General features: G+C 35.0%; 2 protein-coding genes and 1 long non-coding RNA gene across 3 annotated transcripts in view; all 3 read right to left on the reverse strand.

Moving 5' to 3' along the window:
• Window positions 1–11,647: 11,647 nt before the first annotated feature.
• LOC127868822 (uncharacterized) lies at window positions 11,648–14,114 on the reverse strand. The gene is made up of 3 exons (XR_008044261.1): window positions 14,014–14,114; window positions 13,717–13,851; window positions 11,648–12,081 (listed from the first exon to the last, which is right to left on the reverse strand). It is a non-coding gene; the product is annotated as an uncharacterized LOC127868822 (long non-coding RNA).
• A 384-nt stretch (window positions 14,115–14,498) lies between these two features.
• Window positions 14,499–46,236, reverse strand: LOC127864897 (uncharacterized). The gene is made up of 6 exons (XM_052404788.1): window positions 46,146–46,236; window positions 45,004–45,188; window positions 42,714–42,828; window positions 42,340–42,384; window positions 21,662–21,755; window positions 14,499–14,653 (listed from the first exon to the last, which is right to left on the reverse strand). Exons 1-6 carry the CDS (start codon window positions 46,233–46,235, stop codon window positions 14,499–14,501), a joined length of 684 nt encoding a protein of 227 aa, XP_052260748.1. The 5' UTR covers window position 46,236.
• Window positions 46,237–59,628: 13,392 nt separating this feature from the next.
• LOC127864898 (centrosomal protein of 83 kDa-like) overlaps window positions 59,629–72,089 on the reverse strand; it is a 17,204-nt gene continuing 4,743 nt past the window's right edge. Inside the window, exons 5-9 of the mRNA XM_052404789.1 lie at window positions 64,278–64,405; window positions 63,882–64,006; window positions 61,217–61,338; window positions 60,860–60,983; window positions 59,629–59,642 (exon numbers count right to left, since the gene is read on the reverse strand). Coding sequence (XP_052260749.1) covers window positions 59,629–59,642; window positions 60,860–60,983; window positions 61,217–61,338; window positions 63,882–64,006; window positions 64,278–64,405 — 513 coding nt within the window. The remainder of the gene's footprint in view (window positions 59,643–60,859; window positions 60,984–61,216; window positions 61,339–63,881; window positions 64,007–64,277; window positions 64,406–72,089) is intronic.

A 72,089-nucleotide genomic window follows, 5' to 3' on the forward strand; every position in this document is an offset into this window, starting at 1 on the left:
TTTTTAATTTCACTTTTTTTTTTAAATACCAAATTAATTATTAGTCATTGATGGAGATCTAAACAACCCTCAGTTTGGATCGAACCCGTGACTAACTGTATCCGATAATTAAAACCAAAATCTTTGTCCGCGAAACTAAATGACTGAGTGAGTGAGTTTGTGATTGAGTGACTGACTGAGTGAAGGAGTGAGTGAGTGAGTGACTGACTTAATGAGTGATTGATATGCATCTATTTAAAATGTATTCTTCACCATTAAGGCATAATAATGAACGTATTAAAACTTCTGGAAATGCGTCCCTGGGTTATCCCTGTGCTTTGTATTGGAAGCTTAAAGTGATATTATGGGCATCTAATAGTATGAAGGCGTCTATCGCAACCGTTGTGTTTATTTCTGGTGTTTTCACTTCATATACACTTATATTTGTTAATGCAGCATCAACATACTAAAACAATATGCTGGAAAGAGCAAAATAATCCATTTGAATGTCAACCGTACTTTCGTTTTGACAACTGACGACAGAAATGATTCGATTATTGTAAACCAGACAATAGATAATTAGCTGTACTTACGCTCTGTCGCTGGCTTGGATCACTTGAACTGAGGATCACCCAGGACATCTTGGATTTCCAAGGAGAACGTAAATACAACAGAATCGTCTAGGAATAGCAGAACCGGAACTGAAGACTATTTCCCAGAAGTCACCGCATTTGGGGTCCGGACGGTCGAGTCAAACCGGTCTCCACCACACTCCTCCCCGTTCTAACAAGCCCCCCTCCCTAGCCCAATTTAGCTTTCCAATCCCCGTCTAAGGTTTAACCCTATAATTTTTTAATACGTAACCAAATCTAAGGCGTTTAAGTCATCAGGAGAATATTAAAATTATTTCTTTCCACCCACTGAGCTGCCCGTCCCCAGGTTACACCATATATTACACCACACAGCTCATAGCCTTTCCCCCATATGACCCACCAGAAATCTGGTCAAAACCACACCAATCCATTCACCACTTTAGTTCCCCCCTTGCCGGTGTACGAGCCCACTGGGTCCGCATGACCGAATACTTAATGTGTGGCTCCAGTGAAAGTGACAACCCAATGCGGACAGCGCCGCATTCCTAGGCCACTCCCACTCTCAGACCACACCATCTTCCCACCACCTCCATATCCCCCTCAAACTGGACCCTCCCAGATTCTGGGACTACGGCTATCTCTCTCACCTCCGACTCATCCACCAACCTGACCCTTCCAGACTCTGGGACTACGGCCATCTCTCTCAACTCCACCTAATCCTCCAACCTGACCCTCCCAGATTCTGGGACTACGGCCATCTATCTCACCTCCACCTCATCCTCAAACGTGACCCTTCCAGACTCTGGGACTACGGCCATCTTTCTCACCTCCACATAATCCTCCAACCTGACCCTCCCAGACTCTGGGACTACAGCCATCTCTCTCACCTTCACCTCATTCTCAAACTGGACCCTCCCAGACTCTGGGACTACAGCCATCTCTCTCACCTCCACCTCATCTTCCAACCGGAATATCCACCTCCATCTCTGAGAGACTGAGTCTTGTGTCCTCTCCGGTTGGAGCCAACTCCCATGTCACCCTCACCTCATTGCCATCCACACTGCCCAACATTCAACCGGAGTCCTCAACCTCAGAGGAGAGCAGAACCATCAGCATCGTCCACCTGCCGAGACTCCGGTATTACCTCGACTGGAGCTTCCGCCTCCACCTCTGAACCAGAGATGACGATGGCCTCTCCAGCAAGGTTATGTTCGACCTTGCAATGTACTCCTAACATAACTCACAACCCTTATCCAATCTTATGTTTTCTTTGGGATAGCATCAATAACAAAACAGTCACTAAGATAACCACATTTATACCCATCAAGCATTCGCACACACTTATCAATTTAACATCTGAATCCCGGTTCATATCATTATTTTATCCCATATCAACGTTTAGTGCCGACAATTAGGTCAATCCACATTCCACACATTTACAAACCACAACTTTATACAAGTATAGGAGTTAATACTTTTTTAGGTATGGTTCACAGTTGCTCTGAAAGCTAAATGTGTAATCACGCCTTCACCAATTACCACTCAGCAATCATGGTCGACCATTAAGGACATCATAACATTTGACAGTATATCTAAAACCATACTTTGCCTTTCAATTTGTGAGTACCTTACGTCAATAATTTTTAAGGGATGGTTCACAGTTGTTCTGAAAGCTAAATGTATAATCACGTCTTCACCAATTACCACTCAGCAATCATGGTCGACTATTAAGGACATCATAATAATAGACAGTTTTTCTAAAACCATACTTTGCCTTTTCAACTTGTGAGTACTTTTTGAAAAGGAAAGGTTGCATAGGATACTTACTCTTGTATGTAATATTGTATTATCCGACACGCAATATACTGCAAAGTAACTGAAAGATTATTGTAATTCAAGACAGATTCTTTTGTTTCAAAAAGTCGTTGCCAATCCATCAACATACAATCTCTTCATACTCACTGCAAACTCTCAACAATATAGGAACCATTCAATCGAACATGCAAATAATTCTGCCCTGTCATTACAATAATTTCTACTACTCCCAAACCGGAAACTATCTTGCTCCCTTAAGCTTTACTAGGTTAGAGTGAACCATCAAACTGAGCTCTGCCTTCACCTGTTAATCAGATGAAAATGGCATTCTCCACACAATCACCTCCGCCTTGCCTTTTCCTTTAGGCATAGACGAGAACTCCTCCACGCCTGGTTTTCGGAACTTAACCCGATACAGACACTAACACCTTCCCTACGAACAACCAGAATTGGCCCCAAATTGAGACTTCTGATTCTACCTACACAGCCTACCACATTTACATTACTCGACGAACTCATTGCATCTCACGGCTGAACCACCATTGGGTGTGTTATTCAACCGGTCACTGCAATCGACCGCTCTTCACACCGTCGCTACCATCTCATTAAGTGCATGCGCACTAAACCACCAAGACAAGCTTACATCAGGTGGCTCAGTTCCATGCATAAGCCACTTCTGTGTAAAACAGAAATCATAATCATAGGCCAGTTGCTCCAATAATCTGAAGCCACCTATGATGGCCCTCTCACTCGCCTTACCAGCCCTGTCAACAGGTCCCTTAACCTTTGACTGCACCGCCAGGCGCTCTTCTTTTCCCACTAACAACTTTTGGCCCTCCATTATAGGGGTCAGTTCAGGGCCGCCAATACTGACCCCTAATCGTTTTAATCAACTAATGTCGCCTGCATAACCAATCCTGTGTCCTCGACACCAAGATATATGGCAGCAGTTAGACATCTCCCTCCGCCAGGCATAATCTTCTCACTTTGTGCCAGTCTCATTTGCAGTTGGTTAACTTCTCGTTCCATATTCTGGAAGTCATTGCCCTGCTTCTGCAGGTTCTCCTCCACTTTCATTTTGTTCCCATACTCCTTCAGTCTCGACTCCCCCTTAGCAATCGCCTCCGACTTCTCTGCTTTCAAACGCTTGAAGATTGCACGAGCTTTCGCCAACTGAAGGTTCTCCTTCTCCACTTTCATTTTGTTCCCATACTCTTTCAGTCTCGACTCCCCCTTAGCAATCGCCTCCGACTTCTCTGCTTTCAAACGCTTGAAGATTGCACGAGCTTTCGCCAACTGATTTGCACGGGCTTTCTCCAACTGATCGGTTGAAGCTATCTCCAACTGTTCAATGCGTTCCTTCAGTTGAAAGTTCTCCTGGCCGAGTGAATGTGCCTGTGACCTTAATCTTAAGATTTCTCCATCTTTTCTCTCATTCTCTTCATGAACTTGCTGCTTCATCTCTGCAATGGCTATCTGTCTGTCTGTCTCTAACTGTTCTATCATCTCCCGTGCCTGGTGTATCTGCTGCTGTAACTTACTCTCGAGGGAACTCTGCATTTTGTGAAACTGGGCTTGCAGCTCCCTCAATTCTTGGTCAACGCGTGCTTTATCTGTGAGCATAGCTGCCAGCTGTTCTTTGCTCTCTTTCAGGAGTTCTATAATCTCTACTTTGTCCTCTTCCGTCCATTCAAAAATATTGCCACCCATTGCCAGAGATATATTTCTTCTAGCGCCCTGTGCCCCTTCTATTGCCTCAGGCCTCAAAGGCGTTTCATTAGTTGTAGCCCATTCTGGCACCACCTGTGGCGTAGCCCCATATCCCTGCGGCATTGGAGGTATGGGTGAGTGCATATAATTCCCTGGCCCCCCCCCCATCCAAGCATCAGGGTAATAATGACCTGGCTGCCAACTACCAGGATACATTCCCGGATACATAGGCATGGGGTACCCCGGGTACAACTGCCACCCACTTCGCACCTCACTCCCCCTAACCGGGTCTATATCGACCGTAGGACTATAGGTATCCATTGTGAGTATTAAAGACACACTCAAAATATGTTCTTTGTTAATCTATTTTAATACGTCACTTGGGAAATGCTGTAATTGCAGTTGGAAATAAACAAAAACAAAATTGAAATGGATCCTTTATTCTTTATGTATTCTTTGAAAATGCTGAAGTAGCAATGCTGTGTAATCATAAAAGATATACTGCAGTTACGAGGAAATTCTCAAGAAAAATAATCAAAATGCCATTTAGTAAATTTAATCACTAAATAAACCAATAAATAAAAACTCAATAGTTCAAAATACCGCGCAGTGATGTCAATATCACCGGTGAAACAAAATAAATTAAAATGCCATTTAGTGAAACGAATCACTAAATGAGAAAGATATCATGGCGTGGAGATATCACCGAGTGAAGATAAGAACTGTCACCATGTGAAAATATTACACAGTGAAAATATCACATAGTGAAAATATCACCGAGTAAAATAAAGATCACTCAGTGAAACAAAATTCACCGCATGAGATTGATCACGCAGTGAAACAAAATATTAGGTGAAAAGAATTGTCACCATGTGAAAATATCACACAGTGAAAATATCACATAGTGAAAATATCACCGAGCAAAATAAAGACCACTCAGTGAAACAAAATTCACCGCATGAGATTGATCACGCAGTGAAACAAAATATTATTAGGTGAAAAGAATTGTCACCATGTGAAAATATCACACAGTGAAAATATCACACAGTGAAAATATCACCGAGCAAAACAAAGTTCACTCAGTGAAATAAAATTCACCGCATGAGATTAATCACGCAGTGAAACAAAACATTACTAGGTTATAATATAACCGAGTGATTACAATATCACCAAGTGATGTTACTGTCACTGAACAGATAAGAGTTCAGTAAGTGAAACAAAATTCACCACATGAAATAAATCACGTAGTGAAACAAAATCACCAAGTGAACAACATTCACCGAGTGAATAAATACACCAAGTGACCAGCCGACAAAGCACAGCAGTTTATACAGCAGTTGTGTTAAAATTAACTAAGAAGAAAAAATATATTTCTAATAAGTGTTTACTGTAATGTAACCTCCAGTATTTACGATTAAGAAAACGAAAGTAAAAAATTCCCAAATTTGAATATAATACAGTTGATAATGACTTGCCTTTGCCTGAAATACGATAACGTTAGTTGAAAACCAAATATGAAATACAATTGAACAACAGGGAGATAACTATTTACAGAGAGACTAAATTTAGCATGCAATTACACGGTTCGATAGTACGCTGTTCGACGATATCTGAAAGTTTCAAACACACTTAAAAATATAGTAATTAGCCTGAGTTCCAGAAAAAGGCGTAATACTATTTTAATATTAGGGTAAATAGGGACTATATGACCTAAAGTTACTTCACAAATGTTTAAAATAACAGACAAACAGGAATGTTGTTAACTAAAATTCAAGATGGCTGACAATTTACTTTGTTAATAATGGCCAATTAGAAATTTAAAATACGTATAGATTTTTTTCTTGCAGCGCCATTTATTGTAAACCAGACAATAGATAATTAGCTGTACTTACGCTCTGTCGCTGGCTTGGATCACTTGAACTGAGGATCACCCAGGACATCTTGGATTTCCAAGGAGAACGTAAATACAACAGAATCGTCTAAGAATAGCAGAACCGGAACTGAAGACTATTTCCCAGAAGTCACCGCATTTGGGGTCCGGACGGTCGAGTCAAACCGGTCTCCACCACACGATGAACGATGTGAGTCTAAATGTAGTTTTCATGCAGATTCGTTTATACGACACAAAGACACAATTTTGTTTTACGGATCGTTTCGGCTTAGAGGACTGGGTGAGTCATGTAAAATATAGAAAATAATACATATTTTTATAAACAACTGGTAGCAAGATGAGTTGTAGATAATGGGTCAGTTACCACATTTTAACTAATTCTTTTGACCTGTTAATTCTTTTCAGCTCAATTCAACAGTGAAAAAATGCCCATACTATCACTTTAACAATTGTTTATATTCACATTGTCTTGTTTATCTATTCATCCATTCATTTATTAACATGATCGTCCGTGTTAGTGAGATAAATAACTCTCAAATCTTGAATGCAGCGATTAGATGTAATGAAATGTATTATTTTCCGGAGTTCAAAATACAACAAATGCTTAAATATAATGGTTAGACTTAACCACCAATCAGTCAAACATCAATAATTCTTTAAGGGGTCCAGATATCGGAAAAGTAGCACCGGAATCGGATTCAGGAAGACAAAATCACATAGATTGGACCATCTTATTGTTTTATTTCCCTGGAATGTAAGGTGTACTGGGTTTTGCGCTTCTATTAAAAGGGTGCTGCATTCTTATCGAAATGCACAATTTAAACTCAATAATTCTTTAACGAGTCAGGATATCAAAAAATTAACACCGGATTCTGATTCAGCGACAAAAATTCATAGAGATTTCACTATCATATTGTTTGATTTCGATGGAGCGAACGAGCTAGCGAGCGAGCGTATTTCATTTGTGCAGGTAAATAGGACTGCGTGAGAAAAGGGTGCTTAATGCAAAACATTTTTTGATTATAACTTTTTTATTTTAATTTTTTTTTCAATTTCTTTTTCAAACTTTTAAACAACACTATAAACTGTTTATGTTTTATTGAAAACAATTTTTTTTAATTTTTTTTCATTATATGATACATATGTATTTTTTTATTTATTTTTTAAAAATTGATAACTTTTGAACGGCTGTAGATATCTTAAAAATTCCAACGAATTCGTGATCAGCGTGGTCATAGGCTATTAAACATTTGTTTATTTTATTTCAACGTTATTTTTTTTTTTAATAAATAAATAATTTATTTATGTTTTAAATGTTACGGACATAACATTCCGCATCTATCGCTTCAATATCATGTTCTTAATTCTATCGTACAGTTCTGCATTATAAAACAAACGTTTACAATATAGTTAAGAAACTAAATCACTCAACCAACTGAGTCTGGGATTGAAGCCGGATCGCCTTGGTGAGAAGCGTGTATACCAACCACTGCGCTGAAAGGACATGCACATGTGTTTTCCCAGAGCGAGGCTCATTTTGTCTTTCAAATGAATTGTGCTGATGCAGTACTTACTGATAAGGATTTCTTGACAGCTGATATATAGGGTCGCATGATAGGAAACATGGCTTAATGCACACGCTTATCTGGGACGACGCTTTACGCACATTTTGCGACTCATATCTAATGCAGGTGTTTCGAGTTTTAACTCGAAAAGCAAAATAGGTTTGCCGAATGGTTTCCATGGGTGAGTCTTGGCCCGATGTTCTACAACGCGGTCGTTAGTTTCGCATCTCTGACGACGACATTATCAGTGTGTTCTTTAAAGTGATATTATGGGCATTTTTCACTGATGAATTGAGCTGAAAAGAATTAACTGGTCAAAAGAGTCCAAGTATCTGCAACTCATCTTGCTACCAGTTGTTTATAAAAAAAATATAAATTCGGCGCCAGCCCGATGAGCGGAAAAAAACGTCGGCCGCTGATCGGACGGTGATCGGTGTCTATTTGTGACTGAGGTTTTAAACTTTGTCACTCATCGGACGGCGGACGGCTCCGACGTGTCCAGTCTTCCCGATGCATGGAGATCGGACACATCGGCCGGCGACCGGATTATTTGTGACTGAGGCGTAAAGGAGGTGGATTATGAATTCCAATATGTCAACAGTTGTGAGCGAACCTGAATATTTCTAACGACCTATAAAAGTGTGTTTTGAATATCTATTTAGGGTACACACCACTTCTGCTCATTATTGTCTTAGAACTATGACATGCAGATTTACGCATGTATTGACACACTATTACTGATATTGGGATTCGCTTACAGCAACAATTTTGATTTCTTTCGGGATAAGAATGGTTGAACCCATGGAAACCTGGAGGTAAAAGACTGATTTTAGCAATATTATTTTAAAGCTCGATTATGAGCTGATGTCAAGCATCAATGGCGATGTAACAAATGAAGCACACTGTTAAATAATATCGATTAATTAATTGGAGACTTTAATCCAGGTGTCTGAAAAAAAAAATATATATAATTTTATAGGAAATTGTGTATTCTTGAATCCGAAAGTTAAGCTTAATTTAATTAACGTTCATTTTATTGAAGTACATTTTCCCGCATTTTAATGTACGTTAAGTCAATGACGTAACATCCGCTTTCTGTTATTATTTGTATTATCCTGATGAAGGCGTAAGCCGAACCGTTGATAAAAAAGGAAAGAAAAATATGTGTTTTTGTTGGATTTATCATACTATATCCAGGTGTCTGCGAATATATGTATGTGTTGTCCTTTAAAATCTGAACATTGTATATATGAAGGTCCTCGCGTTGGAAGTCCTTAAATTGTCCGAACTTTTCCAGTGTGTGATATATGCAAATGAAGGTCCTCATGTTGCATGTAGTTGTCCAGTGTGTGATATATGCAAATAAGGGTCCTCGTGTTGTATGTAGTTGTCCAGTGTGTGATATATGCAAATGAAGGATGTCCTCGCTTTGATGTCTCATAAATATAGCTAAGTGAGAGAGGACCTCGAAGTGTTTTCTGTGGTTACTACTGCGTGTATCATATTTTTGAATAGAAATTTTTCTTTCTTATCTATATCTGCGTATTTATAGATTTTGTAGTAGAGAAAGGACAACGTTATAATGATGTCCTCAAAAACCACGTTAAAGTCATGGTCCCCGGAATGGTACCTATACAAACAAGGGTGTGTGTGTGTGTGTGTGTGTGTGTGTGTGTGTGTGTGTGTGTGTGTGTGTGTGTGTGTGTGTGTGTGTGTGTGTGTGTGTGTGTGTGTGTGTGTGTGTGTGTGTGTGTGTGTGTGTGTGTGTGTGTGTGTGTGTGTGTGTGTGTGTGTGTGTGTGTGTGTGTGTGTGTGTGTGTGTGTGTATGTGTGTGTGTGTTTGTGTTTGTGTGTGTGTGTGTGTGTGTGTGTGTGTGTTGTGTGTGTGTGTGTGTGTGTGTGTGTGTGTTTGTGTGTGTGTGTGTGTGTGTGTGTGTGTGTGTGTGTGTGTGTGTGTGTGTGTGTGTGTGTGTGTGTGTGTGTGTGTGTGTGTGTGTGTGTGTGTGTGTGTGTGTGTGTGTGTGTGTGTGTGTGTGTGTGTGTGTGTGTGTGTGTGTGTGTGTGTGCGTGTGCGTGCGTGTGTGTGTATGCGCGTGCGCGTGTGTGTGCGGATGCGTTCGCGTGTGCGTGTGTGTATGTGTGTGTGTTTGTGAAGTATCGTTATGTTTGCATTAGCATGCTTTAAAATGGTCAGTGCTCACTTGCCTTAAAACAAAATAAAGCGAGCTATGCTTTGTTTATAGACAAATTGAGCTGTTGCGGGAAAATATTCACCTAAATTGTCCGTGCAATAAACATGTCATGACATTCTGCTAAGCTGCATTTCAGAAAAGATCTTGGTATGTATTATTGCATGCCGTTTCTGCAGAAATATGTTTTATTTTACTGAACATACGTGGCATTGACAGAGACATGTATTTCGGACACGAAGAATTAAATTATGCAAAGATAATGCCATTGTGGGTGATTACACAAGATGTAATTTTACAATTATTTTCTTAACCATAATTTTCAAGAATAGACACAATGCGTAATTCTAAGTCGCAAACTATTTTAGTGTTACCATAACGCTATTGACTTGACTGGTTTTGTCCTCTCTCAACATGGGTATATACATGTTTAAATGTGTATCAATCAGGAACGGTGTGTACTATCTAAATTTACATTTGTTCTCGGATAGTAACGGAACATTCACGAGGGCAAACTGAAACCCATATTTTTTTAGAAACCTTGAATCAAAAGTTGTATTAACCGGTTATAAATATTCAATAAATGCTTGGCTGTACAGATCATAATTGTACGTGTAGCGGTCAACCAAAACAAATTACCGCATAACCAAATCGATTGGATATAACCCCTTGTACAACAACCAAAATAATTACTATGTTTTGCTGTATGCAAACAAACAAAATATTTGACAATTGTTACTCAGTTCAACAAATTTTTCCTGATGATGTAAATACATGTGTTACAAAAAGTAAAGCCCAAGTTTTCGGTGTTGTGTATTGCTATTTGATTTGAGATGATCTCAACAATTTTATCAATATGTAAATAGTCGAGTAACATTTTGCTAACATTTTTTGGTGATAAAAGGCAATGTCTCCCGCCACTGCAATGTCATCCGGGTTGAAGTTACAATGATCCGCATATTAAATGTGTTAAAGCGCTTACTTAACTTTTACATACAAATGTCTGAAGAGTGGCAATATACAATATACATTTCTTTATATGGGTTTCCTACAGAAAATTTGATACGAGTAAAGTTTCGCTTATTAAACCGTATCTAAATAATGCCAATGCCGTTTACAATTTAATGTTAATGTTTTTGTTCGGTATTATTAAGTACTATTGCATTATATGAGGGCAATACTGCAAGCATACTTTCTGTCTTGAAACAATGCATTTTCATCCTCCAACCATTTCAATTGTTTCTTGTCTTATCTGTTAAAACTTCTATATAACACACATGTAAGCACACTTTTCATCGTACATCTGCAAAGACCGGTGGAAAACATAGTCTCCAGTTATTGTATCATATATATACACACATATATATATATATAATTTAATTTAATTTATATATATATATAAATTAATTCCTTGAAATGAATATCCAACAAATGTGCCCTATATAACTTCCATTTAAAACATCTCGCGCAGCATTCATCACATGCAGATTCTGATACCCAAGCTTTACACATAACTTAATGTATACTTTAAATAAAAACCAGCCTTTATGACAGATTGATGGTATTGTTTAAAATAATTTCTGAGGTATCTTTCGCCTGAGTCAAAGTTTTAAATGTTTAAACTTACTTTGAATTTCTTAAAACAATACGACTGTCTGATATAATTGTCTAGATCTACGCAATCAATCCGCAAGAATAAAATTAATTATCTTATTAACACATTTGTTTCTTTAACAAACACAACGCTTTATATACCACATCGATCACATAACAGCGTCGTAGGCGACGTTGTGAAACGTGTTCGCGCGTGTCATTATGAAAAAGCAAGCATGATTATTTTATTATTGCATTCTTTCAAATGGAAAAAAAATCACCTTTAAACATGTAATATTGTTACCTCTCGATCATTCTTTGATCGTTAAACCTGTTTTTCTCCGTTTTCAAAGGTGCCAACTTTTGCCAACTATATATTCCATAACGATAACTGTATATCATGCTTTGTTTACAGATAGTATGTACAACTACAAGTATAACACAAAAAATGCGTCCTTAATTAGATGTGTTCAATCCAAATGTCCACTTTGCTAGACCTTTTTCGTACGGTTGGAAAGTATTAGTGACGTGTGTGACAAAGCTTAAGTTTAGCCGTTTAATAATACAAATTTAGTTTTGTCTTCGACGTCAACAAGATTTTAAAACGAAGAATCAGCGTTCTAACTTACTGCAACACAAATATTTAAACTTTTCTGTCCACTTTATATTATTAATCCTCATTGTTTTCAATCTCGCTTGGACCTTGACCTAATTCCAAATCCCTCAGTAGTATGTTTGCATTTTCCCTGAAAAAAAAAACACAACTACCAATAATCAATAATAGTGTTATGTGGACGGCAAATATATATATTTTTTTTTTAAATCTTGCCAGATAAACATATATAGTAAGTTATATTATGTGCACATATACGTTTAATTATTAACTGATCATTTAATATTTTATGAGAATCTAGTAAATTTGCTAGATAAATACAGCCTGAACTTCGCCAAAAAGTGATAAAAACTCGGCCAATACGAGAAAACAACACTTCCAGAACGACAAAGCAACGGCTTGGACAAGATTTGATACATTGTTATTATTAACTCTGCATTTGTGAAACAATTTGTATCGCCATTTTATCAAAGCTCTATGGCTTTAGAACGCGTAGTTTTGTTAAAACATTTCAGGTTTTACACTATACAAAATTAAGTTGTAATGTGTTGGCAAAGACTACAAAGAATTTATCGAGAGACAACTATCCTGACATAATCATGAGTACAAATACCCCGAAAACACGGAATGGAATGTAAAAAAATATTTTGCGTCTGTTTATCCATGTTGCTGGGCCGAAAGAGATGAAGCAATTCTTAAGCAATTTCATTAAATAATTTATTTTATGCAAACTAGTAAGAACATGTTGTTTTCGAGTAAGTGAGGATTTGCGTTCTGAGACCAACTTAACATTTACAAGAAAAGATTCAGCTTAAATTGAATGTTTGATGAGTAACGAAGGAGGATAAACGTTTCTTTATTTGGGTTTTCATTTCATAAATGACGTTGTATTTTCCTTTAAAAATATGTTTTGAACATATCGATACGTCTTCATGAAATTGTTTAAGCTACTACCTGAAACAAAATATTTTCATCTATTTAATATGTAATATAACTTATTGTTTGATATTATGTTCACTGAAAGATGAAGTTATTATTATTAAGTCAATAAATAGCATTCTTAATTGTAAATTGCCTATTTGTGTTTGTTTCAGACCGTTGAATTCGCTTTCCCTTTGCGGCTTCATACTTACTACATTCCGCCCAATACATGCACTAATATGAAAACAACTTATTTAAAATATTATATTATTTTCCATTTGAAAAATACATGTAATTTACTTAATATTTTTATCATATGATAAGCATTCTATATTCAGTCTTTACAATGGAATATATCACACTTGTTTAAAAAAAACATCACGAACATAACACATTTCAAATCAGGATTTCTACATACAATCACAACCTTAACAACATTCAACCAGAACGTTTATATAATAGCAAATGATGAATTCTTACAAAGAGTGAAAGTGATAAATATAAACTTAATATCGGTATATCGGAAACAGTGTTTGATAACTTCCACTTGCATATTATTATTAAAATAAATTGACCAAATGGCCTATACACATCAGAACAAAATATAAATCGCAATATTAACGTTTAATACTTAAACTTGAGTAAGCGCTTTAGAAGGCAAAAGCCATTTTTTGTACCATTTTTAACCATACCAACATTACAATTCACCATAGATTTCAGAGACCTTATCAATTCAAAACACTATATACTTAAGATACCTTATATACAGTTCTCATAACTTTTTATTAACATGAACGTCAAGTGTACGCAGTGACAGAGTTTTTAATACATACATTAAAATTCTAACCTCATATTTGGTAGTCGTTTGATGTGTCCCTCCAACTGATAAATTTGTGAATCAGCTTCTTTAAAAGTACCATTCAATGATGTACGTTGATCCTGTATCTGAAGTAATATGGCCTCCATTTTGGTCTGTAAATGTCTACAAAGCCAATATATAATCTGGGTAGATTAACTATTGAAATTACAGGTATATTTACTCTGAAACGTAATGTATTCATGATCTTATTTAATTAATTCAATTTGTTTAAATGACATAAATTTAGATAAAAATGCTCTTAAAGGGTGATTACAATCATCATACTTTACACATTTTTCGCTTAAATACTTGGCTAAGTATTGTCTGCCTCTCGTAAATCTGAATCCCCAAACCGGGTAAAGCCACCGATAGAATCTAAATGGAAACTGTAAAAACAATTGTTAAATATCTTTTTTTTTTAATTAACTGAATCTATGCATTACTTCACGTTTGGCAATTAACAAGAATACATCGTCTAAATGCACAGATAAACTGTGTTAACTTTCAGGTATTTATACCATTTAACGGCAACGAAATCGTTATGCAATTCTTTTGTATATACGTAGTATTATAAACATAGTTCTGACATTGATGGATAGATCACACGGTAATGATTTATGGAAATCCTCAGCAAAGGACATTGAAAACGTTGAAATATGTATTACGTATTTTTTACAATATCTTCAATGATAGACATTCAATATTGTACTCAAGTAGCAATCAAACCAAACAGCTAAACCCCATGCTTAACAATGAATTATCTGTATTTCTTATGAGAAACCCGCATTACATACGCTGGTATCTTCGGGAATATTGAAGTGCGCCCTATCACAATACACATCGTCCACCAGAGAGTCGTCCAGTACGGTATCAAAACGTAAGGGCACTTTTGCTGACGATATTGCCCAGATTTTGTCAACGCATTCTGTATATAAAACATACATTCATTAAATTTTAAAACACCATTCCATCCGCTGCATGCGTCATACATTATATTAACACATATACGAATATCTTAACACATTGTTAACATTCGCTTCCCTAATATTTAAGGCAAGAGGCGACATGACAAGATGATATATAAAACTTTAAACTTATGTGCAAAATTTAATTAAGCGTTTCGCACTGAAAATTTTAATGAAAAACAATTAGGTAGTCAACCGTTGATGGATACCTTACATAGCACGTGTTCCAATATTAATACATGATGGCGCTAATCTGAGTTCAAGGTACACCAATAGTTCGAGACCCAACATAATCAAGACTCAAGCGAGAACTTAATACTCTCATAATAAACATTATGGCCAACTTTGATAACGATTGAGTCCTAAAAGCGAGTTATATAGAGAGAACAAGGTTTTTCGAAGATTTTACCCAGTGACTTAGATTTAAGAGCCACGTAACATAGATTCAAACTGGACATGTATATTTTCGGGGTAAACATTCCGTTTTAGTTTAAGCAATTTAGGTGAACAATGATGCCTTAAGAATGATACAGATGTAACATTTGACAAGGCATTACACACTTTGACGGTCGCGATTTTAGACTGACCACAATAGCTAACCTTGAGTAGTAAGCGGTGGAGCTAAAAAACATAAAATGGTTTATGCATAATATCTTCACGGCAATGTTATTTAAATCAAAGATCATTACAGGCGAATATATTTGTTTTGTGTAAATGACTTCTTAAGTATGGCGCTGTTATATTTTCTTTTTCAATTTTCAAATATGACTCTCAATACACTATATTAAACAAATCACGTGTTCATTTATATTTTAATAAGCAATACTATATGTGTAATGTGATTATATATATCACCCAGTTGTCTGTGAGATATTTGGAGATTTGTTTGGAAGAAATGAAAATCGTTTTCGCAATCTATGGCAGGTTATATTTAGTATATCGGAGTAGGAGATTTCGTACAGGAAGGGTTTTAAAAGATATAAATACCTGTATGACAGCTAACATTGATTGACTTCACTGCTTTTCGTTTTGATAAGAAATGTATCTTACTTTCATTAGAGATTTATTGCCGTTTGGGATAGTAATTTTTTAACATAATACATAAATCACAATATGGATATGTTATTAGGTGCACTTCCAACACTAAGAAATACTTTCTGGGAAAATAATCGGAATGTATATTAGTTTTGCTATTTTTTAAGAACACGTGTTATTACGGAATCCGGATAGGGCCAAGTCTGCGTGTCGACCTTCGAGGTCGACACACGACATTCAAGCGACATTCTCTCGACGCTCAATACCACGCGCGACAATCATGCGACAATCAATATTTGAGTGTCGCATATCGCGCTGGGTTTTAGAAAAAAATCGCAGAAAATCTTAACTGTCGACTGATTTATTAGTAGTTGTTGTAGTAGTAGCAGTAGCAGCAGTAGAAGCAGTAGAAGCAGCATCTGTAGCAGCAGCAGCAGTAGCAGCAGCAGTAGTAGCAGCAACAGCAGTAGCAGCAACAGCAGTAGCAGCAGTAGCAACAGTAGTAGCAGTAGCAGCAGTAGCAGGAGTAACAGCAGTAGCAGCAGTAGAAGGAGTAGCAGCAGTAGCAGTAGTAGAAGACGTAGCTGCAGTAGTAGTAGTAGAAGTAGCAGTAGTAGAAGTAGTTGCAGTAGTAGAAGTAGTAGTAGTAGTAGAAGTTGTAGCAGTAGTAGTAGAAGAAGAAGTAGTAGTAGTAGAAGTAGTAGTAGTAGTAGTAGTAGTAGTAGTAGTAGTAGTAGTAGTAGTAGTAGTAGTAGTAGTAGTAGTAGTAGTAGTAGTAGTAGTAGTAGTAGTAGTAGTAGTAGAAGTAGTAGTAGTAGTAGTAGTAGAAGTAGTAGACGTAGTAGTAGTAGAAGCGGTAGTGGTTGTGAGTCTGGTAGTAGTGGTAGTGGTAGTGGGACTGGTGGTAGTGGTAGTAGTAGTTGTAGTAGTAGCAGGATCAGGAGTAGTAATAGAAGCTGTAGCAGTGTAGTAGCAGTTGCAGCACCACCAACAGTAGCAGTAGTTGTAGTTGTTGTAATAGTAACAGTAGCTGCAGTAGAAGCAGTAGCAGCAGCAGCAGTAGCAGAAGCAGCAGAAAAGGCAGCAGGAATAGCAGCAGCAGCAGTAGCAGCAGCAGCAGAAGCAGCAGCAGTAGCAGCAGTAGTAGCTTTAGTAGTAGTAGTGGTAGTAGTAGTAGTAGTAGTAGTAGTAGTAGTGGTAGTAGTAGTAGTAGTAGCAGCAGCAGCAGCAGCAGTAGTAGCAGTAGTAGCAGTAGTAGTAGTAGTAGTAGTAGTAGTATTAGTAGTAGCGGTAGTGGTAGTGAGACTGGTAGTAGTGGTTGTGGTAGTGGGACTAGTGGTAGTTGTAGTTGTAGTAGTAGCAGAATCAGGAGTAGTAAAAGTAGCAGTAGCAGTGTAGAAGCAGTACCAGCACCACCAGTAGTAGCGGTAATAGTAGTTGTTGTAGTAGTAGTAGTAGCTGCAGTAGAAGCAGTAGCAGCAGCAGCAGTAGCAGAAGCAGCAGTAGCAGAAGTAGCGGCAGCAGGAGTAGCAGCAGCAGTAGCAGCAGTAGCAGCAGCAGCAGTAGCAGCAGCAGCAGTAGAAGCAGCAGCAGTAGCAGCAGCAGCAGTAGCAGCTGTTGCAGCAGTAGCAGCACCAGCAGAAGCAGCAGCAGTAGCAGCAGTAGCAGCAGTAGTAGCAGTAGTAGTAGTAGTAGTAGTAGCAGCAGCAGCAGCAGTAGCAGCAGTAGTAGCAGTAGTAGCAGAAGTAGTAGTAGATGTAGAAGTAGTAGTACTTGTAGTGGTAGTGAGACTGGTAGTAGTGGTTGTGGTAGTGGGACTGGTGGTTGTGGTAGTAGTAGTTGTAGTAGAATCAAGAGTAGTAATAGTAGCAGTAGCAGTGTAGTAGCAGTACCAGCACCACCAGCAGTAGCGGTAGTAGTAGTTGTAGTAGAAAAAGTAGTAGCTGCAGTAGAAGCAGTAGCAGCAGCAGCAGTAGCAGTAGCAGCAGTAGCGGCAGCAGGAGCAGCAGCAGAAGTAGCAGCAGTAGCAGCAGCAGCAGTAGCAGCAGAAGCAGATGTTGCAGCAGTAGCAGCAGCAGCAGCAGCAGAAGCAGCAGCAGTAGCAGCAGTAGAAGCAGTAGTAGTAGTAGTAGTAGTAGCGGCAGAAGCAGCAGCAGTAGCAGCAGTAGTAGCTGTAGTAGTAGTAGTAGTAGTAGTAGTAGTAGAGGTAGTGGTAGTGAGACTGGTAGTTGTGGTTGTGGTAGTGGGACTGGTGGTAGTGGTAGAAGTAGCTGTAGTAGTAGCAGAATCAGGAGTAGTAATAGTAGCAGTAGCAGTGTTGTATCAGTACCAGCACCACCAGCAGTAGCGGTAGTAGTAGTTGCTGTAGTAGTAGTAGAAGTAGCTGCAGAAGAAGGAGTAGCAGCAGCAGCAGTAGCAGTATCAGCAGTAGCGGCAGTAGCAGCAGCAGTAGCAGTATTAGTAGTTGTAGTAGTAGTAGTAGTAGCTGCAGTAAAAGCAGAAGCAGCAGTAGCTGCAGCATAAGTAGCAGCAGCATCAGTAGCTGTAGTAGCGGCAGAAGCAGTAGCAGTAGTAGTAGTTGTAGTAAAAGTAGTAGTAGCTGCAGTACAGGCAGTAGCAGTAGCAGCAGTAGCGACAGTAGCAGCAGCAGTATTAGTAGTTGTAGTAATAGTAATAGCAGCAGCAGCAGCAGCAGCAGTAGCAGCAGCAGCATCAGTATACGTAGAAGTAGTAGCAGGAGCAGCAGTAGCAGGAGTAACAGCAGTAGCAGCAGGAGCAGGAGTAGCAGTAGTACCAGTAGTAGCAGAAGTAGCAGCAGTAGTAGTAGTAGTAGTAGTAGCAGCAGTAGTAGAAGTAGCAGTAGTAGTAGTAGGAGTAGTTGTAGTAGTATTAGTAATAGTAGTAGTAGTAGTAGTAGTAGTAGTAGTAGTAGTAGTAGTAGCAGTAGTAGCAGAAGTAGTAGTAGTAGTAGTTGTTGTTGTTGTAGTAATAGTAGTAGCTGCAGTAGAAGCAGAAGCAGCAGCATCAGCAGCAGCAGCAGCAGTAGCAGTAGTAGTAGTTGTTGAAGTAGTAGTAGTAACTGCAGTAGAAGCAGTAGCAGCATTAGCAGCAGCATCAGTATGAGCAGCAGGAGTAGCAGCAGCAGCAGTGGCAGCAGGAGCAGCAGCAGTAGCAGCAGTAGCAGCAGTAGCAGGGGTAGCAGATGTAACAGTATTAGAAGTTGTTGTAGAAGTAGTAGTAGTAGTAGCTGCAGTAGAAGCAGTAACAGAAGCATCAGTAGCAACAGTAGCAGCAGTAGCAGTAGTAGTTTTTATTCCATGAACAATGAAATCAAAGCACAATGCTCTATAGTCTGTAGATTATGTAACTTTTTCAATTGTTTATCAGTCTATTAACAAGCATTTATTGTAATAGCCTTACATATAGATGATGCAAGTGTTGTTTATTCATAGATAAATAATTGATGGAACTTGGAAATAATTTGATCTGGAAAATTTTTAAAAATTGGGAACCTTGATTCTGAATTTTGTCAAACAAAGTTTTGTTCCGTGAATATAGGGTATCATGTTTTGCGTTCATTATGTTATGGATTTTGTTGTTCTTCTGGTTTAAAATATATAAATAAATTACATGAAGAAAAGAGAAACTAGTTGTTAAAATTTTATTTATTATTATATAATTATGTAACACAGCAAAACATAACTGCAAGAATGTTGAGTGGACACATTATTAAAATAAAAGTATCGTTCAACCCAGTACAATAAAATATGCATCATTTAAAATGGACAAATCATAAATTATTACATGTAACTGTGTCATGAAACAAAAGTAAAGAGCATTTAGACGGCTATAATCGAATTAATGCATGCGACTAAATTGTTTTACCAGATTGCATGTTCAGTCCACACTAATCAGGTAGACACTTTCCGCTTTTGTCGTTTTTTTCTATGAGCGAAAATCCAGTTATGGCAGAAAGTATCGCACCTGATAAGCCGGTGCGGACTACACAGCCTAATCTGGGACAACACTATGTACATGCATTAAAATCTCATTTTACAGAGCGAGCCTTAAGTATTTATTAAATGATTAATTAAGTTTTCTTGCATGATTTTTTTTAAAGAAACGCTCATAAATCTCTCAGTAAAACATGATTTATTTGATAGCAGGCGCAGGAAAATTAATTGAACTTGAAGTAAAATTATTCAGGAAATGTACATGAAGTTCCAAGTTTAACTAAACAGCACTGTCATTTCAAGCAATATATCGAATAAATGTCTTGTAAATCGATAGTTAGCACGAAAATTGTCGATATTTTCTGGTATTCCCATGTTATTTGGTACTGTATGATGTTCTGGTTTTGAGAGAGTATACTCAACATAGTTAGTATACTGTATTCTAAAATAACCCATCCAAACTAATGCGCATTCCATCACTTACCCTACCAAACATACGTATTACATCTTCCGTTTCCAGACTAAAGTGAGCGATCGAAGTCGACCCTTGTTTACAGTAAAGATGGTATAGTTTTACGGCAAACGAAGTTAAACTCCTTGTCTCTATTATAGATAATAGCATATAAAAAATAAAAAATAACAAAAATATGGGCTTTCATCGTGAGCTTAGAACCTGAAGAAAACATGTGTTTATTGCATGTAATTTCAGCCGAATAAACAGCTTAATGTGACTTAAACACTAACACGTGGGTGTAAAATAGCGTGAACCCAAACGACCATACTCGCAAAAATCACGCACCAATGACTGAATTTTGAATACTACTCTAGTAGTGCTATTATTACTGCTGCAGCTACTACTACTACAGCAACTACTTCTACTGTCAATGCTGGCGGTGCTGGTGCTGCTACTGCTACTATTTCTTCAACTACTTCTACTACTACAAATGCGTCGAGAGAATGTCGCGCGAATGTCGAGCGCCGCGCTCGAAGGTCGACAGACGACATTCTCGCGACATTCTCTCGACGCTCAATACGACGCGTGACAAATCAGTCGACAGTCAAGATTTTCTGCGATTTTTTTTCTTAAACCCAGCGCGATATGCGACACTCCAATATTGATTGTCGCATGATTGTCGCGCGTCGTATTGAGCGTCGAGAGAATATCGACACGCGACACTCAACTTTGCACTATCCGTATTCCGTATGCTATTCATTGAACGCATATAAAAACGTGACAAAACATAATGCTTGTAGTAAAAGACAACTATGTATTTTTCATGACATGCAAGAGCGCAGTAAAAGCAAAGGCCGTATGCTGTATACATCAACTGAGCTCTTAAAACATAACATAATCATCTGGTGTTAATTATTGTTTCTAGTTTCATAGAGGACGTTGCTCTTAAGTAAGACCAAATCAAAGTTGGTTACTTTACTACTCGAAACATCAAGTGCATATACTTCAGATACATTACACAACAAAATGTAAAAACATATTACACATTAAAATCAAGGATAATAATGAAACAAAGTGTCATTTTAATAAATGTTGTTGTTTTTTTTAACTTTTTTATATCGTGTGTTTTTCAAATATAGATGAATATGTTATGTACATATAGTATTATTCATTATTGAACTTAATAATTTGTTGATTATTCTATCTGCTAGTATAATTCATATTGGCTGACAGTATATAACAATGCTTTACAATGCTTTTAACTTAATAAAATCACAATGCAGTAGTGCATATTACTTCTTTCAGAAATCATAGTATGGAGTATAGTAAATAATTATGAAAATAGTAAATCAATATAAGCATGCGATCCAAGCAATTGTATACACGGCAAATGAAACTAAGCATGTTTTGTTTAAAATCAATACACTAAATAATCACGTCCAGATTTTTTTTAAGAAAAATTATCAAAATGATCAACTATTATAGTTGGCATATTTAAATAATGTTCATTATAAATAGATACTTACTATTCAACTTGGTAACTATTAACTCGAAATGTATCATCGAACCATCTTCCAATTTTTGTTTCACTAATGTAAATTGCCAAAAGCGGCCTAAGATCTACAAAAAACAGATAATGAGAAACTATAGAACTAAAGTGGTCAATCTATTCAAATATGCGGCAGATATAATTGTCTTCTATTCACTTTTTATATTATCTTATTAAATACAGTTAACACATAAATTGAATATAAGCATGAATAAAATATCGAATTGGAACTGACAAACCCAATGGCTTTGATGCAATTGCAGGGAATGCAAAATTGCATATTTAGCACGGGAAAGGCTTAATACAATTTAAATGCTTCCTCAAAATATATAAGAACCCACGCACAATGTAGAACATTTAACAGACGTATTGCACGTCAGGTAAAAGATGTTATGCAAAAGATAATTTAAAGAATTTGAGTACATAACCATTATGTAGATTGACACAATTAACATTGCATATAGTCAACATCAGTATTATATTGCAGTCATATGCAAGCTGAACACGAACGCAATGTTAAATTCGACTACAGGGTTTGGTGCATTATTTTTTTTAAGTCTGACCATGAATAATGTCATTAACGTCTTCGAAAATACCTTATATGTCTCAGACCGTTGATGGTAATGAAACGAACAGAACAGAACAAAACTTTTATTTGTACCCAACTATATAACATATACAATAAGGGCAATATAACAAAGTGAAATATTAAGTACAATATTGAGGGTAATGTAACGAGTTATCAAACCGTAACGTAACACATATGTTTGGGGCATAATTGTATAAATAAAATAATTGAAATATATAAAATTATTAAAAAGGTTTTAATCATAACAGATACAATTATAGAAATAGATTACTCGGCGTTTAGACATTATTAATATATGTTTAATTAAGAAGAATACAATACATTACATAAAATAAATCAAATACTTTTTATTAAATATTTCGCAAAATATTTGGAAAAAACACGCACATATGCATACCTTAACGCGTGTTTAAGACAAAAAGTTTTGCTTGTAGGTCAACCAAACATCCTCCTTAAGGTTGTTATACATAATAGATATTAAGAAGATAAGATACGTAAAAGATGGCAAAAAGATAACTTATCAAAGTTCAAAACTTCATACATTTACTCTTTTATAAAATATTTCGGCCAAAGGCCTTCTTCGGTAAACGATTATTAAGACAATTTTACATCTTTTCTTCTGTCGATCATAACGGAAGTAAATACAATAATATAACTAAATGACGTAACGTTACCCGACGTGAACGTGACGTTACGCGCCAATACTCGGTAGTCGCTGCATATTATGAATTATACGCTGGGTATATATTAGTATATAGATATTATACTCATATACCCACATATACGCATACGCAAACACACATACATATATATACATATATACACATACATATATACACATACACAGACATATATATATATATATATATATGGAACACACTGTCTTTTACATTACATCCAAACGGTTTCATAGTTTTTAGTCTGTTTATCCACAACGCTTCTCTAATTACACGCTCTTGTCGTCCAGCGATATTTAGCGTCTCCAGGACCGAGAAGTACATATTGTATTTATTTATATTATTGTATTTACTTCCGTTATGATCGACAGAAGAAAAGATGTAAAGTTGTCTTAATAATCGTTTACTGAAGAAGGCCTTTGGCCGAAATATTTAATAAAAGAGTAAATGTATGAAGTTTTAATAATTTCCTCCCTCTGGAGATCCAATACATAGAGTATTTATTACAACACTCCTACGATAAATGGATTATACAGACGTCGATACGTTTTCTCTGAAGAGATTGATGGACAAACAAGCTCGTTACAGAAGTCATCTTGAATTCCTGGACACGTGCACACATATGAACATTATCCCGAAAGGTTTTCAGTTAAAGTGGGAGTTACAGTTGGAAGCTGGAGATGAAGATTTCGAGAAATGCCGCAAAATAAAGATTGATGCCGCGAATCAGCTGATGGGAGTCACAAGAGACGTGTGCTTGAAAAAGTTAAGGGTGAGATCAATCATTTTTATTCTATGCTAGAAAGTATTGAAAAGAAGTCAATTGACATATAATATGTTGAACGAACATTTGAGAACAAACTGCGTAAATTAAAAAAAATACAACAGCTAAAATCACAGATCAATACAAACGAGGATGTCCAAACCTACAAGATAATTAGCATTGCAAAAGACGGTAATTGTTTTTACAGATGTTTAAGCTATTTCCTGTATGGATCTCAAATGTATCACGAATCATTGAGAGAAGACCTTACTCAATATATGTATAAGAACTCCCATAAGTACAACCATCTGGTAGACGGTGATATACACGTACACCTAAGCGCACAGAGATATACAAATGGAAGGTTATCGTCATGGGCAACGGAGGCCGAGCTAAAAGCCGCATCTGATCACCACCAAATTAGCATCCATGTTTCAACAGACCGTAAATTCACAGAGTGGTTGAAAGTTGAAGATCAAATTGAGCCCTCAATTAATGTAAACCGCCCACTGAGGTTACTTTTAGAAAACAGCCATTTCAGTGTACTAGAAGCTAGCGTCGACGGTAGACAGCATACAACCCATGATACTGATACTCACGTGTATGATTGGTTTGAAGGAAAGCCTACCGAACCTGTAATTTACTTGAAAAAACAGAACACTGCCAATGCAAATACGAATGTGAAACGACCCAGTAACACAAAATCGTTCAAAGCAAAACAGGTTAAGGAGAATAAACCCCAAATATCACCACAAGAATCGTTACGAAAAAAATCCGATGAGACAAAATCTTCAGTGACTATCCTATCAAAACACGTACTCACCGACGCTGAACAAAATCTCATTGAAAAGGGCCTTAAATTCATCCCAAGTCGTAAGAATATTGATAAGGTGAAATTGCTAGCTGACCTTGGGGAGTGGGAACGCAGAATGCGATTATGGGAATACTTTGCGGACACTGAAAGCAACCAAAATATGAAACAGGGAATAATCGATAAGTTCCGAGTAAAACCAAAAAGCACATTTACTCCAAACGCGGGGAGGGACCCAAGCCTCGTCCTTTATGTTGAACTGGTAAAGAATGATATCATCTCAAATTTGAGGAAGACTGGCAAATTAAATCTAGACAAGAATGAAAACAAAGCATTTCATGAACTGTTACATAATGATTCAATTATCATCAGACCGGCAGACAAGGGATCTGGCATAGTAATACTAGATAAACAAGTTTACATAGAGTCATTGAAACACGAAATTAGTGACGACGAGGCATACAGATCCACTGAAGACGATGCAAGTAAACAAAGTATGAAGAATGTGAAGTCGCTCGTTAATAGACTTCACCGACAAGGCAGTATCTCTGGTGATATGAAACAGTATTTAATACCAAGGTACCCACAAGCGGGTAAACTCAAAGGAAATCCGAAGATACCTAAATCAGACGCACCTTTACGCACAATAGTGAGCGGGATAAATACAGCTACAGAGAAATTAGCCGAATTAGCCGAGCATGAATTAAATGAATATGTGGAGTCATCGCCGAGTTACATTAGAGACACTACGGACTTTATTCAGAAACTAAAAGAAGTCAAAGAACCACTGCCGGAAGACAATTGTCTACTATTTTGTTTTGACGTCAGGAAGCTGTATCCATCCATACCCAAAAAAGAAGGGTTAGAAGCCTGCAGGGAAGCATTGAACGCGCGCTCCAACCCACTAGTCACTTCAACTGATGATATGATTGACGTAATCACGACAGTTTTGGAAAACAACAATTTCAGTCTAAATGAAAACAACTACGTACAGACAGATGGAGTGGCGATCGGCTCAAAACTAGGAAAATTTTTTGCGTGTAGCTATATGCGGAAGTGGGACGAAAAGCTCATGACAGCGTGTAAAGTACCGGCATTTTATAAGAGGTTTATAGATGATGGCTTTGGAATATATATAGGTACCGCGCCTGAACTTGAGGCTTTTACCATACATGCCAATTCAATACACAAAAATATTCAAGTAGACCTTCGGTATAGTCCGCGTAGTATAGTTTTTCTAGATACAACCGTACGGATGCGAAACGGTCATATCTACACAGATCTATATGTAAAGCCCACGGACAAACAGCTCTACATACGTAAAGACTCATGCCACCCCCCAAGCAATAAAAGATCTTTAGCGTATGGACTTGGATTGCGGATACGAAGAATATGTGAGCAGGAAGGTGATTACAACAAACATAGAAATGACCTAAAACTACAATTAAGAAGACGCGGGTACAGCGGGAAATTCGTAGAAGGCCAGTTACAGAAGGTAGATGCGCTGTTGCGCACAGATTTACTGGAAAAATCAAAAAAACAAACGCAAAACGACAGAGTTCCTCTTGTAGTCACGTTTTCTAGTCTTCTTCCCAACGTACACAGCTTTGTACACAAACATTTAAACGTGCTATATAGATCAGACAGGATGCGCGAAGTTTTCAGTAAACCGCCTTTAGTAGCATACCGTAGGGACAGAAACCTCTGTGATACCCTGGTACACAAGAAGACAAGCAATGCTACCTTCATCACACACATATGTGAGACAAACTGCACATGCTGTAACAAACTGACGACAAGTGACATTCAAGACACAGACGGCAAAATTACTGACAGCACGTGCAAAAATGTTACTTGTCGCATGAGAAACGTGATATACGGTATAGGATGCAACAAGTGCGAGTGTGTTTTTTATGTTGGGGAGACGGAAAGGCAAATCCGAGAGCGCACGAGTGAACACTTGCGAGACGTTCGCCTGCATAAAGAAAAGCCCATCACTACCCACTTCGATTCGAGCCACTGCGATGACAATATGTACTTCTCGGTCCTGGAGACGCTAAATATCGCTGGACGACAAGAGCGTGTAATTAGAGAAGCGTTGTGGATAAACAGACTAAAAACTATGAAACCGTTCGGATGTAATGTAAATGACAGTGTGTTCCAGTCGGCAACATTAATAGACAGCACATAATGCTTATAATAAATAATAATATTTATGTTTATTTTATAAACATTATATATATTATGTTTATGTATATTGTGAACATGTATATGTGGTATATATATATATATATATATAATATATATATATATATATATATATATATATCTATATATATATATATATATCTTATTTCTTTCTTTATTTCTATCTCTCTATCTATCTGTATCTCTATCTGTCTCTCTCTGTCTCTCTCTCTCTCTCTCTCTCTCTCTCTCTCTCTCTCTCTCTCTCTCTCTCTCTGTGTGTCTCTCTCTGTTTCTCTCTCTGTCTCTCTCTCTCTTTCTCTCTCTCTCTGTGTCTCTCTCTCTCTCTCTCTCTCTCTCTCTCTCTCTCTCTCTCTCTCTCTCTCTCTCTTTCTTTCTTTCTCTCTCTTTCTCTCTCTCTCTCTGTCTGTGTCTGTGTCTCTCTGTATGTGTCTATATGTATATATATGTATGTGTGTTTGCGTATGCGTATATGTGGGTATATGAGTATAATATCTATATACTAATATATACACAGCGTATAATTCATAATATGCAGCGACTTCCGAGTATTGGCGCGTAACGTCACGTTCACGTCGGGTAACGTTACGTCATTTATTTATATTATTGTATTTACTTCCGTTATGATCGACAGAAGAAAAGATGTAAAGTTGTCTTAATAATCGTTTACTGAAGAAGGCCTTTGGCCGAAATATTTAATAAAAGAGTAAATGTATGAAGTTTTAATAATTTCCTCCCTCTGGAGATCCAATACATAGAGTATCAAAGTTCAGTTTCCGTGCCCCGAGAATTATAGTCTTATCGACCATCAAAAACCCTCGTCAAACAGGTCAGACATGATAATATAGTCTACGGTGTTTCCTACCACATGATTTAATCGGCAAATTAGCGAATCAGCCAATTAACAATGAGTACGTGACCGACAGCAATATAACGAGGTGTCATATTGTAATAACAACATCGCGTGTAGATCAACACAGAACGGCGGAGATAAAAATATAAATTACTGCACCTGTCTTTGGAATACCATGTCCGAAATGAAGTTAACTTTTTATTTATGTTTGCGTTAGAGTAAAGATTTGGATAACATCTCTTTTCCAGTTTTTGTGACAAGGGACTTTAGAAGACATGTATTGTCAACCATATCTGTATAAATAGAAGTATTGTTTTAATTGCAATGAAATAACTATTGATTGTAAAATGTATAAAATGAGTATGCATAATGTTGCTTGTAAATTATGTACGTTGTGGAGTAGGATGCACTCGATACATAAACACATTTTGACGTGGCAAATTAAGTATATTGAACGGAATAAATAAACAATATAAACGACTATGAAATGTGAATGTACCTTAAGCGTTTGCTAAATATAATGTGCATTATACAAATAATATCCGACCACGAACGTTTACAATGTCTAAACGTTTTCATTTCATTTCACCACTAAACTTGTTTGAGATATATGTTCCATTATTTCGGCTAATTTTCTTTTAACTGAAACTTATGTCTATTTTTTTCTACCGGGTGTTGGTTTATGTGTAATATGGTCCTGTCTTCACTTATGTGTCTCATTTGTTCAAACTAAATGCGAATAATTTAAATACAGATTACTTTGCATGACAAGTTGCAAAACAGTTATATGTTAATTTGTAAAGGCCAAGTAAAATCTAACAAAAGAATCGGCAAGTAATGACTCTTGAGCGATGTCGCACGAAGAAAAAAGTCGAAACTTAATACTTTTATGTAATATATTAACGACATATAGGAGGTCTGAGGAGCTACAATGTAGACATTTGCAACAGCTCTGAAAGAAACAAATACCTGAAATACATTTCAGTCTCTAAGACGCTCTGCAACTGGCAGGAGTGAAACACCTAGGCAGGCATAAAAACAGCAATACAGGTAAAGCATGTTCGCAGCTATGCTGGTGATTACTGCCTTTTCTTTGTTGGTAAAGATGAAATAGAAAATTCTATAACATGTTTTTCTTGACAATAATTTTATGTCTAAACGTCATGCTAGTAATAACCCTTAGTAAGAATCGGTGCTGGTAAAATTATTTGGAAAAATAAAATCATTGAAACGTGTTGGGGATTAATTAAAGGACAAGCCATAAACAGCTTACAACCTTTCAAGAATCATCTAATGGATGATTTATTAATGCAGTTTCCTTGATTGACATATTGTTAGCATGGTCACAAATAAAAGCTTTTTCTAAGACTGATGCGCAATAAGTTAGTTTACTATACAATAGCATCGATCGCTAAAGATATTCTGGTTAAAGTGCTGGATTTACTCACATCAAGGAGTAATATAGTAATTATTAAACGTAGTAGAGCTATGTAGACTGTTCAAGACATCTCTCTTCTCTCACTAAGGTCACTGAAAAAAATGGCTTAAATTGATGGATAATTTAATCATTTAGTTCGCCATTACACAGCCATTGTTGACACATGTATTATAGATGATAAATACTATTCTAAAATAAAAGTATCTCTTTACGCTATCATGGTTTTGGGCAACTAATTTAATCAATCGCCATCGACAATGCCCACATTTAAGTTAAATATAGTGGAAAATACATGTTTTGTTTAGACAGAAGAACACGAACTGAACACAGATCATCAAGTGCAGTCAAAATGTCAAGGAAGTATTTCAGGTTAGAGATCAGCTAAAAAAGAAAAGAAAAACAGGTGGTACATACAGTAGAGGCATGGCTGGCAAAACTTATGTGGGAATATTATAAGGAGGTTCCTAGATCATCAAAGCTACACACTGAAGTTTAATACAAAGTATACATTGCCAAGTTGTAAAAGGAACACATAATTCTCACAAAAACATATCCAGGTATTACAATAAAATAGATTCTCTGTTTAAAAAGACGTTATTATGGCTGTAACGGTCATTTAGATATTCAGAACAGAGGCATGGTGACGACCGTAGTTCTTTCCTACACCTACGGCTAACTTATTCTGATGAAACTGTTAGTTTTCATGATTAAACGTATTTGATGAAGCTCACATGTGCTCAACTTGCACATGGTGAGAATTGGGGCACCTTTTTCCGACGTTCCTAGTTTTTCGTTTTGTATTTAAACGCCAACACCTTATGCAGGTGTGTAACACACTATAAGGTTCCGCTTATAAGATTTTTCGAACCATACTCTTTTGGTCGAAACGTGCCATGCCTTTAAGATTAAATGATTAAGATAGAAAATATTGAAACATCTTTAATCACAGGCTAATATAAATCTTGAATTAACATGTATAATCTATGACGCTAGTTTACTCTGGTGCACTGTTCTTACTATACCTTTAAAACATAGATTTCTGAGTCAAGTTAATTTTCACCTATTTACTGATTGTTCGAACTGTTAACTCGAGAGCACGAGTATTGAAAATTAGTTCATACTTGATTTTGTAAGCGTTGAACACGCAGCGTTAAAACATTTGAATCAAGTGCTGAACATTTTGATGATAAAGTAGAGGAACATTTTGCGACAGGAATATTTTGTCAAGTAGAGATTTTTTAAATCCTCATTTACCTAATTGTACAGTATAACATGGCCATACAAATCGTTAAAATCATGTAACTATCAAATAGATTCATGAAGCACGCACTGTGACTTTATTAATTGTGAAAATAGTCAATTATGTTTTATAAGTCGCGAACATTTCATGGTGTGGATACGACGTCCGGTTAATACCTTTTGTGGTGTGATATGAAAATAAACCAAAAATCAAAGACTTTAAAAAGTTCGTTTTTAGGATTACGATGAGTAATCGTTCAAAGAGAGACAAAAAAATAATCAACTATAAGAAATTGAACACTTCAGGGATGGCGGACGTGGGCGAACCTAGTTAAAAAAATCGAAAAGTCGACCGAAGTAACCCATCTAGAGGCTACATGAGAGGTTAACAACAAAATCGTCATCCAGTTGCTTGATAAAGAAATAGATAAAGATGAGCTTCTTTCTTGAAGGAATAAATCTAAAACCTGAAGAAAAAAGAAGAATAACTTTGTAAAAACAAGAATTCCACAAAACAAAAAAAACAGCTGGAAACACAGAACGCGAAGATAGAATCCCTGAAGGGTAAGGTAGAAGTACTTAATAACAGTAACACTTACAATAACACTAAAGGTAAAAGTAGTAAAAAGAGTGATCTTGAACATATGCTTATAATTGATGACTTGAGAAAAGATAAATTACTTTAAAGTAAATCTAGTAAAAAAAAACAAATATCAACGCTGGGTTTCATAGATGAATCTGAATCGTATGTTGAAACCATTAATAACTATTCCGAAAAAGTGTCTGTGTATTCTGATGACGATTCTAGCTCTAATTTAGAAACCTCTCAAATTAGTTCAAAACGGTCAGTCAAGGCAGTTAAAAGTAAAAAGTCAGGCATTGCAATTGCATCTAATGATAAAGATAAACATTTTCAAAGATACCCACACACATATCTAAGATATGAATTTGCAGTCAAAAACATGATATTTGAAAGTTTGGATTTAAATTTATGTATAGCATGAGAATTAGAAATGATAACTTACCCTAGAACCAAATCACAGAATGAAATGATAGATAGGAATTGCTCACACACATAATGCTTCTGAGTATGTCATATGAATTTGAAGGGCTGAAAAGTTATTATAATGTACCTAGAGAAATTGAACTCGGGAAGAAAAAATGGAATGATGAATTTCAATTTTAGAAATTGCTATTTTGAACGAAATACAAATGAAACATTCGAGCAACATCAAACCATCGATTTCTTCAACATTCAAAAGAAAGAAATAAGATTTTCTGAGTAAAGAAGAGTCAAATTGGTTGTGTGGGCTCTTTCAGAGAAACAAATGTCAACATAAAATACCACACATGTAAATAGGAAATGGTTCGCACTTCACTTTTGTGCTACATATTGATAAATGGATGATACCAAGCTACAACATCAAGAATGCTCCCAATAATGTCCCAATCGACTGATGTGACTCAACACTATTGATAATCGGTACATTGTTACCAATATACTGTTTTATATCAGAATCAGATTATTTACACTCTAATTTAAGTTAACACATGTGTTCATATTCAAAATCACGAAAAATGTGTTCATTTACACATAATTCAAATAATGATATACACAAGAAGGTAAGCAATTCATGAAAAAGTTAGAGCTTTGGCAAAATATAATTTTATTGTTGGTAAAATCGCAGTTTTCTTTTTGGTGCAGTAGACTATAATGATACATAAGAAACCATGCTTTCAGTTAAGGGGTATTATACTCATAGAGGAGCTAATGAATTTCCAGAAGCAATTTTAAATAATTTTTGAAATAAAACAGTAATTATGCTGTGTAAGGTCCTTTTAAATCTAATCCTTTTACTAGTTAAAAATCTACCCGTTAAACTATGTGCCAACAAAAGGATGACACAGATAGGAAAATTATTTTTGACCTGAGCTTTCCAAATGGTTCTGCCTTAAATGACTTTATTAACACGTCAGAGAATCTATAAACTTAGTGTTTCCACAAAAAGAAGACATGTGTGAATTGATAAACGAAAAGGGGAATGATTGTTTGTTGTTTAAAAGGATCTTAAAGGGTCTTTTAGACCGATACAAATTGTCCCGGAAATTATAATTAAGTGTCATTCATATACATAAAAGTTATTATTGTGTGATACTGTTTTATCCATGGGACCTAGGTCAGCAGCAAACATTTGCCCAAGAGTAACAAATGCTGCGGCATATATATTACTTAAACTTGTTGCAATTGTTCCAAATTATTTAGATGACATTGCTGGTGCTGAACAAGTACAATATGCTGCGTTTGCTGATTTATTTTTAGAAAATATTTTACAAAAATGTTGTTTGGAAGAACCTACAGATAAATCTGTAAACCCAACTTCACGAATGATTTGCTTAGGTGTTATGTACGATACTATTAAAATGACTATGGAAATATCACCAGATAGGTTGCTTGAAATAATGTTAGTGGAGAATTGGTTAAGAACGGAAGTTGCTTCTTTGAAAGAGATTCGTCAATTACTGGGCAAGCTGAACTTAGTTGGAGCGTGTGTTAAAGCGAGCCGAATATTTATAAACATACTATTGAACTGGCTTAGGGAGGTATATGCATTGAACTGTGAACAGATGGTTATGCAATACCATATGAAGTGAAGTTGATTTAAAATGGTGGAAAACATTTTTACCATTATACAATTTCGGTAGAAGGATGGTCTTCTCCAGATGAACCAATCTCGTGTGATTCTTGTTTAAGTGTTTGTGGGGATTCTTACAGTGACATTGCTTTCACGCATTTTCCCCACATTCATACACTAATAAGAATTACATATAAGTGCATTATAAATGAAGGCCATTGTTGTGTGTGTACATCTATGCCATATGACAATCAAAAGTAAAAGGAATTGTAGTACAATGTGATAACAAGGCTGTGTGAATGGCTTTAATTCAGGAAAAGCAACGTGTAAATGTATGCAAAAATGAGAGAAATTATATTTTTGCAGCTTTAAATAAATTTGAAATTAAGGCGGTACACATATCTGGTGTTAATAACAGGATAGCAGATCATGTGTCTAGGTCTCATTGAAATGAGTCATATAAAGACATTTGAAGATTTTACAAAAGACGTTGCTTTGTATAATTGTTTCGTACAAGAACAAGATTTTACACTTATAAATCCTTGGTAGTGTATCATGTTGTTTCAGACAGACAGATGTCTCAACTTTGTGAGGACTTGAGAGCATCGACAAGACGAGCATATTCTGTGGGATTCAGGAAAAAATTGAAGATCCAGTGGGAATCATTTCTTAGGTATTGCTGTGATTTTAGGATAGTTTTTCTTCCTGCATCAACCCCCTTTGAATCAGTTGATTCAATTTGTAATTATGTAAGTGGAGTTCGTACCATGCACCAAATCCTTGTTTTTTTTATATAAAGTAAACCATTTCATACTGAATCTAACCTTTAAAGGAGTTTCTAAGAATGCTATGTCATCAAGTTAAACTAGCTTTACCCATATCTACATAATGTTTGCTAAAATGTATGCGGTGTTAGATAATTCTGACATAAAGTCATCTTTTTTCTGGTGTTTATTTGTTTTCGCATTGTTTCTATACGCTACAGAATCTAATTAAGTTCCAACAATGTTACAAGACCTAACGATCCTAAATTCTTAATTAGGGACGATGTTTCTATTGAACAGCATAAGTAATCGGTTAAAATAAAATGGCTATACAATACGGACAACGTGTATTAAGCAGCCCATTAGTAGTTGTAAACAATTCACCGTTGTGTCCCGTGACAGTCTTTAAGGATTTGATAAGTAAATTCCTCCTGGACCTGGATCTCCTCTATTTGTATTGAAGTCAGGAAAACCAGTCACATATAACATTTACTTAAAAAAGCTGCGTAAAATTTTATCGAATGCTTATTACACTCACTCTTTTAGAAGTGGCTGTGCTTCTTTTGTATTCAGATTAAATGTATCTGCTGAAAAAATTCATCTTTAAGGTGAATGGTCTTTAGAAGACAAAGTGGAGATTGCTAATTTCATATCGGAACATAAAAATAACATGTTGAATACACTTGGAGACTTTTCTAACGCATCACTTAATCATATCAATATAGCTCACTTATTTTTTAACGGATTGTGTTACCATGAATAATTCAACGCATATCTGATAATTCCTGAAAATTTAAATGAAATTGAAAAACAGCAACATAAACAACTTAAGAAATTAAAAACGTCACTTCAAAAGTTAAATTCGCAAACTCGTACAACGTTAAATAACAACAATGTGAAAAGCAAAACGCATAAAATTACACGTCTTAATGACTGACCAGCCTGCAACATACCGATTGAGTCCTTGCGCTCCTGAATATTAATACGCGCCATATTGTTTTTCTTTAATTAATGTTATGTTTTTCTTGTGTAAACATTCACCTAGAATGATGAAATTGAAATTAAATTGGAATAACATGTACATTTTTATATCGCGTTTTAATTTACTTGGTGACATTTCTAACGAAAAACTTACATATCTCAGTAATGAGTGAATATTTTAGTATAAAATTGCACATGCAATAATTCGACTACATTATGTACAAGCTTACGATAAAATCATTTATCAGTGACGATCTGACGCTTTAGCAAGTGGGATAGGAAGCTTGCAAAATGCAAAGTGTGCGATTGCGCTCCTGAATATTCATATGAGCTATATTGTTTTGTAAATTAATTTAATTTTTTTTTTGTGTGTAAGAACCCACCTTAAACAATTAAATGGAAATACAACTAGAATTATATCGCGTTTCACAATTTCCACGTGCAAAAATATGGAACCACACCTACACCACGTGCTAAAGCGTCCATTCGTCACGGATGAATGATTTTATCGTGAGCTTGCACACGCCGGGTATGCGGATACTTTGATGACAGATGGCACTTCGATACCAGAATACAAAAGCCACGCGCGAGAGTTGAGTTCTTCAGCTTTTTTGCATTTATGTTCTGTTCATTTGGTTTTCAGACACGTGACATGGTTTGGTCGATTAATTGTATAGTACTTCGTATTGCAGAGCAAGAAAGTCGTGTAAAAAAACAGTGGATTATAAAAAAGAGATAAAATTTCATCGATAATCGTCATGAATTCGATGATCATTACGTATTTCAACAAAATAAAAATACTTGGAAATCAATCAAAAACGTGTCAACTAATCGAAATAAAAGATCAATATGTCCATTAATGTCACCACATGTTAAATGTTAGTTGAATAAGGTATTATAGGAAATTCAAATGTTTTAAGAGTCGGATGCCAAATGTTCATGGACACTTCTTTTACCGATCATCTCAAAGACGATGGCACTTTGATTCCAGATAACTCGACACTTTTTACCAGATATAGCACACTCTATTTAGTGAATCAGAATTCGCTGTGGAATACTGCTATAGTAAGAAGGCAATAAATAAAAATGTATGTACTGACGTAAATTAATCAAAGCGCTGAACGGACTGAATTTGATCGCTATTGCATAATCTTAGAAGCAACTCAGTTTTCAAAGTAATGTTATAGCTTTTTATATCGCAAGTTTGAAAGGAACACAACCCATTCAAATTTTAAAGAGTGTGTCTTAAAGGGATCTTTTCACGTTTTGGTAAATTGACAAAATTGAAAAAAGTTGTTTCAGATTCGCAAATTTTCGTTTTAGTTATGATATTTGTGAGGAAACAGTAATACTAAACATTTACCATTGTCTAATATAGCCATTATATGCATCATTTGACGATTTAAAAAACTGAAAATTATAAAGCGTTGCAACGCGAAACGATTGAATAATTTGGAGAGTTCTGTTGTTGTCGTTTAATTTTGTGAAACTACGAAGATTGCTTATATAAGGTATATGTCACTTGTACATGATTGGCATGATGGCCGAGCGGTCTAATTGGTTTTTACTCCAGGACATTGGGGGTCACTGGTTCGAGCCCTGCTGCCGGCTTCTTTTTTTTTTCTTTTTTTAAATTATATTTTCGATTTCTACTAGAGCTTTGTAGATCCAATGTTTACATTTATCAATATAAAGCATTTAATGACAAACTTCAAAACATGCCAAAATCTGTGAAAAGGCGCCTTTAAAGCACATGTCTAGATATGTGTGACTGTTTATCATCATATTTATGTTATAGAGATAACTTATACAAAATAACAACAATATGTCTTTTTTCACAAATTGTCGCTGCACTGTCAACCATCTTCAGAATTGTGGTTGCCTTGCTAAAGAATAACAAGCCTATAATCATGTACATGTTGTGATATATGTTTCTAATACTTTATATATTTTTTTTTACATTATTGAGAAACAATTTTGCCCACATGATAGACTTTTAATGCAGCATTAAGCCCCGTTTTCCCTGAAAGCAGCCAATATGTACAGATTTCAATGATAAACTTACCAATGTCATCGCACAAGCTGTTTTAAACACTAGACTGGCCAATACGTCCTACAAGCTCTTAAACCTATTGTTTACATAATTACTAATTACAGGCTGTCGTCTGCTGCAGTGTACCGGTTAAGTATAAACAGAAACGCTTTAAGCATTAATTTTGTCGTCTGCTTAATTTGACTGGAGTTATCCACACAGGCAGTCATAGGTTACGGGCCCTTCCGTAGCTAAGGCATACTGATTTGCAAAATTGCGTCTGCATTATTTGTGAGCTTTGCTCACAAATAAAAATGTTTTTGGTATTAAACAGTATTGTATTAAATTCTCAAGCAAAACACATTAAAACTTGAGCTACGCTGGTCGAAAGACCATTAGACTCATTTTCGCATGACGCGGCTATGAAAGTGTGATTCAAATGTTTGGAAAGAAAATTGCATGTTAATCAACTATTAACATACGCTATATTGCGATGATGGAGGACATAGCATAATTTGTATCTACTTATAATAATGTAGATCTATGGTTTGCCTATTATAACACACATTTCATGCGATAAATATGCGACTAACAAGTAAAAAAAACACAACACAATAGTTAAAAGTGATATTATGGGTATCTAGCAGTTTATAGTTGTCTATCGCAACCGTTGTTTATTTTTGGTGTTTTCACTTCATATACACTTATATTTGTTAATGCAGCATCAACATACTAAAACAATATCCCGGAAAGAGAAATATAATGCATTTCAATATCAACTGTACTTTCGTTTGACAACTGATCATGCATGTGAACCTAAATTGAGTTTTAGTGCAGATTCGTTCATACGACACAGAGACACACTTTTGTTTTTCGGATCATTTCGGCTTAGAGGACTGGGTGAGTCACGTAAGAATATCAAATATAAAATATATTTTTATAAACAACTGGTAGCATGATGAGTTGCAGATAATTGGTCAGTAATCATATTTAAACTAACTCTTTTGACCCGTTAATTCTTTTAAGCTTAATTCAACAGTGACAAATGCCCATAATATCACTTTAACTTTTGTTTTCAATTAAATTATTTAGAAACAACATTTCAAATTTATTTTAAACAACAGCAAGACTACCTTTTTAAAAGATAATGCTTGTTATATGTAATTGTTTTTTATAATCGGTTTTAGCGATAATGAAGCATTTTTGATGTCGTCTATCGTGTCCCTGTAGTAATTGTTGAACTCATATTCAACGTTTTATAAACTGAGAACTGTGAATACAAACAAGCGTAACCTATTGCGTTGTTATCACCCGTGCAATTGGACTCTCATTAGTTTATCGACAGGTGCATCTATTAATAGCCTAAAATTATGAATGAACTGAGCAAATATACTACGTCATGAAGACGTAGCAGAAAGTGGACTAATTTATTCATTCATAAACAATCTCTTCCGCGACAGGTGTAATAAAATCATTGTTTATTGATTCGTTTATATATAAGCTCCGTTCGAAACTATTACATTTAACACGATATTCGTATAATGTTTCCATTTGTAAATGAATATGGTTGGAGAACTCAAACCTCTTTCATAAATTAAACAACTCTTTCTCGCGCGGATACGGCATGTGTAAAGCGTATTTAGGCTCCCCGTAGATAAGCCGAAGTGATTTGAAATGTTGCGTCTGCATTATTTGTGAGCATGCTCACAAATAAAAACGAATTACCGAAATATGTTCTGATCCCTTTGGAATATGATCATAAAAGGGAAAGCGAAGTGTAAAGCTCAATATAAAGGGGGTTTTCCAATCTCTTTTAAATTGTGTGGCCTAGCATACGTATCGTCTTCATGATTCGATTCTAATGAGCACTATCGACAAAGCATTTTATGAGGTGTATTTGCCGCTTTAAGACCCATTGCTCCCCTTATCTAGAGTCCTGCTATAAGTTCAATTGAACACAGTCGTGTTGATCCACATGATCCGTTGTATTTACAATTCTCTGAATCTCATTAAACCACTCAAAAACAAGTTTATTTATTATTTATTGCTTATTATTTTGCTTTGTGTCCTTGTTCGTATAGTGCTTTGCATTTATAAAAATGTCTGTTTATATACATATTTTATATTTGTTTTCAGTTTGAATTGTTATCAACATATTTTATAATACGCTGATTGCATGGAACGCTTGTATTATGCTTTGAATGCTTTTGCATGAATATTCTGCGAATTATTACATGTGACTAATAATGTCATAAATGAAATTGTTTGTATGATCAAATTATCTATAACATTTAAATTAAATCTTGTTCGAATCGGAAATTCAATATTATTTGAATTAATTTCGCTGTGTTAAAATGACAATTGAGTTTGTTATTTATTGTGCTTATTACTTAATATAATTTCTCTCTTAAGGCAACTCATGGACCAGAAGTTTAATATTGTGTGCGTAATTGTGTCTTGTTCATGCATAGTTTTTTCAAATAATACCCGTGGGTTAAAAATTGACCAGACCTCTATATCCATATGTTTTATATTATAGACATATACAGAAATTATGTAAGCAAAATATGCGCAGAAAACGCACGGGTCAGGAGAGTTCAGTATTTGGTGAGTCATTATATAATGATCATCGACATAGTTTGTTCGAGCTTGCCTTTAGGTGAAACATGTCCACGCCCAATGTTGTAAATACAAAATAAAAAAATAATATTCTGCTTAAAACAGCATTGGTTAAGCGCAAACTGTTTTTATTTTCGTCAAGTAGTAATAGTTTGGTATGCTATTATATTCATCCATTATCCTATTAGCCTATCACTTAATATGATGGATGAGAGATAGTGTGAAAGTGGTATGTGTGAGTGAATCAGTCGTGAGATGTTTTAACTAATAGCATGAAATAATTTCCAATTCACTATCAGTGTTACTTCACTATAAATGTGGCCAAGAACAAATACACAGCTATGACTACAAGTTGTAGATATAGTATTATAATTTAGTGAAGGTATTATAGGTACTTGTTGATTTTATTATTTTAATTGTATTTACGTGTATAACTGGTATAATTGTAATAATACGAGCATATAAAGTATAGGGTATTGTTTCAATTATCTGACTTATAATTTATCATAATTATTAAACTACTTTATGTAATCATATTAAAACTATCATCATTCTAATAAAAAATAAACCGACGAAAATCATATTGATGCGTTTATGGTTATGCATATTATCAGAAACCAGATACATAAAATACCATAGGCCAAAACTTGAAATGCTTCAGCGTTAACATAACCTGTATTTAATTGTATAGTGAATAACTTTAAAACTATGTAAATATGTCCCCGTTTTTGTTTTTCCAAATCATGACCCTGATGTAAATACTGATCACACCCAATGGGTAATATGATTTATATAGACTTGTTACTTATACAGTCATTACCATTAATTTCAAAAATTAATCAGCTATGAAAATACTTGCGTTGCAATTTTAATGTGTTACATAGAGCTTCGATATTTCTTACTTTACATCAAATAGTGGTCCGCTTAACTTTATTGCGAATCATGCTACTCGGGTAAAAACTTCCACGACCAAAGAGTCAAATGATGTGTATACATAAATACTTGCTTGCTATAAGCATTTCTCGTACCAGAAGGCCACGAAGTGTAATATTTTGTATCTAACATCGGAAAGTGTTCCTAAACTAATATTGTTTAAATCACGCCACGTGAAATGATGTATATCAAATTGTTATAGAGCAATGTTAAAATTAAATGACATCAGATTCTGATTATTGACAGTGTCCAAATCACGCCCGGCTGCAAACGTGGGCGATATTCGGCTATCTTTATCATAGTAGTTCATTCTAATTGTGGATACTGCAATGAGTTTGAGTCTTTTTCAGTACAACGGGATAATTCCCCCAGCCTTCAATCTAAAATTGTTAAGCTTGAAACTCCGACCGATTCACTTCAGATTTGACACAATTACAACACAAATAAATCTTGTACAAAAGTAGGATACCGAACATCGATATATATGAAAGATACAAAATACAAATACAAATACATCCTAAAAACCAACGTTTCTGAGAGTCGTTGTTACACATTGTGCAAAATCACAGACTGGAGTGCATAGCGTAACTATTCCATACTTGTATATAGTTGGTTCCATATGCATGACTTTGTACGTGATAAATTCGCAAGAACAATATGACAATTTCAACAAACGATTCTCAAATTTGGTCATGTCACATGAGCTGGTGGTTATTGGCAGCCAACAATTTGGCGGTCAACTAACTTTCATTAGAACATTTACATGGCACGAGTGTTCAAGAACCAATAATGGGTTAAGGAGGTCCTGTAAACACGGAGATTATATAGGGACATAAGGGCTAACCACAAGACAGCATGGTTCGTGGTACACCGACCTGAATTACAGTCGGTACTTTCGTATTACATGTTCTGCCTTTGGTGTAACATAAGTTCTGTTATTCTGATCACAAAATCAATTGTAGCTCAAGACACAAATTGCGAAGGTTTAAAATGTGTCATATGTCCCAGAAATATAGTCAAGGGTGCAGTTAATAAATGACTGAATAAAACTGTACCAATCTTCATCATGAGTTTTTCAAAACAAAGTTTTATCTTGTACCTTTACCATGAATTATAATCGGAAATTATGTGTTAAAATCAATCCTTATGATACGAGCGAACGAAGAAGAAACGAAAAAAAAAGAGATTTAAACTTTAATTATAACCTTTACTTTCTACCAAGGACCACGATACATGAATATCAAAATCTGCCAGACATGGCAAATGAACGAAGCGATAGCAAAAATGAATGACATTTATACCTTGAATGGTGATCGTGATATTGCACACCGGAGCATGGGCTGTGTATTGACACATTCCATGGCATTCGGAATTATACTATGCACGTATATGAAAATCCTCTCAGACATGTACAAACAGCAGAAAAGAAATGTTAAGACCTTTGAACTTAGAATTGGTGTACAAATCGGTGTTATGTCATCATGCATAATAAACCAAAGTTTTATTTTAAAACTATGTGTCATTTACAAGTACGAAACTGTAACGAACGATTCAAATTGCCTTTGCCTTGATATGAATATTCACCGAGGAGCATGGTAGTTTCACACGAAACATCGCATTGAATCACGAATTATAATAGTTAAACTTTTCCTGAATTGAGGGCAGACAGCACTTTGCTCTATTAAATATTAAGCGATTGCAAATATTTAATTTCTAGAAGTGTATACTAATTAAACAATACGGAAAATACGGAATCATATACTGTTAATTTTAATATACATGCATATTCTATACGTTTCTAATCATCGAGTTAAACATCAAAGAAATATTTTAGTTCACAACAAAATGAGTTTACGTGTTATATTTGATAGCTTGGTTTCTCGAAATAATGTCGGAAATTTACGACATATAAAAAACAACAACTGAATTTCCTTAGAATTATGCTATCCACTAATTCTACATATGATCGTATATTATCCGCAAGTAAAAATCAGGCTTGAAATGAGTAATCATGTAGCTTACGGTGTGAGGATAGGAATGTAGCCGGTGTATAAGATACAGACTACATTTCTGCACCGTGGATCATAACCTTTGAACCTGCCTAATGGTACTCACATGTCTCTCAATGTTCTCGTAATTTTCGGCCACATATCTCTTTATCTGTAATCATTAAGAGTTTTAATTTGTTACAAAATCACAATTTAGTTATACATCTAAAATAGCTGTTGGTGTTATTTCGGCCGTGTAAGTTAATCTTACGTACCACATACAGTCACAAATGGGATAATTTTAAGCATTTCCTTATGAGACCAGTTTACGACCAATAAGCAGCCCATGTGAATTGTTTATGCTCCCTAATCGCCAAAATAATTTGAGATTCCACATTGGCACCGTGTGAGGTGTACATATATCGACCTTGCTGAGACATTTAATGTACATCATAACTAAACACAAATATCTATGCATTAAAATCATGTTGGGTTCTTTACCAATATTGGAAAACATTGTTCACTGTCCTTGAATATTTCATCCAATTCCTCTGTAGCTTCTTTAAACTTGTCCAAGACGTGACGCATCTTCGCTCGTTTTTGTTTATAAAGCTCCCTGTTAAAATGTTCAAAATATTCTTACGGTCTTTGCGTTTCCCTTAAGCGAGTTTATACAATTTTAATGTTAACATTTAATTGTATCAATCATAAACCACTGGATTGCTATGAACAAGAAATTAAAAATAATATATATTTACCATATTAAAATGGTTCCATTAAACAAATATAGCTTACAAAAATGAAATTCAAAACGACCAAGTATACGCCGATACCGATACCTGTACTCGTATTTGTTGCCGAACCAAAATGTGTGAATGTGTGTCGTATTGACAGATATACACACAGAAGTGGGAAGTTCATGCTATTTAATTTGATTTTAGCTCATTTAAAATGTATGTTTCATTAAAAAAGGGATTTTTTTTGCTACTCTTCTTATGTTTTAATTACCTAAAACAACTTCTTTTTAACCTGCTACGCAGAATAAGTAGTATCAGTGGTCGTCAACGCAGTAGTAGTTGTAGTAGTAGTAGTAGTAGTAGTAGTAGTAGTAGTAGTAGTAGTAGTAGTAGTAGTAGTAGTAGTAGTAGTAGTAGTAGTAGTAGTAGTAGTAGTAGTAAGGGTAGTAATAGTAGCAATAGGGGTAGGAGTAGAAGCGGTAGTAGTAGAAGTAGTATTAGTAGTAGTAGTAGTAGGAGTAATAGTAGTAGTAGTAATAGTAGTAGTAGTTGTAGTAGTAGTTGTTGTTGTTGTTGTTTTTGTAGTAGTCGTAGTTGTAGTAGTAGGAGTAGTAGGAGTAATGGTAGTAGTAGGAGTAATAATAGTAGAAGTAATAGTAGTAGTAGTAGTAGGAGTTGTTGTTGTTGTTTTGTAGTAGTAGTAGTAGTAGTAGTAGTATGAGTAGTAGGAGTTATGGTAGTAGTAGGAGTAGTAGTAGTAGTAGTAGTAGTAGTAGCAGTAGTAGTAGTAACAGTAGTAGTTGTAGTAGTAGTAGTAGAGTAGTAGTAGCAATAGTAGTAGTAGTAGTAGTAGTAGTTGTAGTAGTAGTAGTAGTAGTAGTAGTAGTAGCAGTAGTTGTAGTAGTAGTAGTCGTCGTAGTAGTAGTAGTAGTAAGTAGTAGAAGTAGTAGGTAGTTAGTAGTAGTAGTAGTAGTAGAGTAGTAGTAGTAGTAGTAGTAGTAGTAGTAGTAGTAGTAGTAGAAGTAGTAGTAGAAGTAGTAGTAGTAGTAATAGTAGTAGTAGTTGTAGTAGAAGTTGTTGTTGTTGTTGTTTTTGTAGTAGTAGTGGTTGTAGTAGTAGGCGTAGTAGGAGTAATGGTAGTAGTAGGAGTAATAATAGTAGAAGTAATAGTAGTAGTAGTAGTAGGAGTTGTTGTTGTTGTTTTGTAGTAGTAGTAGTAGTAGTAGTAGTATGAGTAGTAGGAGTTATGGTAGTAGTAGGAGTAGTAGTAGTAGTAGTAGTAGTAGTAGTAGTAGTAGTAGTAGTAGCAGTAGCAGTAGAAGTAGTAGTAGTAGTAGTAGTAGTAGCAGTAGTAGTAGTTGTAGTAGTAGTAGTAGTAGTAGTAGTAGTAGTAGTAGTAGTAGTAGTAGTAGTAGTAGTAGTAGTAGTAGTAGTAGAAGTAGTAATAATGAGTAGGGTTAGTATTAAGAGAAAAGTTACAGTATTATGTCAAAGTAATTTCCTTCAGCATTGAGGACGATATTGAAAACCTTATCCATCGTTTCCTCAGGAAATCAAATTTGAATATAACCAAAATCAATTAAATACCTGTAGAATATTGGCCGTGCGCACACATTTGACATAATGACTTAACATACAGCTGAGTCGCATGATGCAGAGCATATTACTGTACACGAGAGACATATTTAATTTTTAAATGTTATTGTATACGTTAGAAAGTTTAACATTTAAGTAAATGAGCAGTATCTTAAATAAACAAAACATTATTTTCATAAAGTTATTTAAAAGATTGATAAGTGTATGGATATGAAATCATTATTTTAATCATTAAGCTTTTGAATGAAGTTAAGGGCTTCACAGATCGTTGATCGTGCATTGTAACGAAATTAAATTGAGTAGTATAATATATTAAGCAGCATAACCAATATAAACACAAAGGATATCTATACTTAATGCCCAATAACATTATATTGCTTGGACTGAGGTCAATATACTCTGTTTGACTGCTTGGCTAGTCGCTGTAATCGCAAATTGCTTTTTAGAATTAAACCAACCTTTCACTATTCAAATGAACAATTCTTTGATCGATTGCCATAACCATGTCCTCGCAAATGTCTTTTACACTATGCTTTCGATCCTGTAGAATAGGCGCACGATCCTCGAGAATTAAGCTCTCAGCCGTTATCTTGTCAATGATTTTTCGAAACTCCGGCTCAGTCTCTTGGTGGTCACCAATTACCTGTGCAATGATAAAGACGAACATTATTTTACATCTTGGCAAAACAAAATATTACTCAGAAGTATGAACATCGTTTGTTCCTTTAAGTTTAATGAAATCTTAATTTGAAAAGTGATAGCAGTCGTTTTTGCTCACCAGAATTCTCTTCTTAATGACACTCATTTAATGTGGACTTTTGATATCGGGTATCAGTTATTTTCAAATTTAATGTTTCTGTAATAATGCTCTGTTGCTTCACAGCTAACTGGTTTACCCAAAAGTGAAAGTGACATACTTTTTTATTGTATTAAGAAAAAATAGGTTAGCGATTTAGATAATCACAGAACGAAGTAGTCTTTAAATATCCTGCGAAAACAAATTAGTAAAAACATCTGATTTCATGTAACCATACCTTCATTCCTTTATAATTGACATATTGCCCTCAAAGTTGAAAGGCGTCATGCTTGCTTTTTGGTATTGTCCGCTTTTTATTGTGCAGAAACGAATTTCATATGTGAATAAACTGCGTCATTGAACACTGTCAGCACAATATATATATATCTGCTTTCTTCCCCGAGTATCCAACACGCTTTTGGATGTTACCAGTTCAAAACATTTTTAGATAGCGTTTGAAACAATGCTATGTTTAAATTAAACCCCCTATGTCACTGGTATTAAACTTCAATTATCTTTTTCAAAGGCTTCTATGACATTATATCAAACGAAAACTAATATCATGTTTGAAACCCATCCGAACTTTATAGTTGACCTGCTAATCTTAGAATATATCGCCAAATCGTTCTTGATATAATGTGGAAATTAAATTATCACCAACCAAACGCCTGACCGACCGACGTATTGACTGACTAGTAAGTTAAGAAATATACACCACGACTTCGAGTGTACATTGACTGCTTTTGACTATTATTCATGACATTTAGAAATAAACTGGTTGAAGTATACAATTTAGGTGATTACCGTTTGCTTGATCTGCAGCTGGCTGTTCAGTTCAGCTACCTGACCACGCAGCATTGCATTTTCATTCCACATCGTCATCGCCTCCAACATTAATGTTCTGATCAACAATAAATAGGCATCGTAAAAATAAGGAAATGGTTAACAACAATGACAAACAACAAAACAAATACATAGTGATAGATTCTGTATTGCATCAGATAATTACTACAACAAGATCGATACAGTCAAGATGAACATTGTCACAAATGTAACTAGGACAGTCCCTTAAGAAACAATAGCACAGTCGTTAGAACTGAAACATCTGTCACCATAATATCATAGTACACACATTGAATAATCCCAACAATTACAGTTTAAAAGTGTTTTATAAAAAAAAATTCTTCATTTGTTACGAAACGAGGTAAATTTAATTGTTTTAAGTAAATCATTTACAACTGAGCTCCATTGCTTGTGAATAAACTCGATTTTTGTTGGGTGATACGCTCTTCTTGTTCCGTTAATTTGCTTTTAAGTTCTTCCATTGTCTTGGTCAGTGAGAAGTTTTGACCCTGCATCGCCTGAAAACATCAGAAGTTCCAATGTATCGTGCTTTTATTTGTTGCTTTAAACAAAATCATTTTCAACATGTGTTAAATAATCTTTAGTCATATAGGCTTGCAGCACAAAGCTGTAAACGAGATAAATGTTACCCCGAGGGATCAATTGATTTTGAGATGTTGAAATGTTAATCTTGAAATTGTGTGAGTGCGATTAACTCATTACTTTTTAAAGTCCTCACATGGGCCAGGGAGATATATGAAGTATGCTTAAATAAGCTGCGTCCTTAAACATTGACAGTAACATGTACAATTATCTGCCTTCTCCCCCAAGTATCCAACATGCGTTTGAATGATATAAGGTCAATAGCGTTTGAACTAATGTTATGTTTTAATTTAACCTCCTTTGTCACCAGTATACCAATTCAATTATGTTTTTTGAAACACCTCTTTGACATTATATCGAGCGAAAACTGATTTCATGTTCGAGGCCTTTATATTTGAAATGTAGATTGATATAGCATGGAAACTTTACGATCCCCACCAAAAGGACCGACCGGTCGACGTATTGAATGACTACTAAGTTAAATATACACCACAATGTCGAATGAACATACACTGCCTTGGAATAGTATACACGAAATTGAGGAATAAACTGGTTGAAACGTACACTTTAGTAGATTACCGTTTGCTTGATCTGCGGCTGGCTGTTCAGTTCAGCTACCTGACCACGCAGCATTGCATTTTCATTCCTCATCGCCATCGCCTCTTCCATAAATTTTCTGTTCACCAAAACATTAAAGGCATCGTTATAATAAGGAAATGGTTAACAACAATGACAAACAACAACACAAATACATAGTGATAGATTCTCTATTGCAAAAGATAATTACTACAACAAGATTGATACAGTCAAGATGAAAATTGTCACAAATGTAACAAGGACAGTTTCTTAAGAAACAATAGCACAGCCGTAAGAACTTAAACATATGTCACCATAATATCATAGTCCACACATTGAATAATCCCAACAATTACAGTTTAAAAGTGTTTTATTAAAAAAAATCTTTATTTGTTACGAAAGGAGGTAAATTCGATTTTTTTTTAAGTAAATCATTTACAACTGATCTCTATTGCGTGTGGAAAGACTCGATTCTTGTTGGGTGATACGCTCTTCTTTTTCTGTTAATTTGCTTTTAAGTTCCTCAATAGTCTTGGTCAGTGAGAAGTTTTGGCCCTGAAAACATTAAACAGAATTTCAGATGTAGTGTGATTTTTTGTTGCTTTAAACAAAATCCTTTTTAACATGTATTAAGTAATCTTAAGTTACATAGGCTTGCAGCACAAAGCTGTCAACGAGATAAATATTACCCCGAGGGATCAATTGATTTTGAGATGTTGAAATGTTAATCTTGAAATTGTGTGAGTGCGATGAACTCATCACTTTTTGAAATCCATCCTCAAATGGGCCAGGGAGATATATGAAGTATTTCCTAAATAGGTTGCGTCCTTAAACATTGACAGTAACATACACAATTATCTGCCTTCTCCCCCGAGTATTCAACACGCGTTTGAATGATATAAGTGCAAAACATTTTCGATAGCGTTTGAAATAATGTTATGTTTCAATTTAACCTCCTATCTCACCAGTATACCAATTCAATTTTTTTAAATGCTTCTGTGACATTATATCAAACGAATACTGCTTTGATGTTTGTAGCCCGAGTTACCTTTATATTTGAACTGTATATCTTTATATACATCGACACAGTGTTATTGATATAGCATGGACACTTAATGATCCCCACCTAAAGGACCGACCGGTCGACGTATTGAATGACTACTAAGTTAAATATACACCACAATTTCGAATGGACATACACTTCCTTGGAATAGAATATACGAAATTGAGGAATAAACTGGTTGAAACATACAATTTAGTAGATTACCGTTTGCTTGATCTGCAGCTGGCTGTTCAGTTCAGATAGCTGGTCCCGCAGCATATCATTTTCATTCATCATCGCCTTTGCATCTTCTATCAATGTTCTGTTCACCAAAACATAATAGGCATCGTTATAATAAGCAAATGGGTAACAACAATGACAAACAACAAAACAAATACATAGTGATAGATCCCATATTGCATCAGATAATTACTACAACAAGATTGATACAGTCAAGATGAACATTGTCACAAATGTAACAAGGGCAGTCCCTTAAGAAACACTAGCACAGCCGTAAGATCTTAAACATCTGTCACCATAATATTACAGTAAACACATTGAATGATCCCCATAATTATATTTGTAATGTTGATGTTAAAAAGCTATTTATTCAATTGTTAACGAAACGAGATTTTTGCGATTTTTTTTTCAAGTAAATTATTTACAAATTATATCCATTAATTGTGTATAGACTCGATTCTTGTTGGGTGATACGTTGTTCTCGTTCTGATAATTTTTCCAGAAGTTCCCCAATCTGATTGCGCTGCATCGCCTAAAAACATCAGAAGTTCCAATGTAATGTGTGTGTGAAAATTAGGCTAGTAGTATGTAAATATGTTGTTTTTTTTGTGTATACCAGTGACAAGAGAATTAAAATCATTACATGAACACAGCAACTGAAAACATAAACAGTCTATTATACAGACAAAGTATATATATAGCAGTATACTCTAACTTCCTTCACTTTTGCTTTACAAAAATAATATCAAACTTTAGTTAAGAAATCTAAAGATGCATAGCCTGGCAAATGTCAACGAGATATGTGTTAACCCTACGGATCCTTTGATTTTTAGATGTCGAAATGTTAATCTTGACTTCGTATGAGTGTGATTAATATATCTTTTTAAAACCCTCCAATTGGTAAGGAAGATATGAAGCATATTCGAAAACAGTTAAGACTCAACTCATTGCATTCAATGTTATCTTGGCCTTGAGCTGGCGTGACTGAAGCATACCTTAAGTACATCGTCTCTTTGACTTTAATAGCCAAGTTTCATTATAACCCATAACATTTAATAATATATATTAGGGGACAAGATTAAGAGGATCAAACTTTTGACCTTAAAGAATGGAATTGGCCTTAAGTCTGCACGACTGAGGTATACCTTCTGCACACTATCTTACTGACTCTTAAGCAAAGTTTCAGGACAATCCTTCAAATTGTAAAAGCGATATGGAGGCTTACAATTTGTGTTTCCATCTGACATTTGTTAATGTTGTTGACAAATCGAGCTTCACAATCATGAGGTAGTTCTATTAACTTACGATAGTCTTATATTGTGCCAAACAAAATAGTTTTTTTCAACTAATTTATTCCAAATGTTATCTTCACTATGAATGTATTTTAATTCTCTGAAAGTTTGACTATAATCAATCGCTAACATTATGACAGCAATCATTGGTTTTCCAAACTGTTTGATATAGTTGAAAGTAAGTAACTATTGTTTATTTATCTACGTGTGTCTGAATCGTAAAATAAATGCTGAATGAAACATTTTTATTGATACATCAATCCACTTATACATTTTCTCTGCATAAACATTACTGGACATAAGTTGTAACTGGGCAATGATTATCGAATTTTTACGATTTATACACTTTGTAAACCCGTCAAATTTTGTAGAACAATTTACGAACTTTAAACCATAGCACATCTGAAATGTCTTTGGTAATTTATAGGGAGACATATCCCTAATTTCACCTAAGGTTTACACATGTCCGCATTCAACTCATTTCTTAAATGGTAGACTTCCATTCAAGGCCAGTATTCCGCTCTGAACTTACAATAAAAGCGTATTGCTCATCACACCAAGTTGATTGATGCCTCTCGTTACTCAAGAGCTACTCCCTATACTCACCTGAACTCCTTCTGTGAGCTCTAGTTGTTTGCAACGGTTTTGGGCGTTCTCCAGAGCGTTATTGAGTTTCTTCTTTTCCTCCGTGTAACGTGTTTCGTCTTGACGCATTGTGTTGATAAGTTCCTGACAATGAACAGAAACGTTGAATTCAATTTTTTGCAATACATTTGTAAAGTTGGTGATCAATTAATGTCTACATTTTAAAGTATACCAATACGCCAACTCGATACGCCAGAACGCACGGATACGACAAGTTAATGTTCTTGTTCATTTGGCGTGTCGGAGTATGTCAACGCAATTGGATGACAAAGTGAGAGCGCCTATACGACCAGTTTGTATTAATCAGAAAGACAATACTTATTAATATCTCGTTCTCGCGGCGCCGTTTTAGTCTCGGAACACTTTCGTGTACCTTTATTAATGTCATTAGCACCACTAAAGGAGCTGCTTGTTTTTTAAAGTCATTGTTATGTTTATAAATCAAAACTGATAATAGTTATTATATATTTGCAAACTCAGCAAAGGATTTTTTCGTTAACAGAAGCTTGATACAAAAAAAAATACCATTACAAAAAATGTTTTGAATACTAGTAAAAAGAATTGTTCCATAATCGTTTTAAATTTTTCATAATTTTTAACAATGAAGGTAGTTTAAGAATTCGATTCTGTAATGTTTGATATCAAATATTTTAGAACTGGTAAGTTTTTTTTGGAGCAGAGGTCGTTGAAATTTGAACAATATACATAAACTTACGACCCGCTTTTAGAGACTTATTTTGATCCAATCTTAGACGGGCTATTGCGGACTATTTGATAAAGCCTATGAACCTATGTTTTTCTCTTGGTAATTTGACAATTTATCGGATAAATTCCCGAGCGAAATATTTGTTTTGCCATCAGACATAAGACTGTGTCGATGAACAATCAAACACAGTCATTTTTTGGAAATCACATAACGACCATAGAACCACATGCCCCATGGGTCAAATGTTAAATGTAATTTTTCTAATTTTGGTACACAGCATTGGCACTCCTCTATAAATTCTGCTGTAACTGTCCAAAAATTGGCTTCGATAAATTACAGGACAACAAAATGAGAAGTAAGTTTACTAGTTATATTTAGGTCAAATAATTTATACCTAACATAAACAAACGCACACAACAACATCAAACTCATATACACAAAACGGAATTGTAAGGCCTACGGTCATACGTGCGCCCTTGAAACCCGCCAACTTACTCGAACAAATAAGATTTGCATTTAAATGTTTATCACAAAAGATCATGGATGCTTAAAATAATTTAGATTACTTTTTTCACAAAAGATGAGAATGAACGTTATTATATTAAAAAATTAGAATAATAATTATGTACTCGCAAGTCGCGTGTTCTGTACCTGTTTCGTGTTGAGCTCGGCTTCCTTTTCGGCAAGGCTACGCTCATATGTTGATATCTTCTCCAAAACTACCTTAAGCTCGCACTCATTACTTCTGATGGTCTCTTGTGCGCTGCTGAGGCGCTCTTCAACATCACGTTTGTCTGCAATCGACCACGTTTTATTGCACATGATAAGCATAGACATTTCACACACTAAAAAATATGCATTTAAATATTTAACCAGTGTTTGTATTGCATTTGCAAGATGTTGTCCACGAGCAACCTGTGTAGAATAATAAAGTTAGATGCCAAATACTAAATATGAGATTTTAAAACTGGATTTTTTCCTTACAAAATTCTAAAGAAATTTATGTGACTTTAAATACTTAAATGTCGTTTAAATGCAGCATCAAGACATGTGCAATATAGAGATATGATGTTTGTTTATCTGTCATTGAGTCAATAGGTATATATGTTAAATTGCCTAGATTCCAAATCACCGATACTCAAGACGCAAATTATGTTTAGGGGTTGAAATTCTCATTGTGACTTGAAATGATAGGTAATGGCATAGAGAAAAGTAAGAAAGGAAAAAGATACTATTTTAGGTTCTGTATAAAACATCAAATATATGTCAATTGTATGTCAATGTTTATAATGTTATGGATTGTTAATAACTGAACCTGATCACATGGTGTTTTCAATATTAATTCAGAAAAAGTAAAAACATATTATTTAATCAAAATTTGTGGTTGATTTAAATAATGTATACTCAGAATTCATTTGAATATGAAGTCCCTTCTAGAATAATGTGTTTTGATTCAGGAATCGGTTATATACAGAATAACTTTAAACAAACTTAAATTAGTATGAATGTGTTTAACACACACACACACTTTTGAAAAGAACATTTTGTTTTGTGTACAAGTATAACAAGATTACATTGGAAAATAACACTTAAGTATAAGGGCAAGTAAAACAAAATAATATTAACCATAATGCAGCTATATGCAATAATAATATATAAAATAGTATTCCAAAAGTTCATTTAATTGAGTCAATATTCATATAATTGTATTATAGAAGCATAACACAACACATGTTAAATAATAGAAAAATGCATAATACATGATGATAAGATATGCTAGTTACACAAATAATATGCAATAATGGTATTCGTGAAAATGTTAAGGATACAATATTAAACCCATACTTGCAAAAGTAACGCACTCGTTTTAGAGATTGCAAGTATGTTATACGTTAAAGGTCACAACAAAATATTCCAATAAAACGTTTGATCCTAAATGTAAAGATAATTGTATGCTTTTGATACTAGTATTTTAATAATATAATACTACTTAATGCATATACATTAAGTGTTAAATTATTTAATGTGTTAAACTAAGTTATGATTTTTCCTTACACTAAAAGTTTAATATGGCCATCGTTTAAATTTCCAATTTATATAAAACCAACTGAACGCAAAACTTCGCAGTACAATATGAACCTTCAAATCAAAGTTAATATTTCACCCATACCTTCACTAATTTTGCGGGAAGTCTCAATGATGTTTTTTTTTGTCTCCTCCAACCCTTGCAACTGCAATCTGAGTTGACTGACCTCTGAAATGCCCGCGTCCTTTCGACAGTTTAGGTCGTAGATCTGGGTACCCATGTAGTTGTTTTCCTATTGTTTTTCTTTTCTTTAGCAAGTATACATATTTGACACCAAACTTTATGTGAATTTAGCGGAAAATGAAATTATTTTTAATTTCTGATATTATTGTATTGCAGGCAATTGACCGATTTCCTCTACAATATTATACCATGATTACAAAAGTTCATTAAACAAAAATATAAATATTATAGTTAGACTCACCGCATTGGTAATTTCAATGCAAAACATTGTGGATGCTTGACTAATATCTCACAGCCAGTTAATTATGGTTATAGTTTGTTGTTATATTAATAAAAAAGACTACATTATTCATCGAATCATCAACAAAAATTGTTTCCTGTCAAGGGCACTTAACGAGTGATAATCAAAATAATTATTAGCACCAGAGATTTCGTTACACATACTTTGCATGTGATGCATGTGATCATTAATCACGTTGTTCTTTTACACCCTTTACAGGCGGCTGTTTTAATATCTGAAAACATCTTGTTGTGTGTTAAAAATGGACGAATAAAGCAATATCCTGCATGGATGGGCATAGGTATTCCCATCCAGTTGATGAACTTTCGTTTCCACACAGTTAAAACAAGCCTAAACGCCGAACTACACAGCCGCAGTAACATATGTATTGTTTTAGATTTACAAAACAGTTTGGCCTTTGGTTTATGGTCATAAATAAAGCGCATTATAATATTTTTCTGGTGAGACTTAATATTCACATCGTTCGTTTTTAAAGCGTCGACGTTCCCCGAGCAGTATTTTGTAACTCTTATTCATGATTTGAAACAAACTAAGTAAAGAACCACTATATCATGTAAACTACCATGCATAAAACCACGCAAATTATCGTTTATTGGTTACATCAAACTATATACTTAAAATTTGACACCTAAGATCGAAAAATATTCCGACTCGAGTTGAATCAATTAAGCATAATTCGTAAAGGACTACTGATCGCTATTACATAACATATTTTCAACATTGTAACGTTTTGGAGTAAATAAAATAATATTTTAAAAGTTATTGCGCTATAGTGTACAAGGCATATGAAATCCGATTGTGAAAAGTGTTATAAATTCTTTGCTTTGAACTAACTTTGCAGGTAACTAAAGTTTTGGGCATTTTAGTTCTTGTGAAGACGACTTTTTAAGCCGTTTGTTGATTCCGGTCTATTGATATGAACATTTTACATACAATTAGCTATGGATGGTTATCAATCACTCTGATAAATGTCCGATCATTAAGTATCCCTTTTTATAAATCAATGTGCTCCTTAATATTTAAGGAAGCTTAACACATATCTATGTAATTATTATCCCAATGCTTTTAAAAGCGTGGGGATATTGTATTGATCTCCATCTTTCTGTACGTCCGTTCGGCGACTATCTCCTCCTACACTATTAGCATTAGAACCTTGAAACTTACACATATGGTAGCTATGAGAATATGTGCGACGGTGAGGGCGACGGAATTTTGATCTGACTCCTGGGCCAAAAATTATGGGTAAATAAAAGGGTAAAATGGGGAAAAAACTCATTTTACTAACAACATGCAACGTACATGATAATAACTTTCGACCCAGGGGTCAGATCAAAATTATAGATAGTGCACCGTCGCACATATCCTCATAGCTACCATGTGTGTAAGTTTCAAGGTTCTAGTACTAATAGTGTAGGAGGAGAAAGTGGACAAAAACGCCCACCAATAAATTTTTTTTAACATAACTTCTTCGTTTATTCACCAATTGACTTCAAATTAATACTGAACATCACTTATGACAACACTGTCTATCTCGACCATCCATGTACACATTTCCCACCCGAGGGCAATTGATAAAGGTAAAGGCAGCTTGGTTCCCGTCCTCTTTCAAATTTATCGAGAGGTCCACGGGAACTACTTCCTTGTACCCCCAATTTTTTTTTCGTACCCAACATTTTTGTACCCATTTTTTTCGAACCCAATTTATTTTTCGTTCCCAAATTTATTTCGTACTCAACATTTTCGTACCCAATTTTTGTTCGCATCCATTTTTTTTCGTACCCATTCTTTTGTCATACCCTTTTGTTTCGTACCCAAATTTTGTGTTCGTACCCAAATTCTTTTTCGTACCCAATTTCTTATTCGTACCCAAATTTGTTCCTACCCGATTTTTTTTCGTACCCTATTGTTTTCCATATTTTTTTGGTACCCAAACTTTTTTCCGTACCCAAATTTTATTTCGTACCCAATTTTTATTCGTACCCAAATTTGTTTCGAACCCAAATTTGTTCGTACCCAAACACAATTCATTTCCAAATTTTCTTTTAAATTTAATTTAGTTCCCAATTTATGTTTGCATAATTTTTGTACCCAAATTTGTTCGTGCCCAAATTATTGTCGTGCAAAATATCATGTTCGTTCCCAATTTTTATTTCGTACCCAATTTGTTTTTCGTACCCAATTTTTTTTTTCGTACCCACATTAGTTTTCGTACCCAATTTCTTGTTCGTGCCCAAATTTGTTATTCGTACCCAAATTGTTTTTCTAACCAAAATTTTTGTTCGTACCCAAATGTTTTTTGGCATAATGTTTTGGTACCCAACATTCGTAATTCGTACCCAATTTTTTTTTTCGTGTCCAAATTTTGTTTTAGCATAACTTCTTCATTTATTCACCAAATGACTTCAAATAAATACTGAACATCTCTTATGAAAACACGGTCTATCTCGACCATCCATGTCCACATTACCCACCCCGGGGCCCCACCAACATAGGCCTTGCCCACCCAAAATTGCCTCTTAATATAACATCTATGCGGCGTAGGGATACGCGTCGGCCTATGCCGCGTCACTGCTAGTTAGCGTTTGAAATTTGCTTATAAATATATAAATTAAGTTTGCCTTTCTAAGTTGAAAGCAAACAATAGCAATTGTTGAACAAACATATTTTTCTGAACAATATCTATCTCATATACATAATTACCGTATGTAAACTGGGAAAAACTTTAAGAATATTTCAAATTTCTTGACATAAGAAACAGCACTATTAAAGTTGTATGCAAGCAATGTTCAAACACAATATGAGTTATACTAAAATATGTCTTTACAGTACTTACTACTACAATTAAGAATCTTTTACATGTCTTAGACCATAATTATTAATATAAAGAAACAATTGCTAAAGTTTTAGTGAAACATTTTCTTGGCAAGGTTCAGATTTGCACCCAAAATCTTTTTATGATCAGAGAACATTTGCTGTTATTCAGTTTCAAACCGTTAATGTTGAACAAAGCAATCAGGTCAACATTTATAAGCCAGTCGCTAAGTTATTACCTCTGTAAGCCTCATAATGGCCTCTTTGTCGGCGGCTATCTTATTCTCAAGGCTAGGTATCTTGTCCACCATCGCCTTAAGGTTGAAATCGTTACTTTTGATAATCTTTTCCTTAGTCTTCAAAGCTGTTTTTGCGCTTGCGAGACGGCAATCGTTATGAAGAATTTCTAAAATGAATAATTTTCATTTCGTCTTTACATAAATAAATTGTATGAAAACCAAAATATAAATAATTCTATGCATGATATATAATAATACTAAAACGCCAGAAACAATATCAATATATATTGATTTGCCAAGTCTAGTCCTCCACTTACAGCTAGTGACCGATTATCCTTTTTAATAAAGGTCGATAAATACAATAACAATTTAAATGTAATTTTAACTGTTCTCATATAGACATTAATGACTGTTAACTTGATTGGCTAAAACGTGATAAGCTATTGGTCCGCGACATGATTTCAAAGATAAACTATTTTCCAATTGAAGGAATTAGATAATACTGTTACTTCAACTTTGAAAGATGAACCAATTTTCAACAAGTTTGAAAATATGAATTCACTTAATAAATAAAAAAGATATGTGAATTGCAAGTTGCGGGAAGACGTTTATTTCTTTCAAAAAATGTTGGAATTATTATATAAATACCTTACATTACACATACATAACACCTATGTATAAATTGGAATTGTGTAACCATTATTGCGGCGTCTTCCTAAATGTACCTCTGAATTTGAGTATATAATCTTATGATGCTATGTCTCATCGCACGGGGTAAAGCCACTTAAGAACGAGCTCACTTCAAAGCATGTGTAAGTATCAGTTAATATCACAAACTTCTCTAACCCAACTTAAATAAAGGATTGCCAACACTTTGTAATGACATTTTAAATAAAACCTTTTTACTGGTACCTTCCTTGAGTATTTTGATTTGCTCACGCATGTTATCCCTTGTCTCCACCACATGTTTTAGCTCCACGTTTAGTTGATTGATTTTTCTATTTTTATCCTTAATTTGACAGTTTAAGACGCGGCATTCATTTTTGTGATCATGGCTGAAATTTAAGGTCAATCACTTAATTGTACGTTTAAAAAGAGTTCATAAAGGTTGGCTGATATGGGTGGATGGAAGTGTTGGCGATAAATAGACGAGTAAACTCCACTCAAAATGACACGTATGTATTGGATGAATAAGGACATGCTGACAGAAAGTATATATCAAGGTCAAAGTGTGGTTGATAAAGTGTTATATAAACTAAACACAAAATCCGTATGCGCACTTTAATACATCATGTTGGTAACATTAAAGACTGTGGAACGTACATAAGTTTCTAAGGACAGATCGGCAGAGAAACGGAAGCTAAATTGATTGATAGCGAGATAATTAGTATAATTTATTTCCAATCGGAAAACAGTAGTATCAGGCACTCAATTGGATTTTAAATCATGTTTGATTGAAATTCAGATATGATTTATTAACAATGTTGTCCGCATAGCTAGACAACTCCGGCCCAAGCAATCTTTCAAAGTCTTGAGAAAGGCCATAAAGAAAACCGGATTCCGATACAATACAGCGCAACGTATTAAGATATAATACATAAAACAATATAATTAATTCACCACGACTGTTCGAACTTAGAGCTCAAGTTATTCCGCTCTTCCTGTAAGTGTTTGATGTTGGACTGGTCTTGCTTGTGCGCATCATTTGCGCTTGACAGTTGAATGTTCAGATTGTGGTTTTGTTCTAAAAGAATGCTCTTCTCGTGCTCTAATAACGAGATCTTCTAAAACGAATAGAGAATACGTTAAAATAATATTAAATTAGTTTGTCAGCATTATTAATATGTTTACAATAAGGTTAACGATATATTGTATCCAAGTGATACATTAAAATTGTATTTAAGTATGAACATGTGTGCAATAATAAACCCTGAATTATTTGCTTATACTCGATCGTCTCAATTCTTGATCGACAAAACACATCCAATCATTTCAATATATGACTTTCAATATATCAGACTGTAATTGGTTATTTTTCTAATTACATGTGTTTCCAAGGCGTATATATTGACCAAATTTCGTATATTCAGTTTAAATTGAATAATCACATCATATTCCGTTAAAGTATTCTTTCTGGTGGTACCTTACATAATTTGTCAGTCTAATGTTATTATCAACAGTTATATAATGCTTTCTGTCAAAAGCCGACTTGAAAATGGTTCAATCATAAAATTTGTCCCGTGTGTCCGTATATCACAATTTTGTTATAACAATACCGATTATTAATGTTATAATTTTATCTAGTCTAAACTACAAAACTACATTGAGTAGATATTGGTACTTGCAAAATACCAGAACTTCAATGAAAGAAGAAAGAATAACAGAGATGTTAAGGTCTCACATACGATTAGCCTCCAATTAATACGGATTATATAGTTGTATTTCTTACGGCGTTCAGTTGGTCATGTTTTTCTTTCTCCAGGTTCAGGACTTCGATCTCGTTTTCCAGTTGCGTTCTAGTCGATTAACTTCGCTCAAGATTATATTTAAGACCTAAGAAGAATCAGAACAATCAGCAACAAACATAGTTCAATGCGCTTAATTTGTAAGTTAATTAAATAGGTGTATGGCATACAACAGTCAAACGCACATTTCAGTATCGAGGCCAAATTTTATTGTTAAATTTAACCCATTCGAAGACATGGATTTCAATGCTCCGTTTAGTTTGATGAAACTGATATGGGTTTTTTCAGCTTTTAAAGATTACTTACTTTTTTATACACATGCAATCACGGCGAAAATCGTCTCATGTATATATATATATATATATATATATATATATATATATATATATATATATATATATATATATATATATATATATGTATATATACACGTATGGCCAGTTACGGGGTCTCTGATTTAGAAATAGGTCATGGGGTTCGCACTATAAATACATGTTTCTCCATACCTTATTTTATCCGATATAAACACGAATTTATGTATTTAAGGGCACCTAATATATTATTAATAATAATTATTATTATATATAAATACGTCATTTATTTAACGTCTTTACAAGAAAATATATATCGACTATAATTGCGTGGTATATACAATTTCAATGTAAGACCGGATTGTGATTTTCGATATAAGACCTTATTGTGCAATTTGATTGCATTACTTCCTGAAAAGTTCCAAGACCGCGTAACTGGCACAATATAAATAGTAAACTGTATATATATAAAAAGCTAATGTTGACATGAAATAACATTTGTGAAAAAATGATTATCGATCTCGATTAAATGTTTATTTTTTAGAAGCTTAAATACAAAGTTAAAAGAAAGCCATATTTGTTTTTTCTTAACTTACTGTCAATTCGTGCACATATTTTCGAAATAAGATATACCAGAATCACTGATCCGTAATAGGTCGGTCATTTTTTGTATTATCTGTCTGAGATTTATTTTCATTAAATTCAAACAACCTTAGGCGGGGATTTGAGCTATGCACTTAAATTAAATTGTTCAGTGTATAATATGTAAGACAAATTAAAAATTTATAAGAGGCATTTGCAGATGTTTCGAGGGCAGGCAAACAAATATTAACATTCGCTTAAAGAAGAACACACTAACAACGTGTTGCAGTGTTGAGTTTTTCAGTGAATAATAATAAATAAATCGTTAAAAATTGGAACAGCGTTTAAGTATAAGTAACTGTTTGTCTCTCTTTGCTTCATTCGCTATATCTACTTACTTGGGTGACAGTAATATTAATACGCCCTTTAACGTCATTGACATAATAAACCTAGGTTACCATTTAATGTTTCGATATCATATCGTTTACCTAATCAATCAATGCCATGTAATGCCACCAGCTTGATAAAGTAAACAATGAATTTACATTTAAATAAAAGGACCTGACACCTCGCTGGGTTGATTGTTATCTTACCTGATTTCTCTGCCTCGAGATCGATCTTCTGCTGCTCTACTCTGGTGAGATCTTCCAGGATACGAGAGCTTTTTTTCTCCAATATATGATTCGCCTCGCACACGGCATCCCTCTCAGCCTCAATCTAAAAATAAAAAAACATCATCCAATGAGAATTAACTTGTATCAGATTAATATAATAATTTTACCTCAAATTAGCACACAGACCCTTTTAAACATCAGTCATGAAATACAAAACAATCAGTGCATGTGGAATGTTCTCCGAGATATTTGCCTTATAAATTACCTTGGTAATGCTGTCTTTTTCTATCACAAAACTGTATCAAGCTTTTATATTTGATTAACTTTAATCCGTACCTTCTCGATGATTTTCGTAAGGTCATTTTTTTTCTTCGCGAGCTCTTTATTGTGTTCGTGCATCTTTTTGAGCTTTTCCTCTAACTCATTTGTCATCATCTGCGCATTATCCAGCGCCTCCTCTGCATGCACAAGATGCATTTATTTGTTAAGATGTTCACAATTTAATAGATTGGCAAGATAAACCTTTAACTAAAAAGGACTTATTTTAAAACGTAATTATTTTCTCCACATTATTTCAAAAATAAATATTACAAATACATAATTTATTGAACGCGTTTTTTTCAAGTTTTAATACATTTACATAAAGTAATTTTTACTTGAAGGCACATTTATATGCTTGAAGCAAAAAACTCCACTGATTTGCCATTATAAAATAGTCAAGCGTTTAATATCAAATTGCTTATATCGAGAGTCATAATTTGCATGTATATTAACATATCATGCAAGAGTCTTAATTTAGGCTATTTCGGCATAATGTTGAATAACGCTATTTTCATATATGTGGATAGTATGTTAAGTGAAAACATGTTATGTGAAGATTTGGTATACTTGTGGGGAAAAATGCGATTAAAGTATTACCGTAGAAGCGATGTGACGTTTGAAACTGAATTATTCGAGTCATTCCTTTGACTGTGTATTTCGTTCACGAGATTTTATAGGGAACCAACATAAATTAACATGATTAAAATATTGTTCTGTTGTATAATGCAATGCTGTCAATATCGATATACATATCTCTTGAAGCCTACTCATTACAAAACGTATAAATGTTTGATCCTTAGTTACACAATACGCATGAGCCAAATATTAAATTGTGTTTAATACAAAAATTGAAACTGCCTTCTGATAACCAGTCAATGTGTCAACATCACGATGTAACTTTCGTCCCAACGCTATGTTTCAGTTTAGTTGAATGGAAACATGTTACATCAGTACGACATCAACACTTCGAAGAAGCATTGTGGCTTTCCATTTATAAAACATTGTCATATTTCAGCAATAGTTTAGTTTAAAGTCAACACTTGTCACACGCTTAATCGAGGTGAACCTTTTTTTGCAACTTAAATGGTTTCTGTGACATGACTTATTTTAGATAGACGGTTCGTTGAAAAAGTCACGTGACTCAAAGGCTATGTCAATGGCTATTTCAATAGGTGTTATGAACATTTATCTTGCGAATTATTCAGTCTAATAATTGACAACAACCGTGTAACATCGATTACAATGTTAAATAAGAGCACTAATGCGTTTTATGCAAAGTTTGCATGTTCTTATAATTGTAGAATTGATATATAAAGCACTGTTGTTCAACCCACTTTTTTGAACTGACTGATTTAATATCAGCTGGCTAAGCTTCTGTGTTGAATACTTGTTCCAACTGCAGGTTGAAAAACTGCTCAATATTGTAGTTAGACCAAAGCTCAACTACCAAGTTAAACGTTAGTTTAACGACCGACTGAAAACGCAGCTTAGCTGTTAAGTTGAACAACAGCTTAATAGCTATGCTTAACAGTGTCTTATCGCGTTATTGATACTACAAAACAGTACTAAACAATATGTATTTCAACCGGTAACAGCCGAATGTTCGTTGCCCCAATTATAATCCACTAACTCGCGCCTAGCCAAAACGGGTTATATTGGAAACGATCATGCCTTTTCAACTTTAACTTTGGCCCTTACATATATAATGGAAAAAGGGTTAGACCTAAAGTTATACAACATTATCGGGGATTCTTTCCCTTGGGAAAGTTTAACTCATTATAATGGTGAGAGGCATACACAAATTAAACTATTACAAGAATTCATAAATGGCGAATACGCGAAACGGCAACGTATCATATCAGAACATACACAGTGCATAGTGAAGTGGATGCCCAGTATTCCTGCTGACAATGTCAACAAAACCTACGTAGGCCAAAAACTTATATCCATGAAACATGATGGTAGTACATCTAATGGTATTCTTCAATATGAGATATTAAAGGAACAGATTTGATAAGAACGAACGTAAACAAATGACCAACACTTATATCATAATCATTTATTATTATTTAAAAAGTATTTGTGCTCTAACTTAAGCGACAAAATAAATATACAACTGCTATTTAATTACTGTTTGTTTTGCTACAATATGGAGTTTATCCATGCATTAACCACTGCCAGTATTCAACATATCAAATACGTGTTTACCTTCTTACTAAACCGTCGCTCACAATGACAATCAGTTCACTAAAAGTGTGCCTTTAAAAAAGAATAGTTATATGGACGAATATCTACATTTGATTATAGTTTGCACATCTTTGGTGCGAGGACTAAGTAGATTCCCACTGCAAATCGACGTTTTTGTACTGAGCAAATGTATCTAATATAAGTTCTTATTATGAAATAAACAATCATGAACAATATAAAATTTAAGTACGTTATGTTTAAACTTCCAGAAAACGCGTTTCTAAAAAAGATTTGAAAGTTTAGACAGTGACGTTTTGTATATCTGCCATAAACGGATAAATGTTCCAATTATTGTCCGTTTTGGTTAAGCGCCGTGAAATAATAAATAAAATTATTTGTTATACCTGAGACACATTAACATAAGTGTTCAAATGTTTCATCGAATAACAATTTTCTAACAGTTCATGGTCACATGCCCATTGTGATAACTCACCGTTTTCCTTTCGTTGTTCTAACACCTCCATTTCTACCATTAATGTGTTGAGGGACTCCTTTGTGGACTCCAACTCATCCGTGAGGGCGGAGATATTTTGCTTCTGTCGGGAAATTATTTGCTGGCTGTAAAGAGAAAATGAGTAAAGGGATTTCACAAGTAAGGCGCGAAAACAAACAATAACTGTTTGTTGCCACCTACCAGCCGTTTCATTTTCTCCCTGCGTTCATTTTCTCATATATATATATACACATGTGGTATACGCTTACAACACGTGTTCCCAAAACAGACTGGACGTTGTTATTAAAATTAATATAAAATTATATAAATAGAGATTTGATGTGACAATAAATATTTGGAAAACAACATAATATGGCTCAATATATCGTAATATACCATCGTTCAGTGTCTTTGATCTGGCGCTTCTTGTCCTTCAAAATTTCGTCTTTTTCGTCCGTGAGGCTATCGTGTTGGCGCTGGAGCTCCGATTTTGCTGCACGAAGTTTGTCATTCTCAGTCTTCAACTTGAAGCACGGATAGACAGAAGGTTTCAAACCGCAAATAGTATTCATCCTATCATCATATAATTCATGACATAACATAAATAATTTGTTTTCATTGTTCGATAAAACAAATACCCCTTTCTTTCATATATGTTAAGTTAATGTTCCCATGTTCGCATTGAATGACAACACATATGTGTATGATTCTTATATTTGAATTATTATGTAAGTGGTTATGCTATCATGTACGAAAATAGAACATAAGAAGGCGTTACGGGGATATAATATAACATAAAAAAGTGAAACTCCAGCTGCTGGAGCAGTATTGAACTCTCATTACAAACAATTAGTTGGTCCTTATTTAAGGCAAGTGACCAATTGCCAAAAACAGTACAAATCAGCACAAAACAGCACAATACAAAACAACATATATAACACATAAACGAATAAAGCTTGGGTCACCGCCTTGGAACGGTCTATGCAAAGCAATTGGGGTTTAAACCGGTTTTAGAGCGCTCAACATCACACTTGGCCCAGCAATATTCATGATACATTTAAGTGTAAATAAATTTTACCCTCATAGCATTGTAACTCAAATTGAACAATAATTAAAGGGAATTAAAACGCATTCAATTTAATTATTATTTAATTACTCAATGGTAGGAAAGAGACCAGAGCAACAATGCTACAACATTTTGAGGAACGATGAAATGAAACTACGAACAAGTGTCAACTACATTCCTTCTTTATAGAACAAGATTTAGGAATATAGCATCATTAAGCTAATATTTCAGATCATCATCGCGCAAATACAGGAAGAAGCAACAATAATGGGTGTAAAATTATACATATTACATAGCTTGATTGTTTATGTGACTGCTAAAAAATAAATCAAACAAGAAACGCCTGAAAGAGAGAAAATAAAATAAAAATTGAACGCTATAAACCCTATGACCTATGCATGTAGATTAAAACTGTGAAAGTTAGTCGTATGAAGCAATATAGAGGCGATGACGTCACAAAAATCAATGTAGCCAAGAACAGAGAAAGAGTATCATATGACGTAAATGACAAGCGAAGACATGATGACGTTAACACAATCCAGGGGCAGTACTGTAAAATCCTATGGTGTCAATGAAAAATCAGATGTCAAATTCTTTACAGAATGTTACAACACTTCTAGCAAATTTATGTGATAAAAACAACAAACAAGTACAAATTTCCCCCCAGGAACAGGAAGCAAACAATAACCACTTCCGTAATGACAGAGGTCAGGGTGAACAAATATGGGACATTGGTTACCAGCATCCAAGGGATAACAGGTCTTATGACAGGCAAACAAGAGGTGTAAACTCTCAAAAATGCAGTTCAAGCATGAACATTTCTTCTTTTACTGGCTAAGATGAGTGGAAAGTATGGATTAAGAGGTTTGGAACTATTGCTGAAAGACTCCATTGGAATGAAGTAGAAAAACTTGACAATGTATTACAAACTGGCAAGGCATTGCTGGTGAATTTGTGTTCACTCAACTGAATCATGAAGTTTTAACTAACTATAGAGAACTTGTTAGTGAAATTAACAACAGATTTAGGGTCATAGAAACTCCAAGAACTGTTGCTGTAAAATTTAGCAAACGAGATCAGAAAGTGGGTGAAACAGCTGAGGAGTATGCTGCAGAACTAAAACGTCTATATGACAAAGCCCATACAAGGAGAGACTACAGAACACGTCAAGAAGATTTAGTGAGAAGACTCCTGGACGGTATACGAGATGAAGAAGTGCGGTGAGAAATTGAGTTTATTAAGGAGCCCGAGGACATTGATGAAGCAGTGTACCATGTTGCCAATTACATACAAACCAGAAATAGGCACCAATTTCACGATGACAGAAAGAGGAAATGTGTGCGTAGAACTGGATCTTCGGGATCAGAATATGAAATACATTATGAAAACGTGCCAGTTATTTTAACAACTGATACCGGAGCAACAAGAACAATCATTTCAGACAGAGTTTACAATAAATTGGACCCTAAAATTAAACCTCAGCTGAACAAATCTGCTTGTTTGACAGGTGCAAGTGGAATTCCTTTAAAAGAATGCGTGAACGCATTTTTCAATATTGAATTAGGACCAGTCTCAATGTACAAGGAATTGATTGTTGCTGAAATTGAGGATGATGTTTTGTTAGGAATAGACATTCTGCAAAATGATGATGGAGGTTCCGCAGATATTCTTTTGTCAAAGGGAGTCATTTGAGAAAGGCAAAACTAAACCATGTATTCAAATTGGAATGAAAAACTATGTTCGAAAAGTAACAGCAGCTGACCATTTAATCATTCCACCTCTCAGCGAAGCGGTCATTGATGTGTTTATTGAGCGTAAAGAATCAGATGATGTGTTTTAAAAACAGAATTTATTGTAGAACCTACACAACACTTTTATGAAACATATCCATTGAAGATGTCCTAAGTATTAGTTGATATAAATAAAAACCCTACAAGCAAGATACGTCTTTCAAATCCATTCCCATATAGTGTGGATATTAATCAAGACTCAGTATTCGGCCAAGCCGAGCAAATTTACAGTATAAAAAGTACACTTAAAGGTCATGAACACACAGAGGAAAAGGACAATAATTTTTCAGTCCGTCGGGTTACTTTCAGTCACAAATCAGAGCAAATTATCAATAAGGTGCAAGAAGAAATATCCTTGAAAAAAAATATTCCAGAACACTTTCAAAAAGTGTACCATACATCTGTTAAAAACTGCAATGAAGAAGAAAAACAAGTTATAGCAAAGCTGCTAATTAGATTTCAAAATAGGTTTTCTCTTAGATGACCTTGACTTTGGTTTGACAAACTTAACGGAGCACCCTATTAATACAGGTGATGCACAACCAGTGAAACAAGCTCCAAGAAGAGTGCCAATGGCTTATGCAGAATCAGAAAAAAAGACAATAGAAGATTTACTGGACAAGGGAGTAATAAGAAAAAGTACGTCACCATGGGCAAGTCCAATTATGTTGGTTATGAAGAAAAATGGACAGGTCCGACCATGCATAGATTATAGAAGAGTAAATGCCCTTGTCAACTCAGATGGATTTCCCCTGCCGCGAGTGCAAGATTGCCAAGATGCTGTAGCTGGTGCTAAATATTTAAGCACATTTGACCTTACTAGTGGTTATTTCCAGATCCCACTCAAAGAAGAAAATATACCAACAAGTGCATTTGTCTGTAAATATGGACATTATGAAATGTTGAGAATGCCGTTTGGACTCAACAATGCGTGTTGAACCTTTCGGAGAACAATGGAGCTTGCTCTTCAAGGTTTACAATTGGAAACTTGTTTTATTTATATTGATGATGTGATTGTCTTTGGCACCGATTTTAGCCAGCATATGAGCAGAGTGTATGAAGTTTTAGAGAGAATAGAAGCTGCTGGATTGAAGTTAAAGTCTGAAAAGTGTTAGATCTTACAGAAAGAAGTCTTGTTTCTTTGGCATGTGGTATCAAAAAAAGGAATAAAGCCTAACCAAATCAATGTTGCAAAGATAGTTCAGTGGCCGGTACCCACAAATGTAAAAGAAGTCAGACAGTTTGTTGCTATGGGATCATATTACCGTAGATTTGTTTAAGATTTTGCCAAACTTGTTAGACCAATGGTAGAACTCACGAAGAAAGTTGTGACATTTAAGTTGCATGATGACTGCCAAAGGTGTTTTGAAGATCCCAATAAGATTCTGATCAGTCCAAATATAATGGAATATCCACTTCAGGTTGCAGAATTTTGCTTGGACGTTGACGCCAGTGATGTTGGAATTGGGGCTGTACTTAACCAAATCGAAGATGGCCGTGAACGTGTTATCGCATATGCAAGCAGAGCACTTAACAAGAATGAAACAAGGGACAAAATTGTCACAAAACTAGGTTTTCGGTTGAAAAAAAGTCTAAAAAGGGAGACAATTAAAAATGTGTATTGTTAACCCCCTTGTGTAAAATTGACCTTGATTTCAATTAGAAAAAAACAAGAGATGTGTTCGTCAGAAACCCTACCGGGGGCATAAAAAGTCTGATAAAGAGAGACAACTCAAAATCAAAATGTGCATTGTAACTGATTGTTCATAGTTACAAAGTTACAAAATCAATCTTTTTTTAGTTGTGGCGACCTTGACCTTGGAGATATTGACGTAATTCTTTTGCGCGACACACCGTCTAATAATGGTGAACAAATGTGCCAAATGATTTTAAAATGTCACAATGAATGACATAGTAATAGCCCAGACAAGCTCATTTATGGCCATTTTTGACCTTCAAACTCAAATTGTGAACTTGACCTTGGAGACATCGACGTGATTCTTTCGCGCGACACACCGTCTAATGTTGGTGAACAAATGTGCCAAATGATTTTAAAATCTCACAATAAACGACAGAGTTATGCCCGGACAAGCTCATTTATGGCCATTTTTGACCTTCAAACTCAAATTTTGACTTTGACCTAAGAGATAACGTCGTAATTCTTTCGCGCGACACACCGTCTACTGATGGTGAACAAATGTGCCAAATGATTTAAAAATCTGACAATGAACGACAAAGTTATGGCCCGGACAAGCTAATTTATGGCCATTTTTGACCTTCAAACTCAAATTGTGACCTTGACCTTGGAGATATCGGCGTAATTCTTTCGCGCAACACACCGTCTGATGATGGTGAACAAATGTGCCAAATGATTTTAAAATCTGACAATGAACGACATAGTTATGGCCTGGACAAGCTTGTTCCACCCGCCAGCCCGCCAGCCAGTCCACCCGCCCGCCCGCACGCCCGCCGACATTTTCCAATCTAATAACCAGTTTTTTCCTTCGGAAAACCTGGTTAAAAAACTATTGCGTAACTGAAAAGGAACGTTTTGCAATCCGTTACTTTGTTGAATATTTTCGACAATACTTGTTAGGCCGAAGATTCGTTGTGAAAAGTGACCATAAAGCATTAAAATGGCTTTTCAAGCTTAAGGAACCAAGAGTTAAAATTGCAAGATGGATTGAAATCTTGTCACATTATGACTTTTCAGTTGAATACAGACCAGGACACAAGCACAGTCACTGCGATGCCTTATCAAGGTGTAGAAACCCAAGAGACTGCGACTGCAATTTAGAAGACATGAATGAGCCTCTAAAGTGTGGTCCGTGTAAGAAGTGCACAAAAAAGCACAAGACATGGTTCATGAATACTTTTTTATTGATTGTTTGACGGGAGTAGATGCAACCTGCAAAGGCAAATATGCGATACCCAACCAATAAGGTCAACAAAACAAATGGAGGACAAGCCTGAAAGTTCAGGACTTCAAACTCAACTTCCAAACTTTGTACCATGGGCATTCAATAAATCATAAGAAGACCTTCAGAAGTTACAATCTTTTGACCCAGATATAAGCTGTATTTTTTAGGCGAAACAGGCAAACAAAAGGTTCAGCTGTAATGACGTCTTAGCACTCAGCCCAGCTTCAAGACACTATTGGGTTCTCTGTGATGTTTTATTTGTTCGAGATGGATTATTATTTAAGAAATTCTTAAGACAGAACCAAACTGACGAGCACTTGCAATTTATTGTTCCATTTGTTATGAAAAAAATGATGTTCTTTTTGAACAACACAACTCTGTAATTTCAGGTCATTTGGGTGTTAAGAAGACCTTACATAAAATACGGCAACGGTATTTTTGGTATGCAATGAAGACTGATGTCATTTTGCATTTTAAGAGGTGTGCTGCGAACAAAACGCCAATGAAGACTCATCGAGCGCCTATGTGTTCAATTACAACAGGTGCACCATTCGATGTGCTAGCTACATACTAGATTGGCCCACTGCCGCTCACAAAACGTTGTTAAAGATATATTCTGGTGCTAACTTATCTTTTTAGCAAATATGTTAAAGTAATAGCTGTACCTGATCAGAGTGTAGAGCCTTGCACATCTTGCATTCTCAATGAATACATTTCAAGGTGGGGTTGTCCGCTAAACATCCCTAGCGATCAAGGTCGAAATTACGAGAGCAAGGTCTTTAAGGAGTTGTGTAGAATGCTGGAGATAAGAAAGATAAGGACAAGTCCAAGAAACCCACAGTGCAACGGCCAAACAGAGCGTTTAAACAAGACCTTGGTGCGTATGATAAAGGCATACCTTTGTGGAGAACAACACCAATGGGATAAGAATCTAGGATGTCTCGCAGGAGCTTATAGAGCGACACCTAGTAAGTCGACCGCATTGACCCCAAACCTTCTTACCATTGGCAGAGAAGTCCGTTTTCCAGCAGAGTTTGTGTTCGGCAGCACAACAACATGCGACAACAAAACTATTACATCGTATGGAGATTATGTCGACTGGCTGCGGTCAAGATTTCAAAAAGCACATCAGGTAGCACGGGATCACCTTGGGACCACTGCAAAGCGCAACAAAGCAATATATGATGCAGGAGTGTCAATAAACATTTACAAAACTGGTGATGTTGTTTGGTATCTCAATGAAGCAAGAAAGCCTGGAATAGCACCGAAGTTAGAACGAACATACGATGGTCCTTTCCTGATCAGCAAGAAAATTTCAGAAGTGAATTTCCAGCTGCGACTGGACAAGCAAGGAAATTAAGAAATTGTTCATCATAATAAACTCAAGCCATACGAAGGAGATCAAGTGCCAACATGGATTCTGAAAGAACAACGGAAATTGAAAATTTAAACCATGATGTTTCATATTGTGTATAAAAATATTTTGTATGCAGTTATAAAATTTGTTTTAGTTATGTCCATGAGTGTAAACGAATATTGTATAAACTTCATTGCTTAGATGATACAGAGAAAAAGATTATATTGTTTATTTATTTGTGTCTTAAAAATGTGTATTTTAAAACTGTGTAAAAGTATTTGCACCTCAAAAATCACAATGGAATCATAATTATGGAAATATCAGCTCTTGTAATTGTTGTAATAAGTAATAGTAATAAGTAATAAGTCAACAAAACAAAACAGTATTTGTGATGGAATAGTGCTAATGTGATTATGTTATAGAAGAGATGTATAGTTAACTTGTGTTATGATTAAGTTGTGAAGTTTAAATGTCAGAGAGTTGTTTAAAGTCTTAAGAACGGGTATTCAATGTATTGAATAGGGAAAGATTGACCTCACGTATGGTTGGGAATGAATTACCATGTGTGATGGACAATGAGCCGGGAACCGATTGATAAAATGCAATGATTAAGAATAAGAACGGGTTTTGAGTCTGACAAAATAATCGTAATCAAGTTAACAGTGTAACAGAAAGCACAGCAGTAAATTTGAGCGTTGTTGATATTTTGCATTTGAATTTTCTTTGTCAGTGACAAGATTGAGTGTAATTGAGTGTTAAAGCATCAAAATTTGAAACGAAATAAATAATTTATTTATTTTTTATTTTATTTTTTATTTTAATTTCGGCGGAAGGAAATATAGAATGTGAAAACATACATAATATCAAGACCTAAGCGGAGAACAGTTATTTGTAAGTGATGTGATGTGACTAGAAAATCTGTTTCGAAAGAAAAGTAACAAAATGCTTGTTATTCATTTTCAGTCGACAACCCAATCATCTTGCCATCATGTCTGAATTCTCAACCAGTGGTCAACGGCGTCGCGCCTATCAGTGCCTTAAATGCTACCATCGGATGAACAAAGTGTTCATTGA

Source organism: Dreissena polymorpha, chromosome 1 (assembly GCF_020536995.1).
Source record: "Dreissena polymorpha isolate Duluth1 chromosome 1, UMN_Dpol_1.0, whole genome shotgun sequence".
Taxonomy (NCBI): domain Eukaryota; kingdom Metazoa; phylum Mollusca; class Bivalvia; order Myida; family Dreissenidae; genus Dreissena; species Dreissena polymorpha.

Bases quoted from the DNA above. Each gene is read 5' to 3' on its own strand.
- LOC127864897 (XM_052404788.1), bottom strand. From the start codon at position 46,235: ATGTTGGAGGCGATGACGATGTGGAATGAAAATGCAATGCTGCGTGGT. The intron at 45,189-46,145 runs GTAATCACCTAA...ATCATTGCACAG, and splicing joins AGCTGCAGATCAAGCAAACG to GTAATTGGTGACCACCAAGA. The intron at 21,756-42,339 runs GTGAGTACCATT...TGTTTTTTGTAG, and splicing joins ACGAGAACATTGAGAGACAT to ATCTTAGGCCGCTTTTGGCA.